This window comes from Bacillus rossius, chromosome 11 (assembly GCF_032445375.1).
Source record: "Bacillus rossius redtenbacheri isolate Brsri chromosome 11, Brsri_v3, whole genome shotgun sequence".
In the NCBI taxonomy this organism is placed as follows: Eukaryota; Metazoa; Arthropoda; class Insecta; order Phasmatodea; family Bacillidae; genus Bacillus; species Bacillus rossius.
The window spans coordinates 44975624-45047712 of NC_086338.1; the positions used below are offsets into that span (position 1 = coordinate 44975624).

A 72089-nucleotide genomic window follows, 5' to 3' on the forward strand; every position below is an offset into this window, starting at 1 on the left:
ACCAGCTTTTAATGTGGAACGAAAATCACCGACGTGTGTAGTGTGAAAATTATGAAATATATATGACTAAACTGCACAGCGCAGCTGAAGTTATTCAACATGTTTGGACTTATATTAACGATATAAATTTTCGGTGCAAAAATTCTCAAATCAGTTGTTAGCTTCACGATTGCTAAATTAGGCGTATGTTATTTTGCAGGTTACCAAGTCGTTGCTCATGAATTTGAGTAATGCTAGGAGGGGGATCGAACCCACAATCTTCGCCACGGCCACCGAACATTCATCCCAGTTATGTAATTTTAGACTTGAAATCTTTGGTTCTGTAATAGCTGACGAACAGTACCGAGATAACAACCGCCAGTTTTCTCAGCAAAAACCAATTTCTAGGATAGTAAACCAAGATGCCTGCATTATCAGGAAGTCGATCGTTTCGGAGCAATCAACGGTGATATTAATTAATATAATTCAGCAAAGAAATAATTGTAAGTTTATTACCCAGATTAATTTTACTTAAAATTTTTTTTACTCTTCCGAGAAAAATTAACGTACAAATTGGTTGTCATATAACTTCTGTATTAGCAGTTTCATAATTAAGATCGAAATTTGATGTGACTGTCTAAACGCTGATATCCGACAAAATATGTTTTTGGCATCACTTTAATAGGTGCGCCAAAATCCGTTTGCACTGAAGACTGAAGTACATAGCTGCAGAAATTATGTAATTCAATTAAGTACGTAAGTTGTGTTCTCAGTTCTCAGTAATCATCAAGGTATGTAATCATTCTATCCTTACAAACGCCGCCTAGCCCGGCAACTTAGTAATCGCCCTTGTACGTTTCTGCAATCATTCTATTCTTACAAACGCCGCCTATCCCGGCAACATAGTGTGGCCGGCAGGGCCACATTTTTACTTGTAATTTATTTTTGTTGCTGGTCTCTAGTTTTATATGGTTTTTATTTCACGTATTTTTACGCCTTTTTTAATTAATGTTAATTTATCTGTAAATTTTTTTAATTATATTTGTTTCTGTTAATTAGTTATACGCCGTTTGGTAGCTATCGATTATGAGTTTAAGAATATCGATTGTGTTTCACGTAAATACCACTTGGTGAGCGCCCGGCGGTTGGCTGATGACGTGAGACATTCGGCTTGCCGGGAAAAAAAAAAATCAGCTGGGCCGGCGGGAGTGGGTGCCGAGCGACCATCGAGGACAGAGCCATGTGACGGCGCGGACTGGTATGCCGGACGGCAACGGGCGACGAAGAGTATTGGGTTGGAGGCTCCACGATGGGTGACAGGGCAAATGGTTTGCCCTGTGGTACAGAAGAAATCAAGGTAAAGAGAGGCCGCGATTTTGATTTTTACCCTCGTGGTGCTGCAACTGGTTTTTGGCAAACCTAGTGAACTGTGTATTTTCCCATACTAAATTTTATTTGGACGGAACTTTTATTAGCCTGTTTGGTGAAGAGGCCCATTTGTTTCACACGTTGTTCCAGTGTGGGATTTTTTAATAAGGTCGCCCGTTTGCCTGTAGTTGCCATAAAAGTATAAGTTTGGAAGAAACGAACATTTTGCAATTTGTTTTTGAGACTTTGTCTTCGGAATTTGCATACTTAAAGTTGCATTTAGCTAATATATCAGCTTGTGCAGTATAATTAAATGTATGCGATCGGTATTGGACTACATGCGCAGCCTGATGTTGGTTGGTTGGTGCGGCCATTCTACGTTTTTATGAAATCATTGGCAAGTTAATAAAGAAGTAAGACTTTGTTTGAAGTATATGATAAAAACTTCGGTGGTAACATAGTTATGTTACGTGAAGAGTTTTTGCTACATTTCCCCTAAAAAAAAAAAAAAAAAATAAGATAATTTTTTTTTTGGTCATCGTTCACGCCTTTGTGAATTCGTACCTATGGCCCGGCGTGGCATTAGACTCTGGAGTTGGTGAGGAAGGTCAGGAAGCCAGCGCACGCCTAGGATATTAACTTTGTTTTTTTGGCAAGTCTTTAGCAACGAACATCTGAAGAAAGACTAAACCGTTGATTGAGAGTTTAAGAACTTTATTTAAATAATTTGTTTGTACTTCAGTATTATTTTTGTAGATTTTTTATATATTTGTATTGATTGTCTTGTTTGATTTTTGGTATTAGGGCAGTCAGTAAATTTTGATATTTTATAGTGGCCACGCCTCACGCCCTTATATATTTTTATACTTGTTGTTATCAGTATTTATATTTTTACGATTTTTTAAAGGTTATTGTTAGTATCGCAAATGGGGATAAGATGCTGCCATTATTAACGTCAGCTTTTGTAACTAAGCTTGTATGGTTATGTATAGTAAAAATTATTTTTGCAAATTTCTATTTTTTAATAACATACGTCCAAAGTCTTGCCTCTTGTTTGTTTAATGGTTACTCTGCTAATATATCCTTTCAATTTTTTGGCCTGACCCCTGGGCAGTGGTGTGGGGAATTTATATTGTTTAGCTTTTTATGCCTGGTTTTAATATTTATTTTTTCCCTTCGCGCCCAGAGTGAGTCGGGGACGCAACCCCTCTTCCAATTAAGGAGGAAGAAGGTTTACAACCTGCGCCACTCTGCTTGGCAGAGACTTTGGACTTTTGCGATTTTGCTGACTTTTTTGATTTTTTTAATAATGGCAGTTTCTTGGATTTATAAACTTCCCAAAGAACAGGTTTACGCTAATTTGCAAGCTGCGGGAGCAGGATCAGCACCAGGAATTTTAGTGGTCTTTTAGATTTCCAGTGATGGTTTTGATTTTTTTCCTGTGAGGTTATAGTTTTTATAGTTCTTTGCTTTAGTTTGCAACCTTTAGTTATTGATAATTTTGAGAGAGAAGGTTTTGTCTAATACGTTTCGGATTTGACTTTGGAGCTTGTTTGTTTGTTTTGGCATACTTAGATCCCGTTTGTTCGGTTTGTGAGTTTAGTTTGTCTTTTCCGTTACTTGTTGGAAAATCCTTCTCTTGTTTTTTTTTTTTTGAGCGTTGAAATTTTGACTGAGGCTTTGGAGGCAAGTTTTCCTTGTTGCAGGTTTGTTTGTTTGAGTTTGGGCTGGTTTGTTGGATTAGAAGTTTTTGAGAATACTTTGTCTCCAAGTCCAAGGTTTTTTTTTTGACGTTTTAGTTATTTAAGATTGCTGTTTAAATTTTTTTTTGTTCAAGGCGGAGGTTGTGGCCGGCAGGGCCACATTTTTACTTGTAATTTATTTTTGTTGCTGGTCTCTAGTTTTATATGGTTTTTATTTCACGTATTTTTACGCCTTTTTTAATTAATGTTAATTTATCTGTAAATTTTTTTAATTATATTTGTTTCTGTTAATTAGTTATACGCCGTTTGGTAGCTATCGATTATGAGTTTAAGAATATCGATTGTGTTTCACGTAAATACCACTTGGTGAGCGCCCGGCGGTTGGCTGATGACGTGAGACATTCGGCTTGCCGGGAAAAAAAAAAATCAGCTGGGCCGGCGGGAGTGGGTGCCGAGCGACCATCGAGGACAGAGCCATGTGACGGCGCGGACTGGTATGCCGGACGGCAACGGGCGACGAAGAGTATTGGGTTGGAGGCTCCACGATGGGTGACAGGGCAAATGGTTTGCCCTGTGGTACAGAAGAAATCAAGGTAAAGAGAGGCCGCGATTTTGATTTTTACCCTCGTGGTGCTGCACTGGTTTTTGGCAAACCTAGTGAACTGTGTATTTTCCCATACTAAATTTTATTTGGACGGAACTTTTATTAGCCTGTTTGGTGAAGAGGCCCATTTGTTTCACACGTTGTTCCAGTGTGGGATTTTTTAATAAGGTCGCCCGTTTGCCTGTAGTTGCCATAAAAGTATAAGTTTGGAAGAAACGAACATTTTGCAATTTGTTTTTGAGACTTTGTCTTCGGAATTTGCATACTTAAAGTTGCATTTAGCTAATATATCAGCTTGTGCAGTATAATTAAATGTATGCGATCGGTATTGGACTACATGCGCAGCCTGATGTTGGTTGGTTGGTGCGGCCATTCTACGTTTTTATGAAATCATTGGCAAGTTAATAAAGAAGTAAGACTTTGTTTGAAGTATATGATAAAAACTTCGGTGGTAACATAGTTATGTTACGTGAAGAGTTTTTGCTACATTTCCCCTAAAAAAAAAAAAAAAAAATAAGATAATTTTTTTTTTGGTCATCGTTCACGCCTTTGTGAATTCGTACCTATGGCCCGGCGTGGCATTAGACTCTGGAGTTGGTGAGGAAGGTCAGGAAGCCAGCGCACGCCTAGGATATTAACTTTGTTTTTTTGGCAAGTCTTTAGCAACGAACATCTGAAGAAAGACTAAACCGTTGATTGAGAGTTTAAGAACTTTATTTAAATAATTTGTTTGTACTTCAGTATTATTTTTGTAGATTTTTTATATATTTGTATTGATTGTCTTGTTTGATTTTTGGTATTAGGGCAGTCAGTAAATTTTGATATTTTATAGTGGCCACGCCTCACGCCCTTATATATTTTTATACTTGTTGTTATCAGTATTTATATTTTTACGATTTTTTAAAGGTTATTGTTAGTATCGCAAATGGGGATAAGATGCTGCCATTATTAACGTCAGCTTTTGTAACTAAGCTTGTATGGTTATGTATAGTAAAAATTATTTTTGCAAATTTCTATTTTTTAATAACATACGTCCAAAGTCTTGCCTCTTGTTTGTTTAATGGTTACTCTACTATTATATCCTTTGAATTTTTTTGGCCTGACCCCTGGGCAGTGGTGTGGGGAATTTATATTGTATAGCTTTTTATGCCTGGTTTTAATATTTATTTTTTTCCCTTCGCGCCCAGAGTGAGTCGGGGACGCAACCCCTCTTCCAATTGAGGAGGAAGAAGGGTTTCAATAGTAATTGACCTTGTACGTTTTATGTTCCGCACAGCTCCTCCCTCTCTAACTTCCACCCCTCCTACCCCTCCGAATCGTCTGCTGGTATAATTAATAATAAGGCTAGGAAAATTAAAAAAAAAAGAAAAAAAAATCCCTCAAGGACAACTTACACGAACGCACTTCACGCGCTTCGCGATGAGACTGAAAGGTATTCGCACTAACGAAATATTTGTTGCGTTTGAAATTTACGTCCGATATCGGTAATCGAGGGGGAAAAGACTCCTGAAACGTATTTTTGGAAACCCTCAAAATTACGAATACTACATATTCGTTCCCACTTCTATATCTAGATGAACATATTGATCAGATGCACGGGCACATCTATAGAAGCATGCACTTAACTTTTCTAAATATATCCCATTAATGAAATGTCACTGTCACCGATGAAAGTCTCATAGGACATTGGAACCTCTGAGAAACAACTGCATGTCTATTTAGGGCATTGGACATAAAAAACTATACATTACATGCACCCGACAATCATAAAGTGTCAATTAAATGTAAACAAAATTTACAACCAAGTTGAGTCACAATGTTTGCTGTTAGGTATAAGTACACCATTCCCCTTAATAAGTAATATTATTATATCAAGCCAATAGAACATTAATTCGCATAGGCTATGCAACCCGCATAGTTCTCACATACAACTGCAAAAGAACCATTAGAAAGATTAATCAATATTTTGAATAACCATAGGAAATATTAACCTTACCTAGTCCGAGTCGAATTCAAAGTCGAAGCTATGTGCAGTATCTGTTCCACTTGAATTTTCATCAGATGATTGACGGGTTACAATAATTTTGTCAATTTCGATGTCCATGATCACTTCTGAAATATTCAGCTTCAATACCTTTAACATGTTCGCAGAACTTTTTCCACTGTTCGACGGAGTACGAAGCAAACAATTTCTCACATAGTTTTTTTTTCGTCCAACGAGTTACCTATTTCCTCAGAGACCTTCCTCTTGATGTCCCCCCCACACTAGCTCGATCGAATTTATATCCGGGTGGTAGGTGGGCAATCAAATCACGTCATGACCATATTTGTTTATAGTTTCGTCTACCTTGAATATTTTTGGGGAAGGATGCTGTTTCACCAAACACAAAAATTCTGCTTTGTTCATGTCAGGAGAAAAATGGATGCTATTTTCCCTAAGCCAATCTTGAATGGCATGTTTAAGAGTAGATAATGAAGGTTTTCTATTAGTTTGAACATTGTGGTAACTAGCATTGTCTAAAACAATGACACTGTGCGTTGGCAAATTTGGTAGTAACTTTTGTTCTAGCAACAACGAAAAATTTGCATAGTTCATATCACCGTGATAGTCACCGGATTTTTGTTTTGATTTAAAAATCAATAACTCATTCTGGACAAAGCCTTGTTCGCCACCAGCATGCAAAATTATCAATCGTTGCCCTTTACCGATATATTCTGTGACCCCCAGTTCAGTGCTGGATTGCCAGCAAGAACTTACACTGTGAGTAGCGTGTAGATATGTTTCATCAATATATACTATATTCCGCCCTGCATTTTGGTACGAACGAATGTCTTGTAAATATTTTCCTCTCCATGCGGTAATTTCAGGTTTCTCTATCAAAAGTTTTCTTCTAGACTGACATGTTTTCCATCGAAAACCGAGACGTTTTAACAGTTTGCGCAAGTATTCTTTGCTGCAGTTCACAATACCGTCATCTCGTAAGGACTTTGTTAAATTCTTTAATGTTGGCGCTGTTTTTCTAACGGTATAAAATTCATGAATTTTCCTACGAATCGCACATCATCAACTTCAATTCTTTTCTTTCGGTCTTTGTTCTTACCTGTGGGTGTGGAAAATGATGATAAACTACTTTTACTTTTAATTTTACCTTCCGCAATGATACTTTTAATGGTTGATTGCGAAACACCTGTCGCCGCACTTGCCGATTCTGTGACGTTGTAATTTAATTTATATAAACGTTTCTGTTCTTTAAATGTGTTACAACATTGTAAACGATTTCTCTTGCTTGTCCACGTAATAGTGTACCAGCTGAAATGCGTGACTTAATTCCTGAAGTTGAAGCCATAACGCAAACCGTATCGTGTAAACCGACTTGCGAAGCACTATCTCGGGAGCGGCGTATCCAGGAAGCACAACGAAAAAGAACACTAATAATATTTGCTGTTTAGTTTTCCCGTTTCAAAAAAAAAAAAAAGTAAACAGAAAATAACGGATGGTGTGGTAGGAAGCTGAGAAGGCCAACACGAAATTTTGATTAGTGCTGTCTGCTGTTTGCGACCGGCGTTTATCACAGCTCGAACGCACAAATACATTAATGCATTGTTGGAAGTGTGATTAGAATTATTTTATTAGCATTTTATTTTGCCTTTCAGAATAACTTAATACTATTGAACTCACATAACTTTCACAAGTTAAATTAATATTCAAAACTAAGTTGCATACTCATTTACAGTTCATGGAAAGTTGGAAACAATAAACGAAACAATCGAAAAACACTTCTTTTGGCGCTCTGTTGACTCTTTGGAAATCAGTAAATTCGGCCATTGGATATCGCAATTGCAGAAAGGGCAGTTTTTCGTGTGATAATATGACACCACATTAGGGATAAGGAAGTGGACCGCCCACAAGTGCGGACTGCTGTAGGTGTAGACAGGCCTTAAATGTGAGTTTACGATTGAAAATTAAGAATTAAGACTTAAGACTTAGTCGTGTACTTACCACATGACTCTATGTAAACTAGTGGAATGGTTTATGATTGTCGTGTGTGAATTTTGACGGGTCGTGTACAAACCATATATGATGACTTAAGACTTAACATAAATGGTTATATTTTATATTTTTCGTTAAGACTTAAGGGAAGCGACCAATCACAACAAACCGGAACCTTTCAACCGGAAGATTATGTCTTATTATTGGACCGAGCGAGGCAGTATTTTGGGTTAGAATTCGTATATTTGTCATTTGTAATCATCATCCATTTCGAAAAATAGATATCCCATTTGTCAATAACCTATTTCAAACCTGCTTCTCCATTTCGAACAATGGCCGACCATGTGTTTTGTGCTGTGATTGGTTAGAATTAACGACTTCTATGTCAATCATAAACTGGAAAATGTAGTTTTGACTTAATCGTGTGCTCGATGTTAAGTTATAATTCTTAAGGAAATCAATCGTAAACCCAGCTTTAGACTCGTACTTTTATGATGGTACTTGTTGTACGCGTACGATAATTCTGGCGCGCGATGACATCCAGCGCATGCGCGGTGAGGGTAAAACGAGGCGAATGTGGGATTTCCCTTGCGGAAGGTCAGGCGACGACGCAGAGTATCTGTCGTGTACTTGGAGTTGTCGGCATAAGGTGTTTGTATAGGCACGTATCTGCATACATCAATCGACTGCGTTTGATTACTTACGGTAATATTGACAGCATTTTGAGTAAATCTGGGTTTTGAACAACAGTTTTGAATAAGCGTGCTTCTCTGCAGTGTAGTTTAATACGCTTTGTTCTATTGCATGACTGTAGGTTGAGACCAGTGTTGGGGAATATGAATATATGAATTATTTACAAAGAATTGCCTGCATTATGATTGTTTTAGCTGGCCCAAGTAAAATTTCAGGTGAAAAAAGTTAGTTTTTGTTTACTGTTGTAAGAATTGGACTTAAAAACAATTATCGTGACGGAATGATTTTCGCTCTACACTTGTGCCGCCAACACAACAATGCTCTTATATAATTGTCACTTACACGAAAAATTTTACAAGTTTATTAAAATATGTAGTTACAAGTGTTTCACGGTAAATATGTAGAGTCGCGGTATATGCGGAAAAAAAAATGCTAAAAATCCGAAAATACTATTATTCTATGGTCTTTCACTTCCTCTTTTCAAATCAACCGGCGGAGATAAGAAATTCCAAATACTTTAGGAGATATCGAATTTTTTAATTTTCATCACAATACCTGTGTTATGCGGCGATCAACATTGTTTCTGGTTTACGAGTATCTATTACTTATGGGTAAATATGTAGAGTAGCGGTATATGCGAAAAAAAAATGCTAAAAATCCGAAAATACTTTAATTCTATGCTCTTTCACTTCCTCTTTTCAAATCAACTGGCGGAGATAAGAAATTCCAAATACTTTAGGAGATATTGAATTTTTTAATTTTGCAATACAACACCTGTACAACCATTAGGCCGTCGACATTTTTGTTATTTTGCCGTGTGTTCGTGAATGCGTAATAAATAAAATGGTCGATTAGGTCAGGTCAGTTACATTATGAATACTTTCTAAGCGTACATTAAAAATGATATGATTTAATTTCAATGGTTCTTTAGTTTTAAAGTATTTATAATGTAACTGACCTGACCAAACAAACCCGGACAAATGATGAACATTAACAACTCGCGTATATTATTTTTGTTACTTATTACTTGCGCAACAATATCTAAATAAAAAATAAGACTTTAAAATTATAAACGTTAAAAACCCACCTAAGTTGGAGGCGGGTACATTTCCTTTGCCATTAGAAGGAAATGATGTAGTCGTTCACCTACGTCGCGATACCTCCGACGGAAAATTAATAAATAAATAAATAATCACGTATTGGTTCATTTGAATACTGGCCAATTACGGAACTGTCACGTGACAAAATTGTCCAATAAGAAACATAATAGGGTAAATATGTAGAGTCGCGGTATATGCGAGAAAAAAAATGCTAAAAATCCGAAAACCCTATTGACAATTATAGCTAATAGATTTGTAGCTGACACTTGCTGTCTACTACTTATAATTATATATTTACCTCAAAAGGTTAATGGGTCATAATTACCCACAAGTTACTAATAATTATCCTATAAAGATGTCTAGTTTTTCAGTTATTGTGTTAAACTAATGTTATAGAAGTTCTAAAATAACATAGTATGATGCAACTAAACAATGATTTTTGTTACCAGTACATTAATTAATTGAGGTCAAGTCACCAATTCTTGGTAATTTAACCAAATCTTATTACAAGTGTACCATCTATTACACTTGTCATACACAGCAAAAAATTTAACTTGTTAGTGACAATTTGAGACAATATGTGAAATGCATTTTGTTAATAACTTGCAATTAAAATTGCTTGATTTTAATAATAATTGGAAAAGGTCTAGTATCTTTGTGAAATTGGCCCAGGATTAATAGGTTGCTACTGTGTTTTGTTGATGTATCATAATTAGCCAGATATAGAAGTAGTCTCAAATCTTGCACTGTCTCATATTTCACAGTCTCACTGTTTTCTCGTACATATGTCTGATGCCTTGACCATGCAGCTTGCATTGCATTTTAATTTTGTATCAATGTGCAAATTATCTCGTTTGGCCTGCTTGCGCACTGGGCGTAATCACTCACTAGTGTGTAGTAGTTGGTACACTTGTAATAAGATTTGGTTAAATTACCACACTTGTAAGAATTGGTTTGGAAACAGTACATTGAATTATTTCATATGCGACACTTCACTCTCAGCTATTTATTTATGTATTAATTTGTTTATTTATTTAAAATCTTTGTAGGTGGCAAAGTTATAGCAATACCCTCTCTCTCTTATACATACAGTTATACCATATATGTAAATTAACTACAGTTGAATTAGCTATTCAAAATAAACAACTGTAATGAAGGCAGATTTGACGATAAATTAGGTTTTACACTGGAAAACTAACTTAAGCCCTAGGTAGATGTTCAAAAACAATTTTTAAACTTTACAAAATTCCACGAAAAAAAAAAGACATACTTAACATTTTACTCTAAATTAAAATACCTGCTGCAGTAATTAAATTATGGTTACAACATTTCATGTTTGGCATTCTAAGAAAGAAAAAAAGGGTACCTAAATATTTACATTAATCCCAGTAAATGAACCCCTCTCTGCATATTAAAAATTAAATGTTTTGAAACCAAACCTTGTATGAAACCACCTATTTAGGCCTTCAAATTATGTAGTTAGTGCAGTAGATTTTTTCAAGGTTTTAGTGCTGATTTTTTTATTAAGAGAAAGTATGTTACTTTGATGAAAAGTATGTTAATTTATCAAGTATACCTGTAAGTTCTACTGACGCAAACCTGTAGGTATTTTATAACTCGTAAGCTTCCCTGAAGTTCTCTACCTCATCATATGTAGTTGGTTTTGATAGTTAATAGGGTACTCATTAAAGAGCCAAACCTGATAACCCTATTATCTATTTTAAAATCACTAGTTAATTAAAAATAATTTGTCCAATTCAAATTGTTGTTCACAGTTCATAAATAAAGCAATAAAAATTTGCAGGATTTGTGGTTTAAATTTACAAAGTAGAAAATGCATGATAGGTAGTTCACCAAATATTACCGCAAGTTTGTTCTTATGTTGTTCACTCTTTTGTTTTCTAGTTTAATGATGTTTCTGAATTGGTAGTACCTATGTATGTGTCCTTTACCGATGCAACCTTAACCAAGGTTACTTTAGTTTAAAGGTTGCATTTAGTCCTGAAAGGATATCCACATTATTTTGATGCTAACATAACCTAAGAGTGTCAGCAAAGAAATACTTTCTCAGCAGTTATTTGCATTTATTTACTTTTTTTAACATCATTATTTTGAGGCAATTTTAATTTTTACATATTCAAGTTTATCATTTGACTATAATACATAAATAAAAGGGTATATACACTAGACACTAGTTATATGGCTAACCATTAGATTGACACATGTCTACCCAAATATAGTGTCCAGAAACCCTTAAAAGGCCACAAGGATTAGGCACACATGTAGACACTCTTGTTGGCAAGAGGGGAAAAAGGGGAGGGGGTAAATGGGGCAATTTCTATAAAATTGTTCTATCTTCCATAAAATTCATTCTGGTTTTTTGACTAGCGTGTTTGTGGAACCTAAATTTTAGGGGTGGGGAATATTTATTGTCGCGACGACAGCCATGTCACGTGTAGCAGTCAATCGTGACTATAACTGTTAGTTGCAGGGCCAAGCCACAAATCGCGACAGCGAAAATTTCACGTCACGTTGCGCTCTCCTAGGTGTGTCACGTGTCGCTAAGGGTTTGGCCACACTAGATGCGACGAGACAAGACACGACGAGACACGTTTGAGTAAAACAGTGCTTTTTTTGTGTGTGGGTGTCCACACTGAGTGAGACGCGATGTGACACCTAGCAACAAATATTAGCGCGACAGTCTCTCAAGTTTGCTGAGGAGATGTTCTCGTTTCTTGCCCATATAACATGGATGCAGAAAAGTTGATGAGTGCAGTTCATGCGAAAAAATGCTTTTGAGACATGATCTCAAGTCGTCAAAGTGATCGTAACAAGGAGATTACATAATACAAAGAGAGGGATAAACAAAAACCTACTCCCAGTTTTCACCCCCTAAAGGATGAATTTAGATAAATGGAAAAATATAAAATGCAACTCTATATACACTTTGTTTTTAGTTTCTTAGCTCTAATTCAAATATATTAGGAAGTATTAATTTTTCTTTTTAAAACCATGTTTACCCATTCAACATCCCTTAGGGGTGAATTTCACAAAATGATAAAGTGCAGTTTGTACATAGTTTTGATGTTTATTATTGATACCTAATATCTTTTCTTATGCTTGATTAGCTTCGAATACATAATTATCTTAAAATTATTTGTATAGTACCTATAGTTTTTAAGTTATCCAAAGATCTTACTAACCAAAAAGTTTAATCAAAATATATCAATAGGTTTTTGAATGATTCTCAAATTGGCAAAAATTTTAAAACTTCAATTTTTGAGTTTTAAATAATGTTAATAGCCATTTTCAATAGTTTTTCATCACTTTAATTTTATCACAAAGACTTTTATTATTAGTATAAATAGATAAAAGGTTCAAATGCTTTACAAATGTAAGTACAGTACCTAGTCATTTCTAAATGATTCTGTAGATTCATTTTCATTTTCTATGAATTGTAGATGTATAGGTGAAATTCACAAAGTCTTCATCCTTCCTTTTAATATCAGTAATCCACATACAATTTTCTTACTGTCAAGGAAAGCATTTTCGATTTGTATATGAGATTCTGTTGGTATTTACTTTCTCCTCAACATCTTCAGAACGTGTCTCCTATGATACTGCAAGAGTTTTGATATGGCAAGACTGTTGGCGACAGTCTCATGGCGTCTCATCTTATGGCATCTTGTCTCGTCGCCAAATTCATTGTGACCAAGCCCTAAGAGTAACAACGCATTTGCATAAGTTCTTCGTGCACATAATAGTGTTGTGATGTTACAACATGAAGTCATTAGAGAATGATTTCTCAGTTATTAGGAATTCAATTAGAACTAATAAATATATTCTTTTAAACATGGTATTTGTGTTTTACCATACTGGCTGCTATTGCATTATATCTGTGGCCCTCTAGGTGCAGAATCGAAGAGGGTGGTAGTTTTGAAAAGCGTTGAATCATTATAAATACTAGTAAATAATAGACCAATTTTTAAAATGGTGCTTGCTGTTTTTTGTATAGATATTAGAAGGTTGCTTTTGGACCATTAATGTAATTCCACCTGCAATGTTCTCTTATCTGATATTGAATCCTGATAAAGGTATGTATTCAGTGAAATTCTCTGTTTATTTTTGTTACAGCGATGTCTTGAAAAAAAGTTTTCAAAAGTATCCCGGATTGTTTATAATAAATTTTAATGCACATAATCCTCTAAAATTTTAACAACTTAAATGTTGTTATTTTGTAGGTAACCACATATTTCAGAATATATATAAAAAAATTAGAGTATCTTTGTTTTGTGAGCATTTGTCATCATTATCAGAATATGAAATTTTATATGTTCTGTAAACTTTACTTCACTTTACTCATATACATGGCAAAACTTAGGCATGTACCTACACCTCTTTGGAATACATGTCATTATTGTTTTCCTTATTTCTGTGCTTTTCTCTCATCTTTAAAAGTAACCTTTGAACAAGTTTGATAACTGGCTTGAGTTATCTGATTTGATAATTCCAGGAAATTTTATCAGAAAATTTTAAAATTCAATAAAGATAAACAGTGAGGAATTTTATCATCAGTTTTGTATGCTTGCAGTTAGCATTTATTTATTATTAAACTAACATATTGGATCCTAGTTCGGGAGTTTGACTATAGCCTACTTTTCTACATATCCAACACGCTTCAATTTGTTATGCCAATACTCTTGCATGGATAAAATAGACCTATTAGAAAATCATCATATTGTTCCATCTTAACATCTGAAATGCTGCAGAACAGTATACCACTATTTATTTCTTTGAGTTCCTAAAATATAATTATATATTTTTTAAATTAACTTATTCTAAAATTTCCACTGCAAGTAAGGTTACTTAGGATCATAGAGATTTTAAAAATTTTCTTTTTAAGTTGTTTTCATTCGAAAACATTACAGGAAGCAGTATTTTTGTAGTTATGTTCTTAAATTTTATTTCTAGAGATAATAAAAATAAAGTTCTTTATATGTGCTAAAGTTAAGTGTGCAAGTTGTAATTTGTACTTTATTTTTCAGGTATTCTGCTATTTTTTTAACTGTTTTGGCTGTTAAAGAAATTTTTTTAATCTTTTGAATGTAAAATAACACTTTATGGAAGTTCTCAATGGCGGCTAAAAATGAAGAATTTTTAGCTGACCGCTTATTTGCAATTACGATTCCTGTTGCAAATGCTAGGCAAGCGGTTGGTCGACAAAATAATGGAAATCGTTCAAACAACCAACAGTTTGATAGAGGAGGAAATGGATCTAATGGACTCCAGGGTGAGAGAGGTAGATATCACCAGAGAGAAAATAATTTTGATGGTAATCGAGCTAGACTGGATGAGGGACGATACAGCAGAGGACTACAGCCAGCTGCAAACAACAGAAGTCAAAATGGGCACCTGCAGAATAATTTTAACAGGAGGAACATGTCCAATGACAGAAGCATCATGAGCGGCAGCCAAGAGTCTTTGCCTGGCAGCGGCAGAGGTAGGAGAGGGTATTCTGCTGTGCGTTACAGACAAGAAACGGCTGGTGGTAACACGTCCTGGAAGCAGGAGAACAGACGTGAGGATAGAAACAATACTGATGGGAACAGGCAGCAAGGAGGTAGAGTAGGTGCGAGGGGAGACGCAGAAAACGGCCAGAGGTCTGAAAATGGCGTCACTGAAGGTGGTCGGAGACGTGGTGCGTTCAAACAAATGCTCGGCTTCAGGCGCTTGGAAGACCTGGCATCGAAAGAGCCAGAGGATATTCTCGTTACCCTAGCCAACAGCCAGTCTGGTTTCGGGGACCTTCTGGCGGGAGATCTCCGCCCGGACCTGATGATCCTAGTTGTTAAAGTTCTTGCAAAAGCATGCATGGCATCTTTCCTCGAAGTCAAGGTAACTGTATTGGGCAACGCATGCAATAGGTGCTTTGTAGACCAGCTGACTAAGCACGTTGGTACAATACCAACGGACGAAAGCAAGAAAAGGAAAGCTATTCTAAGCGAGTTTCTGGATGACTTATTTACGTTTTGTCACACTGCTCTCAGTCTGCTGCCTGTAAACGCATCTGATGTATTTCCTCAATTGTTTTTCACAATCGAGGGAGCTTTAAAGGGAGTTGAACGTTATCAAGGAATATCAATGCAGGACAAGATAAAGCAGTTTGATGAATTGCAGACTCTGTGTGTTAAGGCCAAGAAAGAGTCTGAGAAGAAAGTGAGCAAGGCAGGGGAGATAATGCAGTATCAGGAACCACCTAACAACTATAGAGAGATAAACCTTTACCCTAACATTCAAGACATTTTCCCTGAAAATGATCAAGCTCCTTTTATTCGTCCCAACATTGTGAAAGGAAGTTATATAAATGTTGAGCATTATCTGGATGTACAATTTCGTTTGCTTCGCGAAGATTTTGTTAAACCTCTACGTGAGGGAATTCAGGAGTACCTGTCCTCGAAAAAAGAGAAAGCTCACAAGTTTGGGAGCGTGAGATTTTATCCCAAGGTGATTTTCTGTGGGACGAAATCTGTGAATAATAGCGTGGGCATGCTCGTGTGTTTTGATCCTGAAAAACGTATGAAAAACATCAAGTGGGAATTTTGTCGTAGATTTATGTTTGGCTCTTTGTTGTGCTTTTCCAAAGATAACTTTCATTCAGTGATTTTTGGCAAGGTTTTGGAACGGGATTTGAAAGATTTGAAAGTAGGAAACATTGTAATTGACATATGCAGCGGAATTGAGCTACAGATGGACAGTAGCGAATACAAAATGGTGGAATCTGAAGTTTATTTTGAACCATACTATCATGTTATGAAAGCACTTCAGAACATGACTGAAAATTCATTTCCTATGAGCCAGTACATTGTTCAGGTGCAACCTCGTAGTGCACCTCCAGCCTACCTTCGAGCTAGACATCCAGTGTATGAAGTAGGTGGGTACAGATTTCCTGTTCTTGATGAGCAGTTGTGGCCATCATCATCCCAGTTGAAGCTGGACGATTCACAATATAGAGCCTTCAAGTCAGCTCTCACCAAAGAATTTGTTGTGATTCAAGGGCCACCGGGCACAGGAAAGACTTTCCTTGGCCTGAAAGTTGCCACAGTTTTGTTGAAGAACGTTGATGCCTGGAATCACCCACATACACCTATCCTTGTGGTCTGCTTTACCAACCACGCACTCGATCAGTTCTTGGAAGGCTTGCTGGATGTCACTGAAAACCTCGTTAGAGTTGGAGGGCAGAGCAAGAACGAAAGGTTGCAGAAATTCAGTCTGAAGGAGAGACGACAGTCTTCGAGGCGTACACGGCAACTTTCCTCCCTCATGAAGGATCAGCAACAGAAAATGTCGGAACTGATGCGCAAGATTAAAAGCATTCAGAAAGATCTAGAATTAGTCACTGGTAATGAGGGAGTAGTAAGTCTTGCTACACTCAAGGAAGTTGGTGGTGTTCATCAGAATGGTGACGTTTTCAGAGAAAACGGCTTGGTCAGCAATGAAATGTTATTGACGTGGTTGACTACAGACAAGGATGAATTTGGAAATGTAGATCGCAAAGGGGAGCAGGCAATGAACGCACAGTATCCCCCACAAGAGACACCACTCGAGGAGAATGGTGACGTAGTAGACGGTTACGACGACGATCTGGAGCTAGAGGATATCAATGTAGTTGACGATGAGATTGACTTGGGAATCAGTCCAGACAGCATAGTGCCACGTGTCACTCTGGCAGTCTCAATGTCTACTTTGGAAAGTGAGATTGACAGATTGACCAAGGAGGTAGGTTCCCTGGATGAGACGGTGAGAAATGACGCGGCCGTGTACAACAGGAGGTGGGGGCTGGAAGACCAGCTCGCGGAGAAAAAGCTGGTGATGAACTATTTGAAAATGCGACTGCTGCAGCCTCAGCCCGAGGCTCGCGTGGTAGAGCGACTCTCGGCCCGCAGGGACTTGATGGGTCTCGGTGTGAACGAGCGCTGGGTGGTCTACCGCCACTGGGTCGGCCAGCTGCAGGAGGTCCTGATCAGAGAGTCCGGCAGGCTGGGGGAGCAGTTCAGGAAAGAAAACAGGAACATGACCGAAATAAGGATGATGGACGACTTGGAAGTGATGAAAGATGTTCAGGTGGTCGGCATGACTACAACCGGGGCCGCCAGACTGCAACCACTCCTGCAGGCACTGAAGCCAAAGATTGGTGAGTATATAATTGTTTTTTATATACCTTATTTATATTGTCACATTTATGGAAGCAAGCACTATCAAAGTTTCATGTAGGAACATTTAATTTTAGAATTCGTTAACTATTGATTTGTTTCTTTACTAAATGACCAAAAAAAAAAAATCTTTAAACTTAGTGTATGAATTTATTTATTTAAATCTGTTTATACATAAATACATAGTAGGTGGTATTAAATATTCAAGCTGTAGTGTAATTTGTTTTAGTGTTTGTTGAGCAAGAGAGAAAACAGAAAGCTTTTGAAGGTGGATACAGTTTGCCATAACTATCAAGAAAAAATATATTTAGTTGGTAAATTTAATTTATCAATAGCTAAATGTGCAACATTGTTATATCAAAGCAGTTAAGTCTTTTAAACTAAGTCATTGTAGTTTCTTCTCTGATTAAAAAACCATATAAATAATTGTGTTAAAGGTTTTGTGTGTGAATAATGACATTGCAAAAATCAGTTTCCACAACCACAAATCAAATTGACTTAATGATTGTTTTTTCAGTTATTGTGGAGGAAGCAGCTGAGGTGATGGAGTCCCATATCGTTGTGTCGTTAACTGAGGACTGTCAGCATCTGATCCTCATTGGTGAGTCAAGCTTGTTACATTTCAGTTTAGCCCGGCCAATACCCTGAATAACAACAGTTCATAACACACTTGCAAATTCTATTACTGCTGATACTAATCAATGAAATAATTTACTGAATAATTGTATCTATTTATTTTGTGTGACTTTCCAGTTATTTACTTTAAAAAAAAAAGTTTTGATGCATGTTCTTGGAAATTCATTCTTTGTTACCAACACTTGAAAAAAATATTTACCCTCATACAGTCCAAAAAATGGCTGCCCAGATTTAATACATTTTTTAAAAAAATTTTTATTTGAATGTTAGAAATGGTTTATTTTGCAGCCTGACCCAGGCCAGCAAGGTTTAAATTTGTCCTTCCTGTGAATTACTTCATATTTTTATGAGTCACAGTGAGAGACAATTTGTCAGGGCAGCTTGTAAGGACAGACTAGATGGACCTTGTGCAAATCTTACCTGAAAATTGTCATGGGGGGGAGGGTTTGTTGTTGTTGTCATTGTTTGTGTACCAGTTCCAAGACATAGACACTAGCACACATCTGTGGAAAATTCCTCACATGCATTAGCCGAACATGCCAGAAATCCAACAAAAGTTTGTAAGCAATTTAATAGAATTATAACCCAGACTAAATTGAACTATGGTGATTTTCTAAATGAAGCATGCTACCAAACTTAACATTCACACCCTTGTTAATCTAACCGTGTGTAAACAAGTAAAATTAACATTTAGGAGCTTTTATAAGGAAACTATAAATTTAAAAAAAAATATTTAAATGATTACCTACAAATGAAATATACAAAGTTTTAAACTAGGTTATTAACAACCCACTTTTATAAACAACTAATTTACCACAGTTATTCTTCATCTAACAGATAGTAAAAAAAATACTTATTTATTTGCAAGTTTGGGGTCCTGCAACATCACAAACTTGGTCACCATTTTGGACTCCTAGTCTATGTGAATTCGGCTAAAATTATTTATGCTAAAGTGTATGCCAAAAGAGAATTTATCTTAATAACAAGTAAACAGTTGGAATGCAAAAATTCTGTTAGGTTTTGACACACTGTAAATAAATAGGCTTGTGGGATAAATTGTTTGTTATATTTTATAACTATCATATATGTCAAAAACAGTAACAAACAGGTGCGTAGGAACCGGGAGGGGAAAGGGGGGACGTGTCCCCCTGAACTTTTTGGGTGGAGGGGACTGTCCCCCCCAACTTTCTAGACAGTGATATTTTTATTTTATAATATTATTCTGCCCAACTTTATTTGTAATTTCTTCACTCATCAAATTTTATCTTAAGGAAGCATCGATGTATCCAATGGTTAGATACAAAAACTGCTTAAAAAACGCTATTTTGCACTTTTAAAATCAAAATTTTACTGTGGAGGACCCCCGGACACCCCCCCCCCCCCCTCGACTTAGTAAGAGGGGAATGGGTTTACATGACATCAAAATCATTATTTGTCCCCCCAACATTATGAACACAGCTACGCCAATGGCTAACAAACAGTACAATTTGTACCCAAAATATTTCAAACAAGTGACTTGTCCCAGGTAGAGGGGAGGAGCAGGAGCGGTCCCCAAGCAGGGGTCGCTGCCCAAGAGCAGGGAGAGATCAGGTAGAGGGGGGGGGGAAGAGAGCAGGAGCGGTCCCCGAGATGGGGTCGCTGCCCAAGAGCAATGGGGGAGAGAGTGGGAGCGGTTCCCGAGTAGGGGTCGCTGCCCAAGGGCAGGGAGGGGTAGGAATGAGGAGCGGTCCTCCAGAGAGGTCGCTGCCTAAATAATACTGCTCAAGTATTTTTGCCACTGGTATTTACCCAGAATTACTGGGAAGAGCTTTCCTCCCTGGCTTAGCTCAGCCAGAGTAAATATACAATGTATGTACATATTCATCAGGGAGGGCACATCTGTACCCTTCCTGTGCATACATATTCGAATTACAATGCTATTTACATTAACCTGTATAATTTAAAGGCTTCTTGATACCACTAAATATTTACATATTCGTCCTGAATTAGGCTGGGCAGGTAGACAAAGTTCCCTTAATTTACATTCCCCTTTGACTGCCATCTAGGGGCGGGTGGCGAACTAACTTTCCTCCCCATAGATTGTGTAGGATGGGTGGCGCACTTGGGGCTTGTGCTATCATACCAGCCGAGGCCAAACTGGTGGACATGACAATTCGCCCCCCTCCCTCTGTGGCCTTGGCTGGGATCGTTGCACATGCCAGGAGTCAGCACGCTGAGCTTCAGTCCCAGGCTGGCTCCTCTACACTGGCCACTACACTTCGCGGAGGTTAGTCGGTAGCGGGCTGGTCTGCCCAGCCGTTCCCATGGTCGTAGGGTCCTGGAGGTAGTTGTCCTGGTGGAGAGGGGCTAGTAGGTTCCTGGGGTTCGGGGTTTTTGGACAGATCTGTTTTCCGTCTCCATGGCTGCAGGTGAATCCTGTTCTGGGGAAACCATATTCCTCGGTCTGGAAAAGGCTCTTTCTTCCAGTGGCATCTTGCCTTTGAGAGGGCGTCGCTCAGCGGCTGTCTCCATGACTGCATGGTCGATTTCCTCTTTGGGGTTCCTCCTTTCTGGCACCACTGAAAACTACTGCCCGAGTTATTTTGGCTTAGCTTGGTAGTGGTAGGGCGAAGGGAAGGAGTTTCTTGAGGTCTCTGGTCCCCTTGCGTCAACACAACCATAGGTTGGTCTCTGTGTTGTTCAGTGCAGATTCCAGGATTAGGGTTAACACCACTTTGATTAGGGGCATTCAGGTCACCCATTCCTTTGGTGCCCCAGTCAAGAGTCCGGCGGGACGTTCGTCCGAAGTGTATAGTTTGATCTTCAAAGTCCAATATCGCCTGCTGCTGCGTGAGCCAATCTTGGCCCAGCACAAGTTCTTCTCGAAGGTCCTTTGCGACTAGACATGGGATCTCCATCTCCACATCGGCTATGCAGCATTGTACCACAGCATTGCCCAGTAAGGTCATGGTGGATCCCTGGGTGGCAAGCTGTGCCATTTGGGGTTGAGAATTAATAGGGGTCCCTATTATCTGCACGACACTCTCGCGCACATAATTAGTGGTGGCGGCTGAGTCGATAAGAGCCTGAATGGGCTGTGAGTCCAGTTGCACCTTGACTCTTGGCAGTTCTTGTTGTGGGTGGTGCTGTACGCACATAAGGCTCGGGGTCGGTCTACCTTCGAGCCGAGCTTGGGAGTTGAGGTCTTCTACCTTCAGTGTAGGGGTAGGGCTCGTTGGTACCACTCTTTCCCTCCAGGGGTCTACTGTGTTGAGGCTGTTCCTTTCAGACTGTTTGCAGCGGAGCACTGGGCAGTCTTGGTGAAAGTGTTGTTCAGGGCAGTGCCAACACTTCGGCAACCTTTTGTTGGGGGTAGCATATTCTTGTACCAGGGTTGGTGGTGAACAAGGTTTACTTGTTACAGTGCCCCTAGTTTCGAGACAGTCTCGCTGCACGGCAGTGGCTCGAACCATAAGTTCGGATAAATTCTCGGGAGGCGAATGCCGTAGAAATGGCAGTAGGTTGGGCCGCACCAGCTCCAACAAGGTAGGAAGAAATTCATTTGGGTCTTTCCCGGGGTGTAGCCTCTTATAAAGTTTCCTTTTCTGTAGTACGAAACTTTCGACATCCTCTCCTTCCTTTTGTTTGGTACCATATAATTGGGCAGTAAGCTTTGCCAGTCTTGATTGGTTTCCAAAATGGTTCAGGAAGCCCCCTGTGAACTCTTCCCAGGTGTCATACAGCCCTTCATGGTTATTCCACCATCTAGAGGCTTCCCCAAGTAGTAATGGACCTATCTGGTCCACCCATTCGGTGGGGTGGATTGCATGTGCCCGTAGGGCTTGCTCCCATTGGTAGACAGATTGCACAGGGTCCTCATGATCCTGCCCTCTAAAGGGCCGAGGTACACTTGCAGATCCTGTACTTGAAGGTAAAGTGGGATTCACTCTACACTGGGCGCAGGTAAACGACATCCCAGCAAGGTCCAGTGGTGTATCTTCCCAGCCTAGACAGGCGAGATGGTAGTCGCGATGGCAGGCCTGGCAGGTAACGATGACTAGGGCTGTCTCCGGGCAGTTCGGCGCGAAGCAGCGCCGGGGAGCTGGAACTGTTGGCTTCTTCTCTACCAGAAGTTGTCTGCAGGGCTGGCATATGTGGATATATGCCTGTTCACTGACTTGTTCCACGATACCAAGGCATTGTAGGTGAAACTGGGCATTGCAGCATACACAGGGAATGCTGGGTCCATCCGGAGCACTGCAGCGAGGTGCGGCACAGGATCCAGAAGACATCCTTCAGTTGGGTTGGGTGCCACCAGGTGTTTTCTGCACTCCTGGAAGTGGATGTGGCTCTGGTTGTGCTGATAGCTCTCGTAGAGGCAGGGCGTGGTCCTCAGGTTATCCAAGCTGACTGGCCCCACGTTGGGCGCCAAATTGACTTGTCCCAGGTAGAGGGGAGGAGCAGGAGCGGTCCCCAAGCAGGGGTCGCTGCCCAAGAGCAGGGAGAGATCAGGTAGAGGGGGGGGGGGGGGGAAGAGAGCAGGAGCGGTCCCCGAGATGGGGTCGCTGCCCAAGAGCAAGGGGGGAGAGAGTGGGAGCGGTTCCCGAGTAGGGGTCGCTGCCCAAGGGCAGGGAGGGGTAGGAATGAGGAGCGGTCCTCCAGAGAGGTCGCTGCCTAAATAATACTGCTCAAGTATTTTTGCCACTTGTATTTACCCAGAATTACTGGGAAGAGCTTTCCTCCCTGGCTTAGCTCAGCCAGAGTAAATATACAATGTATGTACATATTCATCAGGGAGGGCACATCTGTACCCTTCCTGTGCATACATATTCGAATTACAATGCTCTTTACATTAACCTGTATTATTTAAAGGCTTCTTGATACCACTAAATATTTACATATTCGTCCTGAATTAGGCTGGGCAGGTAGACAAAGTTCCCTTAATTTACATTCCCCTTTGACTGCCATCTAGGGGCGGGTGGCGAACTAACTTTCCTCCCCATAGATTGTGTAGGATGGGTGGCGCACTTGGGGCTTGTGCTATCATACCAGCCGAGGCCAAACTGGTGGACATGACACAAGATGTATGATTGACAAAATTCTGTAGTGAACCAATGGATAGTTCTTGACAAAAATAATAGTTAATTTTTATTTACATTCCAAGGTTTCATCAGAACAAAGATACATAAGCCTTGCTGTGTAGGCCTAAGCTTGAGAAATTGCAGGAAATTAGAATGGGCACAATATCAAGCAAAATTTGTATTGTGATAAAATCTGTTCTCTCAGAATATAATGCAAAACACTATTTAAGTTTATTTGATTTAGTTAATTTTTGTGGGCTCCAACTAGTTAGAATCAGTGGTAGGAATCAAAATTACCACTGGGCAAACAAATGTTATTCTTGTAATAATTTCAGTTTGTAGCTAAAACATAAATATTACACCATAGTATTGGTATTGTTCATGTAGTTAAAATACTTCTCTTTCATATACATTATAATTCAGTGTTCTCAACTCACTTGAATGTAAATAAGCGACTAACCATCTCTTAACAGTCACTAACATTAGTGGTTATAGGTCAGGGCAAGGACTTACTGCAATTACTTTGAGGGCTGATCGCGCATTGCCGGTGATTTCGAGATGTTAACTATGGGCGCCACCACGTGGAAGGGCACGTGGACCCGGCGGAGTCTCTCACTCAGGGCGTGACGTAGCCCAAGTGGGGACGAGTTACCAGCCCTTTCTATCCTAGCTACCCAGACCTGGCCCGCTCTAGGCGTCGGGCACGCCACACTCCTAGACTCACTCACCACGTGATTAAATAAGTACTCACTTTATATTTAATTCTCCAGATTTAATTTCACTAACACGTCTCTCTACACGCCCGTTACACGTTACACATTACACGGTTAAAAAGCCTGAGGCACGAATCGGTTTAGGTGAAGGCATGGTCCACACACGTGGCCATGCTGCAAAGTATACTTATTACACGGTGATGAAAAAACTCGACTGAGACAATTAATTAATTAAACAGCCCGCTGGCCGAGAGCTGCCCCGAGGATGACGAGCGAAAGAGATTCAGAAATACTTAACGAGACAGAATTACTTGGTCAGTGCAGAACAAAGGTTGAAGTCCCCGGGGTGCTGGCGCGTCTGCTCTCGGTCAGTGATGAAGATCGACTGGGCTGAGCTCATCGCTCGCAGGTGGCAACATGGCGCCCTTCGCGCCAACGCAATTACCGTTACTATATTCTACGACTCCGTGCCCCGGCGAAAGTTGAGTAAATTACAGATAAACATTAAAAATATATAAAAATTACTGACAATGGAAAGTTTGTTACTATTTACTTATTTAATGATAATTTATATAAAAGCATTCCTATCCTCGTCCAAGTCCGTGCCTGTTCGGGTCCGCCCGGGCAACGTCTATAGTTATTTAAGGTAACTTATTTAAATTAAAGAAACACAAGTAACTACACAGCACTGGGGCGAAGATGGATGAAAACAACAAAAAGGCTTACAATTAATATTAACATAGCAATTTTAGGGATCGCCGCACTGCTTCTAAGCGCCCTCTTGTGGTAGTTCGTGGCGCGCAATTCAAACACACGACTACGTACATGGCGGTACAAATGCCGGGGAAGGGGAGAGGAATGTTGAGGAAACGGAGACTGACTAGGCTCATGGGGCGTAGCCCCGGCTGACGTCAATTGCCCCCCCCTCGAATAGCCGGTCATGTCGACGTTTCCGCTGGGTCGCCTGTGGGCGTGGTCGCCCCCTTATCAACAACAGCTGTGCTTCCTCGCGATCCCTCGGGGTCGTAGCGTGTATCGCGGAGCCGGAACTGGGTCTTGTGACGCCCGGTCTCCCCTCTCTTCCCGCGGTGTTTCGTCTTCCTGCGGTTCGGTTACTGTCACCCTGAACGTGGAGTCTGCCAACGAGTAATGCAGCGGCCATAATGGCTCGTCCGGCGAACCCGGCCTACTCTCTACTTCCTCCGGCCACCTTATCAGTGGTTGGGATGTCGACTGGCCCTCCGTCACTCCGGGCGTGTCCCTGAGAAATCCCCTGAAAGGCGAGACGTCACTCCCCGAGTCTTCGAACAGCCGCCTCGGCCGGACATCTGTGACTGCGAGGGGCGTCGCCTGTCCCGCCCCCAGGTCCGGGAAGCCTCTGAACCCGCCCCCGTCTGTTGGGGTGGACGTGACCAGCTGTGCGGCCGCCCTCCCGTCTGTCTCGTCCGCCGCCTCCGTCTCTCTCTGCCGCGTCCCTGCTCCGTCACGTCTCGTTCCCGTCTCTTCCGCCCCGCCCGCCGCCTCCGTCTCTTCCTGCCGCGTCCCTGCTCCGTCACGTCTCGTTTCCGTCTCTTCCGCCCCGTCCGCCGCCTCCGTCTCTTCCTGCCCCGTCTCCGCCTCGTCCGCCGCCTCCGTCTCTTCCTGCCCCGTCTCCGCCTCGTCCGCCGCCTCCGTCTCTTTCTGTGCCAAGCGCACATCGTCCCGGTGATATTTCGCGGCCCGGCCTGAGGGTAACTTTATCACGACCGCCGTGGGCCCCGCCTTGACCACCGCCACCGGGCCAAACCACTTTGGCGCCAGGCCGGCGCAGAAGTTGCGTCGGCCGGAGGAGAGGGGGTGGAGCCTCGCGTAAACCAGCTGGCCTGGTTTCAGTTCAGGGGGCGGGCGGGTCGTCTCGGGTGTGCGTTGTGCTTGGTAAGCTGCCTGGTTACGTCGCGCCCTATCGTGCGTCTCGGCCAATCGCCTCAGGCGTCCTTCGGGGCTCTCTACGTCCGGGTCCGTTTGTTGTTGCCGCACGTGATATTCCCCGGGGAGGGTGAGGTTCCGCCCCTGGACCATGGTGGCTGGTGTTTCGCCGGTTGCCGCGTTCACCCGTCGCCGGATGCAGTACAGAACGTCCGGGATGTGCGTGTCCCATTGGGCGTGGTCATCCGCGAGCCTCAACCGCAGTTGAACCTTCACCTCTTGGTTGCGTCGTTCCGTGGCGTTCGCGCGGGGGTGGTACACGGGGGTGGTGTGTAGGATTACCCGCCATTTTCTCCCCAGCTGCGCCCACCGGCGCCCGACAAATTGGGTGGCATTGTCCGACAACAGGACCCGGGGGTACCCCCACCTAGGAAAAAACTCCGTTTCCAGGCTGCGTGCAATGGTGCCGGCGCGGATGTTCGCCAGGGGGTAGGCCTCCACCCAACGCGTGTAGCAGTCTGTCACCACCAACAAAAATCTTTTCCCTCGGGGCGTGCGGGGATATGGTCCCATTAGGTCTATGGCGACTGTATGGAATGGCTCGGTGGGCTGCCTGGGTACCTGCTGGGCTGTCCCGTCGGTGCGGCGCGCCTTGTGCCTCTGGCAATGTTTACATCTCCTCACGCAGTCCCGTACAAACTTGTTTACCCCTGGCCAGTAGAACTGTTCCCGCAGATCGCGTCGCGTCTGGTCTGCGCCGGGGTGTCCGGCTAGCCTGTTCACGTGATACATGTCAAACACCTCCCGGCGGGTGGCGGCTGGCGCGAACGTCCGCCATTGGCCAGCTGTCCCCTTAGGTCGCGCCTGCAGTGTCCCGTCCAATACACGGTAGCCTTCACATTCTCCGCTCCCGCAACGGCGCACGATCTCCTGTGTGTCTGTGTCCGTGAGTTGGGCCGCTCGCACGTAGGCGTCTAAGTCATCAAGCTCCGCGCCTGGCGGTAATGTCGGTGTGACGTTAAGGTTTAGGGCACACAATGCGGCTTGGGTTGTCGGGGTGCGCGGGGTCCTGGGTATGCGCCCGCTGGGTGGTGGAAAAAGCTCCTCCCACTCCGCATCATCACAGGCTGTGACGGTGACGTCCGGATCTCGCGACAGCTCGTCCGCTAGTTCGTTCTGTTTTCCCGGTACATGCTCGACTTCGAAATCTAAGGCCTGTAGAAGCATGGCCCAACGCGTCAGCTTCGAACGTCGCCCCTGCATCGTGGCCAGCCATTTGAGACATTGGCTGTCAGTTCTCAGTACGAATTTCTGCCCCTCCAGGTGTGGGCGGTAGCGTCTGAGGGCCCAAACTACGCCTAGACACTCACGCTCGTTCACGCTATACCGCTGCTCGACGTCGCCGAACTTGGCGCTTGCATATTCAATCACCCGAGGCTCGCCGTCGTCGCCGAGTTGTAACAGGATGGCCCCGATGCCCTTCTCGCTCGCGTCTGTTTGTACGATCAGGGGTCTGCCTGGGTCCAGCCGCGCGAGTAAGTGGCACTGTTGAAATCTGCGTTTTAGCTCGTCAAAAGCGTTCTGGGCTTCCACGGTCCACCTGAACGGACGTTTGGGTGACAGCTGTTCTGTCATCGGCGCCGCTACTACCGAGAACTCTGGGACGAAGGCTCGCAGCCAGTTAGCTAGCCCCAAGAACTTTTGCAGTTGCTTGCGCGTGCGTGGGGGCTCCTTGTTGATAATTACACTCAGCTGTTTTTCCGTGGGTCTGTTTCCGTCCGCGTTAACCACTAAGCCCAGGAAATCTAGTTCTGTGGTCCCCAGGTGGCATTTTTCGCGATTGCATGTCAGACCATGGCTCGCCAGGCGTTCCAAGACTAATGCTAAATGATGCGCATGTTCTTCCCACGTCTGAGACCAAACAATTATGTCGTCCAGATACGCGGCCGCAAACTTGCCCGAGTAGTTGTCTAAGACCCGTGTCATCATCCCTTGGAAGGTAGCGGGGGCGTCCTGTAGGCCGAATGGCATCGCGCAAAACTGAAATCTCCGCCCGTCTGGGGCTGTGAACGCCGTCTTGGGTCGGTCCGCCGGACGTATCGGCACCTGCCAATACCCAGATTTTAGGTCGAGGGAAGAAAATATCTTGGCGTTACCCAGGCCTGAAAGTGTGTCGGCCATGTTCAGCAGGGGGGGTGGGGCATTAATTGTCACTCTATTGATAGGTTTGAAATTGACACAGAAGCGTAGTTTCCCGTCTTTTTTTTCTGCCAACACGACCTGGAAATTATACGGACTTTCGCTAGGCTCAATTATCCCGTCATGCAACATGTCCTGAACCTGGTCTAGGATGGTCTGTTTACCAACGTGGCCGTAGCTACCGGGTGGGATAAACATTGGCTCGTGAGGATGGGTCGGGATGGCATGCTCAGCTATGGTGGTACGTTTCAGCGGGTCCGCGGACGCAAACACATTACACTGATGATCGAGGACCTGCTGGATGGTAGCACGAAACTCGGGGGGAACTCCGTGCTGGAACTCGTCGAGACTGACCTGGTTTACTGCTGGTGGAGTAGGCTTACCCAGCCCGTGGATGGTCCGCCGCCCCTGGGTGCCGACGTGGACGCAGCCGGCCCGGATGTCGATGGCTGCGTGCTGCTCGTAGAGCCAGGGTAGCCCCAGAATGACGTCATCACGTAACTGCTCCACCACCAGCGCCGTCGTGACGGACCGTTGGTCCCGCACGTCCACCTCCAGCGTCGCGACGCCCTGGGTGTAGCAGGCGTCCCCCGTGGTAGCCAGCTGGAGTTGGCCCGGGTGGTACTCGAAGTTGTCACGGCCAATCACGCGTGCCGCCACACAGTTGTGGCTGGCGGCGGTGTCAACAAGCGCGTGGACTGCGCGCCCGTTGACAACCACCGGAATGCGCAACAGGTCGGCCTCCGCCACTCCCACGTGACCCAGGAGAGGCCCCGCCGCCGTAGGTCTGTTGTTGTTAGGTGAGGCGGGGGAGGTGGGCTGTCTTAGCGCGCCGCCCCCTGCCGTCCGTTTCCCGACGGCTGCTGCGCCGCGAAGTCAGGCCGGAACTTGTTCCTCACCGGGCAGTTCTCGTGCCAATGGAACGTGCCTGGTGGACACGTGTGGCACTGAGGTGGTGGGCTGCCGCCGGTAGTCCGTCTCCGCCATGTCAGCTGCGCGTGGCCGCTCGGTCCGGGTTCGTCGCGCCTAGCTTGGTCTCGGGTGGGCGCCGTGTAGGGCACCAGCGCCTTGGTGTCGGCGGGCGTCGTGTCTTCCTGCTTGGTGCTCAGGGTGGCGTGGATCCTGGTCGGTCTGACAGCTCGTAGGTCCTGCTCTAAGACGCGCGCCTGTTGGACGAACTCCTCTGCCGGACGCCGCGTCATCGGGCGTAAATACGGGCGAAATTCCGGGCGCATCAGCTCAACTACCCGCTCCAGCACTCCGGTAGGTTCTTCTCCGGGAAACAGCCGCTTGTACAGACGTATTTTTTTCATGATAAACGCTTCCGCCGCCTCCGTCGCGCCTTGCTCGAGACAATACAGCTCCGTCCGCACTCTCATCTCTGTCTTCACGTCCGCGAATCTGGCCTCGAACAATCTCGCGAACTCGGTCCACGGCATGTCATACTCCTGGACGATCTGCCACCACGTCTTGGCGTCGCCTTTGAGCGCGGTGCTCACCCTGTTCGCCCACTCACACTCCGGCACTCCGTAGCGATTCAGGCGTTCCCGACACGCGTGTACAAATCTCCGCGGATCGTCGCTGGTTCTGCCCGCAAATTCCGGTAGCTCCACGTGTCCTATGAGAGGTACCCTGCTCCGTGGTGTGTCGGCGGCGTCTCTCACCGGGCTGCGGCCTGACGGGCCCGCTATTCTCACGTGGTGGCACCACTGGCACGTGTACCACCCGTCTTGAAAGGAGATTATTTCGGACTTCGCGAAACACGCCGTGTGCTTGAACGCGCGACAGTTCCGGCACCAGCCTCCCTCCCGCGTCTTGCCCTCACACTCCGCATCCGTGCACTTCCCGTGTCCCGCCTCAAACTGATCCGCCCGTTCTGCCTGCTCGTGGTTCGGCTGCGCTTCATACTGTCCTACGCACACGCACGTGTCCGTCCACGAAGAAATCGCCGTCCCGCTCACCTGGCGCGGTCGCGCGCACATAACACAATATAAGCTATTCTTTTGAAACAACTCACTTGCCTTAATCGCGCCCGGATTTTTGTCAAGTCCGTGGTTGTCCGACATGGTCATGTGGTGGTGAGGCCGGTCGATTGCCCCTCTTCCCTTCGCTACGCGACGCGACGCGGATGGCGGTACACACACACACTGACCTGGCCCGGCTGCTGTTGTCGCGAGGAATGCGGCCACCTGGCTGCTCGCAGCGAATTCCTGGAAGCGCGCGCCCGGCTGGTCACGTGGCCGGCGCGCCAGAGTCCCGCTATGCGCTCCGCGCGAACAATAGTTCCAGCGCGAACTTTAGTTCCGCGCGCTCCGCGTAACAACCGCCTATCTCACACGCTCGTACAGGTCTGGTTTTCGCGGAAGATGTAACTCGCCCCACGCTCTTGGGCGCCATTTGAGGGCTGATCGCGCATTGCCGGTGATTTCGAGATGTTAACTATGGGCGCCACCACGTGGAAGGGCACGTGGACCCGGCGGAGTCTCTCACTCAGGGCGTGACGTAGCCCAAGTGGGGACGAGTTACCAGCCCTTTCTATCCTAGCTACCCAGACCTGGCCCGCTCTAGGCGTCGGGCACGCCACACTCCTAGACTCACTCACCACGTGATTAAATAAGTACTCACTTTATATTTAATTCTCCAGATTTAATTTCACTAACACGTCTCTCTACACGCCCGTTACACGTTACACATTACACGGTTAAAAAGCCTGAGGCACGAATCGGTTTAGGTGAAGGCATGGTCCACACACGTGGCCATGCTGCAAAGTATACTTATTACACGGTGATGAAAAAACTCGACTGAGACAATTAATTAATTAAACAGCCCGCTGGCCGAGAGCTGCCCCGAGGATGACGAGCGAAAGAGATTCAGAAATACTTAACGAGACAGAATTACTTGGTCAGTGCAGAACAAAGGTTGAAGTCCCCGGGGTGCTGGCGCGTCTGCTCTCGGTCAGTGATGAAGATCGACTGGGCTGAGCTCATCGCTCGCAGGTGGCAACATGGCGCCCTTCGCGCCAACGCAATTACCGTTACTATATTCTACGACTCCGTGCCCCGGCGAAAGTTGAGTAAATTACAGATAAACATTAAAAATATATAAAAATTACTGACAATGGAAAGTTTGTTACTATTTACTTATTTAATGATAATTTATATAAAAGCATTCCTATCCTCGTCCAAGTCCGTGCCTGTTCGGGTCCGCCCGGGCAACGTCTATAGTTATTTAAGGTAACTTATTTAAATTAAAGAAACACAAGTAACTACACAGCACTGGGGCGAAGATGGATGAAAACAACAAAAAGGCTTACAATTAATATTAACATAGCAATTTTAGGGATCGCCGCACTGCTTCTAAGCGCCCTCTTGTGGTAGTTCGTGGCGCGCAATTCAAACACACGACTACGTACATGGCGGTACAAATGCCGGGGAAGGGGAGAGGAATGTTGAGGAAACGGAGACTGACTAGGCTCATGGGGCGTAGCCCCGGCTGACGTCAACTTAAATGCAGGAGTTTCCTTTTAATGATACCTTTTATTATTGCGCTATGCACCTATGCTAAACTAGAACACAATCAGCTCTCTCTAAGCACCTTATTTAAGGTGTATACTATTCTATTTAGCTATAACACACCAATATATATGGCAGTGCTTGTGAGTTGCGTTAAGTCTTATTCGTTGCACTTTTTAGTGAAAAAACATACATTATTTTTCAAATATCAGTCCGTTTACTACAAAGTCCATAATTGGTGCTGTTGCCCCGGTCACGTGACTTCAGAGTTGTTTATTAACAGTTTTCAAAAACATGAATAATTGTGTATTTAATGTTTATTAAATAATTACACTTAAAAATTTCATTGTGGGAGCAATTACTCCTAGCAGGATCTGTGCTATTGAGATCCCAACAGTTTTCGTGGATAGAGTATGATCAATATAGAGTAATAGTTTTTGTTGAGTCCAATACTGTTAATTCTCCAAATATATATTATTATTTTAAATGTTTATAATACAGTTTGTAAAAAGACGTAGGCCATCTTATTTGTGCTGTTGTTTCAGCACAATACAGTATAAAATAGAAAGCAGTATGTCACTTTAAAAAAATAATTCAAAATTTGACCTATAGGGGACCATCAGCAGCTTAGGCCAACCACAGCAGACTACCACCTTGCCCGGAAGTTCTACTTCGACATATCCTTGTTTGAACGCATGCTGAAGAACGGAATGCACTGCGAGACCCTGAAAGTGCAGCATCGTATGCGACCAGAGATAGCCCGGCTGATTGTCCCCACCATCTATCCAGAGCTTCGAAACGACGAGACTGTTCATCGATACGAGAAGATTCTGGGAGTGGACAAGAGCTTGTTTTTCATAACCCACAATCATCATGAAGATAAGGTAATACAGGGTTCATATGCCTCCTTAATATTGTCTTTTATTTGAACAAGGGCCCGTAGAAGTCCTTAGATTTCACTAAGAATCCTTAAAAACGCCTTAATAAAGATTGATAGCATGTAAGTAATGGATAATTGTAGGTAGGTATTTGAAATGTTTTTTTTTCTGACTTGGCAGAAAACATCACTTAGCGCATGCACAGTAATATTTTAAGTGAATTTCAGGCTATGTGACTTAATTTTATACATAAAAAACATTTTTAGTTCATTTTTCATACTTTGTATTTCACTTTTAAACTTAAAATGTGTGTTTTGCTGTCTTAATTTGAACTCTTAAAGTAAATGTAATTAGTATTTTAAACTCATAAAGTAAATGTAATTAGTGATCAAATTAAACCTTTGGGCTACAAATTTCAGATACACACTATGCTTGAGTTAGATATGTTTCAGAGATGATTCTGGACAATAGGGGCTAACTGAATAACCAACATAATACTTTGTGCATTAACTATTTAAAATTTGTATTTAACTTGAGGTATTTTTTGATATTACAAGTAGTTTTCCAACTCTTGATATTGGCGAAGGCGATGAAGTAAAGCGGTCCTTAAAAACTCCTTAATGTTTGATTGCACAAGAGGATACGAACCATGCAAACCATGTAATATATATGTAAGTCTCAGGCATCCTGAAGATAAGCTAATATATTCCCATTTCGAAAAAAGCTTAATTCACTGTGTAGTCAGTTCCAGTAGTGTCTCAATTAACCAAGTCAATGTGAACCATGGTGACTTCTGATAAATAAAATCTCAGCTAACACAGAGATATAATTAAAAGATCATCCTGGTTTTTCAGATGGCCTAGTGGTGTCATTTTTCGGGGTAACATTTTCCCAGCTTTTCTTCAGCGTCAGTTCTTTCACTTCACTTATCCAGTAACTTGCATAATGGAAGCTGATTTTCAGTAAGGATTTTAACAGCAGTTAAATCATCTTCTAGGTCCTCACGCAAATTTTTCAAGTCTTTGCCGGGAATGAAACTTTAGGTCAGCTCGGATAAAACATAACCCTGGTTAATCAGAGATCAGCTATTTGAGGCACTACGGTATTTTGTTACTGTATGTGTCTAGCAGTTTCATGGCAAAGTTGCAGATGTACAAAATAATTTTAATTATGGACAGAATGTTTCCTATCTGAATACAGACGTGCACTGAATAACCATTTCTTGCTTTGTGTGGAATCAGAGTTATTTAAATTAGTATTTTTTTTATGTACATAGCTGGTTTTCACAGCATGGACTGCCAAAATCAATATTTAATACCTAATGGAGGTAAATTTTATAGATTGTTTTCTATGATAGTGATGCTAAGTTTTCAAGATACAAAACAAGGTCTTTAATCAGGGGTTTTATGTATGTTTCAGTTCTTGTCTGTAATCTGGCACCAATCAAATTGCTTACGTTCTTTTTTTTTTTGGGTTTATTTCGGCTGTTGACCTTGATTGGCTGCCTGTTCGTTATGCTGCTCTGTCTGTATTTTTATTTAGCTTAAGAGTTCATTATTACTGTGAGGTTTCATGTTAGTATAGTCTATCTTTTTTTTAAAGCATTACATTCCATATTTGGTATTTACATTAAAACTATTTTGACATTTGGTAATGCAGCACCCGCTGTGGTATTGAAACTATTTTTTTTTTTTTCACGTATGAGAAACAAGTTGAATACTGAAATAAGCTGGTGGATTTTGCCCATAGAATTTACTCTTTTGCTACTCCATTTTCAGAGTCTTTGCCGGGATTATCTTTATGCGCATGCTTATTAGTGCCATATTTTTCTATCTATAAAATTGGTCAGTTTTATTATTTAAAATTCAAAACAATCATAAGAAAGCAAAAGTTAACATTACAAATTACGCTTAAAAATTTGCCTGTTGCAGATTCCAACTTTATGAAAAACAAAACCACTTTATTTTATATTACGTATGTAAACACATACTTTACATTAAATATGTTTTTAAGTTTATAAAAAAACAAGATGGTGCACCAAAATGTGTGTTATTTTTTGCACAAGGTTGAAGATTCATCAAGTCGTAAGAATACTCACGAAGGAGCATTTGTTATTGCTCTCTGTCGTTACCTTCTGATGCAAGGATATCAACCAGACCAAATAACAGTTCTGACAACGTATTCAGGACAGATGTTCTATTTGCGAAATGTAAGTATTAATAGTGGTTTTTGAATTTTTTTTATTATTTTTGTGCATTGTAAACAAAGAAACAACACAATGTTATGTTTTCTTACTGTACTGTACCCATTAAGATTTTTTTAATGTTAAAATTGGAGTAATATAATTTTAGGTATTCATAGGGCTTTAACTAAAAAAGTAAAACTACCTGAAGGTTTCTTATCTATGAGAAAAATACATCACTTAAGAGAAGTTATTTGAAAAATTTTATGTGACAAATCTAACAAGCATGCAAGAATTATAATTGGGCTGTAAATTATGAGAGACCTAAGACGGCCTACAAAATAGTCACAGCCCATAAATTATTTATTGTCGCTGGTTTTGAAATTCCTGAAAAGGTTCTTACTTGGCTTACTTTTTTTTAATTTTTTAGGAACATTATATTTTTATGGCCATATTTGGGTAGTGAGATGGCAAGACACGTGAGAAGGGTTGGGGGGTTGTTTGAAAAAAATTCTACAATTTTTTTTTAAGTTGGGTTTTGTTACTTGCAAATGAAAGTATTGAATGATTAGTGACAATAATAAAATTGCTATTTGAAACCTTGACTATAATTTATTGTAATTGAGTATGAAGAATGCAAAATAAACCAATATTTTTTTTTAGGAACGTAGAAAGTTTGAAATGCTGAGAGAAGTCAAAATGACTGTTGTGGACAACTTTCAAGGGGAAGAAAATGACATAATTCTTCTGTCGTTGGTTCGAAGCAATGAAGAGGGAAAAATTGGTTTTCTTAGTATTGAGAACAGGGTGTGCGTCGCCTTGTCGAGAGCAAGGAAGGGACTTTACATAATCGGTGAGTGTGATAAGTTCAGTATTAATTATTAAGAGTACAGCATGTTTTCACAACTACATTTTTTTTTCATGGTGAAGAGACTGTACATTCACTGTTAATGTTTTTCATTTTATGTAGCTGTGAAATTTTTTTTTGTGAAATATTTTTTTTATACTTTTTCCCTTAACTGTGGTGAAACCATAAAATGAATGATGTCAGTTTGCGATCCACGGAAATTCCTCCGATGACTTGGGCAGTTTTCGGGAAAACGAAACTTTAGGTTTCCAGGGGAAGTATGGTTACAAAAAAAGTGGGGCCTGCCACATAGTTTGACTCAACACAGATAACCTTACTTAGAACTAGCTTAGTACACTTCGATACGGACACCATATAAACTCTGGTAATGTTCAGACAGTATTTAAGTTCCTGTCACGTTTTCCGATTCATATTCACAGTTGTAAGTGGCAAATTCTGCAGCTATCCTCATTTAAGGGCCCCGCCTACCTGGGCGCGGTGTGCAGAGCTTCAAGGAAAACCACGAGATTTGTGAACTACTCAAGATATCAGAATGGAGTGAGTTTACAAAAAAGGATTTAAGAATTTGCTGAGGGCCAGTAAGTAGGTTTGTTTTCAAATAAAGATTTTAAAGTGTATTTTTATAAGAGTTAATTTGACTAAAAGGTGTGTTTTCATTGTAATTTTTAGACATAAAACAACCGGTACAGATTCATGAAAGCGCTTACAGGCCTTGCATTACACCTTTATCTTTTCTCTGCCATATAATGTTGTGGTTACCGCTCAGGTTTCATAGTTGTGTTTCAAGCCTTAAGGTCACACGAGGTCACAGGCAAACTTTTCTGTATCCTACACTGAGAAGATAATAAACATCCAGCACTTTGAAGTGAGCATCGCTGCAGCATCTGCGTCTTCAACTATGTTCACGAATTAGAAAATGTAGTAGGAAATTCAATACTGTCTGAACCTTACTGACAAGTTAAAATGGCGCCATTATTGAAGTGTACTAAGTAAGCCAAGACTAAAAATTTTGATTTTTCGGAACATTTTAAAATGTCCCACTTGTGTATCCATTCAATGCTTATTTTACAATTACAGTTTAGATTTTTGGCTATCATTCTCGATGACACAGTAATAAATCTACTAACAAATCTGAAAGTTTTGTGTTTTTATAAAGGAATTCTTTATAAAGAAGTGAAATAAAAACAAGGCTTATAAGTTTATGATACCAGATTTCCCATCATTCCTGGACCCAGTGTGTATATTTTAAGTGTGTTTGCTACATCATGACTTGTATTTTTATTTTTAAATCTTTCAACCATTCTTTAGACATTTTTGTGAAAGTTTGGCATAAAGATGAAATAAAGGAGCCTATGAAAATAAATCTTACTGTGCAAATTTCATTAAAAACTATGCATTCCTTTGGTAAGTTGTGTTCTTAAATATAAATTTTTTATTTTTTATTTTGGCTTTAAAACATATTTTGTTGCAACAAGTCAATAACATGGTTGGTAAAAAAAGGATGCTTCCTTTAAGCCACGACAAGTGAATATTTTTGCACTTATGTAGAATATTTTATTCAATAGACCATGACAAATAATTATTGTGCCGTACGGTTCCCTGCCTGCACGCTGCGCTCGTGTCCGCAGGGAACATGGACCACCTGACCGGGAGCAGCGAGCTGTGGCGGCAGATCCGGGCCAGCCTGGTGGCGCAGCAGTCGCTGGGCGGGGCACTGCCCCTGCGCTGCCAGGTGCACCAGGGCCAGTGCAGCCAGGTGAAGGCAGCGGGCGACTTCCTCAGGAGCGTCCCCGAGGGGGGCTGCATGCTGCCGTGCCGGGTGCTGATGCCGTGCGGCCACAAGTGCCAGAGCGTCTGCCACGTGCAGGACCGCGAGCACGCCGCCAAGCGCTGCCTCCAGGACTGCGCCAGGTAACCTCGCCGACGTCGTCGGGAACAATCTCACGGCAATGTTCGCCATTGCGGGAGAAGGTTTGGACTTCTCCCGTGAATTGAACCCAGATGGGAGTCTAGTGATGTGACCACTCGTACAAATTGTCAGTTACGGATCTGTGATGTTTAGATGAAAATTCAAGAGCTTAATACACCAGGAAGATTTTACAGTAATGGGTTTTATTAGGCGGGTTTTACCGTACTTGATCTGATTTGATAGAGATTTTTATCACATGGTGTCTGCATAGGATTAAAGGCAATGGGACTTCTAAGATCATAGTGGGCTCTGACTTGGGTACACGCCCTGCTAAAAATTTTGATTTATGCAGGGATGCTGTAATTTAGCCAGAGGACTCCCACTGTGCTTGAAGAATAATTAGTGTGCCCCTGATTGTGCAGAGACTGTACAGTGCCCTCTGCGGCAGGTCCCCGCCTGATTGCACCTTCTACCACAAGTGCCCGAAGCTGTGCTCCGAGGAATGCGGCGAGTGCTGCGTGATCGTTGTTCGGCAACTGCCGTGCGGCCACGCCAAGGACCTGATGTGCCACGTTGACCACCGCACCTACAAGTGCCAGGTCGCCGTGCCCTCGACGCTGCCGCACTGCGGCCACGCGGTGGACAAGCCGTGCCACCGGAACGTGGCCACCTTCCCGTGCCCGGTGCCGTGCGAGAACCGCCTGCCGTGCGGGCACAGCTGCGAGCTGTCCTGTCACGTCCTCAGGGATCCCGACCACCTGGAGGTAACTCACGGCCGTCGGTTCGAGCATGGGGATTGCAATCGAACCAAAGCTAAACAAAACTGAACCAAAATCACAAAAATTATTTGCTGAAATATGTTGACCAAATGAATTCGGAAAAGAGTTTTAATATAAAAGGATAAAGAAAAGCATTAGAAATTACCTGCAGAAGACGTACCAATGAAATGGATTCTGTATTATTTTAGTTATAACTCCACATTGTTTATATTATTATGAATGATTGTATACAAATCATCCTTTACTACATGTAAATGTTAGCCTCGGAAAAAAATACCTTTTGTATTTCTCAATAACCATACTTTTGTATTAAACAAATCACTTAGCACTTTGACCCCTATGTAATTTCTAGGGACTGAGAAAACACATTGTATTAATGGAGGTTGTAATTAATTGGGTTTTAGTGTACTTTAAAGTAAGGTATTTTGCAGTGAGGTTTCACTGCACGTTGTTGTTCGTGCAGTACAAGTGTCGGAAGCCGTGCGCCAAGACCTACACCGGCTGCACCAAGGACCACAAGTGCGAAAAGCGCTGCCACGAAGTGTGCGGCCTGTGCACGGTGCCCGTGCAGAAGAGGCTGGAGTGCGGCCACGTGCACAAAGTGCCGTGCAGCACGGACACCGCGACTTTCGAGTGCCGGCGCGACTGCGGCAAGGTCCTGCCGTGCGGCCACAAGTGCAAGAGGAAGTGCTTCGAGCAGTGCGGTGGCTGCCAGGAAAAGGTAATTGTTTTCAGGGTCCGTACTCCACCTTAATGTCCTTAATTTGTCTTAAATTGATAAAGGGCCCTTAAAAGTACCTACATTTCACTAAGAATCCTTAAAAAATCTTTAATAAAGATTGGTCTTAAATTGATTAATGGCCCTTAAAAGTACCTATATTTCTCTAAGAATCCTTAAAAACTCTTTAATAAAGACTGATAGCTTGCTAGTTATGAATAACTGCAGGTATTTTAATGTTCTTTTGTTTGTCAACTTGGAAGCAAACAACACTTTGTACATACCCAGTACAATTGGCGACTTTCAGGCCAGGTGATAAGATTTTATTTATAAAGAACATAATAAATTGGTTTTTCATAATTTGTATCTCAATTTTTAACTAAAAAAGGTATATTTTATTGTCTTACTTTGAACTTTTATATTAAATATATGTAGTGATCATAGTAAATGATGGTTATAAAATAGGGATGGGATGAATCCACATTTTGGTTGAATCCGAATCCTTGTTCGAATCCTCAGTGTTTGTCATCGAATCTCGAATCCCAGTCACACACTAAACTTCACATGTTATTAAAAAATATCACACATTTATTTTAAAAAATTAAACATAGGCCTGTATATTAAAAAAAATCACATGTGTATTTATAAAATTATTTATTTAAAAAAAAATTACTTATGTATTTATTAGGTTCAATTTTTTTTTAAAAAGGTGAGCAATCCAACCAATCATACACGCCGCTTGGGCTCTTCCCTCTATGTTCAACCAATCATTTGCTCGCTGTTCTAACTGAATACCGTGCCCCCACAATTGTAGTGGCCATCTTGTGAAACATTAACAGCATGCCCCACAGGCCACTTTACTTTCTGGCGTCAGCGCAATTATTTACTTTCAAGCGCAAAATCTGTAGATTGCTAATAAATGCAGTGATGGCTTAATAGTATTAGTTAATTACGGGCATTTCTCACAGTTAATCAAAGCATTATTTTACGTCTGGAAATGGTTAACAACAAAACAACCATTGGGGGAAACGTGATGAAGATGGAAGTGCCGCCTTTCATTAGTGTGTGCTAGCAGCAATGATCTGATTGGCAGTTGGGTTGGTTTTACCGACAGCAAAGAAGAAAAGTTAGGATCAGAAGCACCTGTTATTTTCGCACATTTAATTATCATGATAAGTTTATTTTATATATTTTTAGATATAAAGTTATAAGAATAACTTCTGTGTCATTACTTTTTCCGTGTAATGGATCAACTAATATTCCTTGAGCTGAAATGGCGTCTGTTTACTGTTCAACAAATTGAAAACAAACAACCTGTTGTAAACAAATATTGAAATTTTGAAATAATAAAAAAAGTGCATAGTGTATACACCTGATATAAAATAGAGACAAATAACTTCAAAAACCACACACGTAAGTTTGCATCTGTCTAATTCTCTGTTAAATTAATCCTTCCTATGTTTTCAATAAAATACGTTTGTATAACGGACACCATTTAAAAAAAGTTACGTTTTTTCAGCAATGTTATATTATTGAAGGTTGGAAATGATCGAGTAGTTATGCTAATTGACAAAATGCAGCGTAGTTTAGCTTATGTTTGTGCTATTTCTGTTACCTTAATAATATAGTTTAGGTATACAATTTCAATCACTAAAACCCTTAAAAACCCACCTCGAATCCTATGAATCCTCCCTTGAATCTTACGAATCCCCGAATCCATAGGATTCAGTATATTCGACGAATCCAAGATTCGAAAATCCCATCTCTATTATAAAATTAAGATACACTGCTTGGGTTGGATGTGGTCAAGAGATAATTCTAGACAATAGGGGCTTATCTTTAAGAATTGAACTAACCAACTAAATTATTTTTTGTGCAATAACTATTTAACATTGTTATTTTCTTGAGGTATCTTTGTGATATTACAAGTGATTTTCTACCTCTTGATAATGATGAAGAGGCTATGAACCATAGTTTTGTTTGTTTTCGCTTAGATTTGAAAAAGATGTAGGCATGGATAACTATAATACAGACATTAAAAGTAAACTCTACTAAAAACACAGAACACTATACACACAACAAAAACCTCTCACTTTTTTCAGGCGTAGAGAAATTGAATAATGAAATTTTAAGAATAGGTCATTTGTCTGAAAACAATTTAAACTAACTCGTAGCTATTGAGAAACTTAAAACTTTAACTCGTTTAAGCATAATGCTAGAATTGCAGCAAACTCTATATTGTTTATGTGGCAGTGTATTTACCAGGCCATCGTAAATTAAATTATATTCAACCGTGAGCTGGTTTTTTAAAGAACTATTGCATTAAGAGTTTGTCAATAAATAAGTCATATTGAGTGATTGTTGCACATTAAAATAGAATAATCTTGGAAACTCAATTGGCAATTAATATAATTACTTTCATATGTACTCATTTTGATTTTCCCTGGAAGATGAGCACTGATTCATGGATGGGTGATGATTTCAAACCATTATCATTATATGTCTTGAGTGGTTACTGGCAACTGAATGCTGTAGTGTTCAGGTTAGAATGAACACACCATACAGCATCGGGTTGAGCTATCACCAGGAAATTTGCTGTTCATTTTATTTGAAGCTTCAGTTGTAATGCAAAGCTTCACATTTGATGTGTAAACCTAGGCATATCTTGCAAACCTGTAAAACATGGAAGCCTAATATTCGCTCATGAAAATATTTTTTTTGTATTGTATATATTTTGCACAAATAAAGTTGTTACTAAAAAAAAAAATCAAGTATGGCCCTGAGGTTAGCTTTTATGATTGCTCATAATTAATGTCATGCATGGTTGTAATTATTTTTGAATGGTGTTTTATATATATAGGGTCCAATTAGTTCATCAGTCAGTTAAAACATTACAAATGTTAAAATATATATATTTTTTTACGTCAAACTAGTATTTGATAAATTTTAATACAGCCTTTTTGAGAACAATATTTGCAATTCGATTTGACCTTGGAAATTTTTTAAACGTTCGATTTGGTGTTCGCTTTGTACTAAAAATCTAGAATCTAGTATTGGCACATGTGTACCCGCGCTATTACGAAATGAAGTGACCCCCGGGTGCGTGGCGTGGGCAGGTGAAGAAGCAGACGGCGGGGTGCGGCCACCTGCAGACGTGCAAGTGCTGCGAGGAGCCGGACCCGAGCAGGTGCAGGGGCCCGTGCGTGCGGAGGCTGCCGTGCGGCCACGCTTGCACCGGGGTGTGCCGCGACCCGTGCAAGGAGCCGGTGCCCAGCCCGGTCCGCCCCGCGTGCGGCCACCCCATCCAGCTGCCGTGCCACCTCGTCTCCAGGGGTGAGGGACGAACTGCTTCGGACCATTTGCCCGAGTATTGAGAGCACTTGTTCAGCAGCGAGCCAAGACATGTCATTAAGTTGTGGAGTAAGGATGCTGTTTTAGAGAATGGAGTAATTATGTTACAGTATTACAATTCACATCGGCTTCACGGTGGCACACACATTTACACTGAAAGCAGCCTAAGATGCACATACACAATTAGATAAGATAAATATAAATTGACATCTGTAACACCATCCCTTCAATTTATATTTCGAGGAAACTTCAATTGACTGAGATACGCATTGCATAAAACAGAATTAATTCACTTGTAATTAAAAATATTGCAGACATACCTCATGTTTGGTTTTGTTTAAAGGTTTTGATGTACATGAGACAGACAAATATAAGTTTACATTCTTAATGCATATTATTTATCTTGTAATTTATTTTAATCAAGGGATTTTTCTTTTACATTTTTAACTATAGATTTATTGCGTTTGTAGTTGCGTCATAAATTTTTATCACCGGTACAACAAACTCTTTAGTGATTGCCAAGGTTCCTTGACACACTTTGGTCAACCCTGAGCTGCCAGTAATAGATAAGTTAAAGTAGTTTTGAACCTGTTATTTTCATCATAGTTAATTGTGTGAAATGCTTTTGCCCTTGGTATCGGCCTATGAACAGACTTAACAGTAGTATTTGCGGGATAGTTGAGGGAAATGAATGCATGGAAATAATCATGGCTCTACATAAACTAAATTACATATTTGTGTTGCTAACATGAATGCACCCCTGGTTAATTATCCTCCTTCAATAAGTAAAATTACCTGGAGATAAATTAAAATTATTTATACAGACAAAGAAGTGAAATCACGTTATTGCAGAGACATTGATGATTGGCTAAATTATTCCTTAAAATTTTTGTCTTTTAGCTAAAGTAATTTGTTGTGGAATGTTATGCAATAGAAAAAACAAAGACAATTATTTTCTGTTAGTAAATGCATTGATCACGTATGAAACTAGTTTTTTAAAAATATTTATAACAGTATTTTTTTAAATATTTAGATTTTCAATTTCAGTAAATATTTTAATCCTCTTACTTTTCATGATTTATAACATACATTGAAAGATATTTGATTCAGCATTTTTGAAACCACTGCCATGCCATGATAAAAAAAATTTTAGATTATCAAACATCAGCATAGTTTTAACAGATATACAAAATGTGGAAATGCAACCCACTAGAAAACTGGAAATACTCTACTGAAATGAAAACTGATAACAAGGATAACTCTTGAGCAGTTAGAAACACAGTCAGCGCAATAATGCTTACTGGTGACAAAGGTCAATAGTCATAATCCACCCAAAAATATATCTGGGTGCAAACAGCTTAATTGGAGTTGGAGTGAGAACAGTCTTGTAATGTACATGTTGTGCAGTGTGGTGTGGACGTTGCAGGCCTGTGCCCGAGTAAGTACAGTCTTGTAATGTACATGGTGAGTAGTGTAGCGTGGACGTTGCAGGCCTGTGCTAAAGTGAGTATAGACTTGTAATGTCGTGGTGTGCAGTGTAGCGTGAATGTTGCAGGCCTATACCCGTGCGAGTATAGTCGTGTAATTTACATGGTGTGTTAGTGTAGTGTGGACGTTGCAGGCCTGTGCCCTAGAGTACAGTCTTGCAATGTACATGGTGTGCAGTGTAGTGTGGACGTTGCAGGCCTGTGCCCGAGTAAGTACAGTCTTGTAATGTACATGGTGAGTAGTGTAGCGTGGACGTTGCAGGCCTGTGCTAAAGTGAGTATAGACTTGTAATGTCGTGGTGTGCAGTGTAGCGTGAATGTTGCAGGCCTATACCCGTGCGAGTATAGTCGTGTAATTTACATGGTGTGTTAGTGTAGTGTGGACGTTGCAGGCCTGTGCCCTAGAGTACAGTCTTGCAATGTACATGGTGTGCAGTGTAGTGTGGACGTTGCAGGCCTGTGCCCGAGTAAGTACAGTCTTGTAATGTACATGGTGAGTAGTGTAGCGTGGACGTTGCAGGCCTGTGCTAAAGTGAGTATAGACTTGTAATGTCGTGGTGTGCAGTGTAGCGTGAATGTTGCAGGCCTATACCCGTGCGAGTATAGTCGTGTAATTTACATGGTGTGTTAGTGTAGTGTGGACGTTGCAGGCCTGTGCCCGAGAGTACAGTCTTGCAATGTACATGGTGTGCAGTGTAGTGTGGACGTTGCAGGCCTGTGCCCGAGAGTACAGTCTTGCAATGTACATGGTGAGTAGTGTAGTGTGGATGTTGCAGGCCTGTGCTAAAGTGAGTATAGACTTGTAATGTCGTGGTGTGCAGTGTAGCGTGAATGTTGCAGGCCTATACCCGTGCGAGTATAGTCGTGTAATTTACATGGTGTGTTAGTGTAGTGTGGACGTTGCAGGCCTGTGCCCGAGAGTACAGTCTTGCAATGTACATGGTGTGCAGTGTAGTGTGGATGTTGCAGGCCTGTGCCAGAGTAAGTACAGTCTTGTAATGTACATGGTGAGTAGTGTTGCGTGGACGTTGCAGGCCTGTGCTAAAGTGAGTATAGACTTGTAATGTCGTGGTGTGCAGTGTAGCGTGGATGTTGCAAGCCTATACCCGTGCGAGTATAGTCATGTAATGTACATGATGTGCAGTGTAGTGTGGACGTTGCAGGCCTGTGCCCGAGTAAGTACAGTCTTGTAATGTACATGGTGAGTAGTGTAGCGTGGACGTTGCAGGCCTGTGCTAAAGTGAGTATAGACTTGTAATGTCGTGGTGTGCAGTGTAGCGTGGATGTTGCAAGCCTATACCCGTGCGAGTATAGTCGTGTAATGTACATGATGTGCAGTGTAGTGTGGACGTTGCAGGCCTGTGCCCGAGAGTACAGTCTTGCAATGTACATGGTGTGCAGTGTAGCGTGGATGTTGCAGGCCTGTGCCCGAGTGCGGAAGAGCTGCTCCAGTACTGCCAACAGCCATGCGGGATGACCCTCCAGTGCAAGCACAAGTGCAAAGGAAGCTGCGGACAGTGTCTCCAGGGGCGCATCCACATGCCTTGTGGCGAGAAGTGCGGCCGTGTGCTGATTTGTGGCCACAGGTACTGTCTGTCTGCAATCTTGGTGTCTCTTCTCTTTTGTTGAGTATTTTTGGTTCGTCCGGTTTCGTTATCCACTGGATGAAATGTAGGCCGGTGCGAATATCTGTTTATTTTATTTCATTTACAAGACACGTTGAATTTAAATACTAAAAAAGAGAATTGGAATCCCGCTAAAAAAAAATTTTTGACATCAAATAACAAATACTTGGAAAATAAAAGGGTAAATATTTAGTGTAGTTGCTTCTGAAAAATTAGACAAATAATACTAAAGTGAATGGTTGGTTAGGTTAAGTCAGCTATAATAATTGTACATAAAAAGTTAGTTAAAATATTAACATTTTGAACAATTTTTTTTTAAATGATGCAGTTATTAACTTAACCTAACCAACAATCAAACTTTCATTTCAATTCCTATTAATTTTTTTTAATGATTCATGCAATGGGGAATTTTTATTTAATACAGTTTATTGGACATGCAATGGCATATTTGCAACAAACTGCATTAAATAAATTCCTATTCAGTTTATTTTCTAATAAATGTGACTACATTCCATTCATGAACAGCAAAATTCAGTGAAATCCAATCCAATTCAAAGAAAGTATATATTTTTTTAAATGCAGTTTTCCCAAATATTGATTAAATGAGCTCATATTTACTTATTTAACCTTAGTTTATCATGGGTTTTTGTCATTAATGTAAAACAGGTTAACTTTATTTTAGTTCAGCAGTATATGTGTTGTTTTCATCTGATGCTCAGACCCATAATTTAAGAATGTTTTTAAATTATGTTTTTATTCGCGTCTGATTCATCATAGATACTTTAAGCATGTAAGCTGCTACTGTGTTGCATGATGTAAGATCAATAAATTGTGACTATCAATTTATATGCAGTTGAAACTATGGTATTCACTACTTTTAACGATCATTGTAAAGGAGTGTCCACGTTTTGTGTTAGTAGTCCGTGGATGATGTTTATTTTTTTTACTCCCCATTACTGGTACTTGTGACTAAAAAAATATCGCAATTAGTCTTGTAATTTGTATTAGCATTGTTAGCATTGAAGCAGAATAAAATATGAATAAATATTCATATTCATATCCGAATATTCGCACATGCCTAATGAAAGGTGTCTTTTACATACTGAATGTTTTTGAATTCGAATATCCTCCTTTTTCGTGACTTTTTCTCTGGAAAAAAAAATGGATCGTACAAGTGATGGTTTTTTTCGTATGGTGAATTACAATCAATGACATTATACCTTTCTGGAAAACTCACCATTATTTCTGGGAAGAGTATTATAAATACAGAATGTTGTTTAGTAAGGTTTTAATTGTTGTACTAAAATTAATAGTGGCAAATCAACTTTTATTTATTTTTGTAATAATGCCTATCAACAGTTGTGAAAGAAAAAGTACTAAAATAACATGTAAACCATGGGGTAATCAAAAAAGCTGTTTATTACTATACCTTTATTTTCAGAACATCACCTGGCACTTAATCATTTTCCTCTTATTTAAGGTTTAAGCCGCACAGTATGTAAATGCAGTGTGAATCAATTATATTTGATCCAAAATCTGCTAACACTAAGGCTGGGTTTATAAACTACGTGAGGTACGCAACACACAACCAACTAAAAATATGTCACCATTCCTGCGACTTAAAATTGTAAAACAGTAGAAAATAAATTTCAAAACCAAGGTTCTTTTGTTAATTCATATTTATCATATTTTCAATAATTATATTGAAAAGTTATATTTTTTTCACTGATGTATATAATAATAAGAAATATATATTATGGGCTTCTATGCACATAACATCTGCATTTCTAAATGTTATTAGAAAACACAAGACAGAATGCAAGAAAGTTGAAAGTTGAACAATACTTGCAATATGTTTTTGTGCCTTCTGTAGTTCATAAACCAGTGATCTGAAATGTGGTTGCTGGACATTTTGCATCTAGAGTAGTTTATAAACCCGGCCTAATCCTTTGTTAGACCTCTGGTTTTTCATTACTATGAAGTTGTATGTTAAGCATAGTGATGTAAAAAAAAATTTAACATTATAGTTAGGTTTTCTATGTACAACCTCATATATTAATTTTTTTTTTTTTGTTATGCTCTAGTATAGAGTGCTGTTATTGTATGTGTATTTTACATTCCAGCTGCGAGATCCCATGTGCTGAGAGTTGTCCTCCATGCAAGCAGAAGTGCACCTACCGTTGCAAGCACTCCAGTTGTTCTAGGAAATGCGGCGAGCCGTGCATCCCATGCACTGTAAGATTTGTGTGATTTTGACATTTGAGAAATGAACTATGCATGCATTCAACCATAGCAAACTTAATAGTCTACTACAGCTCAGTTCTTAGGTCTTGACGTTCACCAACACATTTAAGACTAGCAAATTAATGCAGTGTTTAATGTGCAGAAGTTAAGTTTTTTTTTTTTTTCAATTATTTATTTCTAATTTTATTCTTGGTTAATTTACTATGCTGCATGGTTAAAATGCTTCATTTTTTTTCTCTTTCTCCTGTCCGAGTAACATATTACAAAACACAACTCGGAATAGTCTGCAAAGACAGTAAAACCCAGTTGTTATGCCCCTCATGGTTCCTGGAAACAAGGGCAGATCCAGAATAAAGGTCAAAGGAGGGCCAAATTAAATTTACCAATACAATTATAGCACATTTGAAATTGGAATATTTAGTACATTTCATTTGTGGTTCTGAAAAATGTCCTATTATCTATAGCCCTGCAGGAAAATAATACTTAAATAAGTTCGGTAGACAATAATAAGGATTTAGGAGAAAATTAAAAAATTATTCAGTGCCAGGGAGTAGTCGAAATAGGGGTCGGTGGGGGGGAGAGGGTCGTAATAAACATTTTGGACTGTCATCCCCCCCCCCCCCCCCAACCCACTATCCGTCAAATTATGCCACTTTTCACACCAAGTCCGTAACAAGTTTTTAAACTTGAATATCAATTTATTTTAATTGTAGATGTGTTCTGAAAAAGGAAAGATACCCAAGAAAAAGAATGTTGGACCACCTAGTGTCTCTAAACAAAGCATAAACACATGGTGCAACTGTATCTTTTGAGTGCTAAGTCTATTTTGACACTGATTTCATCAGGCAAATGAAAGGAGTTTTCATTAAAATGTTAATCAATTAGACATGGGTCACAGCTACATAACACACGAGTGGGGTCAAGAAAGTTAAGTGCTGTGACGTTGCTCGCAGCTGGGCGAGACGTGGAATGTTTGGAAGTATGGAGCAGGGGAATACAGGGGAGGACAGAAGTCAATGTGTTTCCTGCTTGGGGTAAAAGAGGCATAGGTTTTTTTCTATTACCCTGCAAAGCAAAATTATTTTTGTAAACCCATTGGAAAAGATAATTGCTTGAGTGGGAGGCCTGTACAAAAATTTAAATTTTAGAATACGGATAATAAACTATTCATATTTGATTTGACCTCAAATACTAACACTTCAAAATAATGAAAATTTGTTTCCTTACGAATATTTTACATCACATACCTCTTGAGTTTGTCATATACCAGTGTTCTCTGTTGAGGTTGTCATTTCTGCAATATAGATACCTCTTTTTGATGTTTTATTGGGACTTTTATGGAACTTCATAATCAAAAACATGAACAATAAGTAACGTTTTAAACATGCAACAAGTATTCAAAGATTTTTGTACTACTGTCTCACTAAACAGTAATGGAATAATTGCTTGAACTATTCAAAACATGACAAAAAAAACTTATTTTTATTCATTTCGCTACATGCACCAGAATGTGGGAAGAAAATTTATAAATAAAAATCAACAACCATGGACCACAACACCACAAAACACTGAAACTCCATTGTGATAACATTTTCCACATAATTATTGAAGCTGATGTAACCTAACCACTTTTCACTTAAGTATTATTTGTCTAATTTTCTATAAGTTATTACAGTATTTAAAAATAAAATTGTAATGGGATTCTAATTATCATTCTTACTATTCCAATTTGATATTCGTATTTGGGAATAATTTGGTATTCATATGCAATTCATTCTAAAAAAAAAACTGATACACAGGCCTATTGAGCCGTTAAAATAAGCATTGTGGCAGCAGTTATGGCAAAGGGCGAAGGGGTGGTTGTGCATGAAGTCAGTCATTCGCTGTATGTATCAAGGATAAGAGAGTCCTCACATCTTACTTTTATAGCTGGAAATTTTCTACCTGATCTCTAAAAGTTCCTTAGCCACGTTTTGAACGAAACTAACCATCGGCTAGCCAGTATTGTACCCTGTTTTTGGGACACGTATAAAGCTTTTTATGAATTTGCTGACTGTTCTAATGTTTGAATATATTTTTACTCTCTACTCAATAAAATTAAGTAAGCCGATAATGTGGTTTTATTTGGCTGGACCAGCCCTGTTAAATCATTGATGGGGTGCCGGCCGGCGCACATACGTGCCGGTGCCACGGATCTGTTATTTTTGGTAGGAGGGAGGAAAGAATCAGCAAGGAGGAGGGGGTATCCATTTGTCACATGCAGTACAGCACTCGCCAAAAGAAATTCAGCTTGACACACTTCAAACAAATTTTCCGCTCATTTCTTCAAATTTTCCGATTTTTTGGTAGTCAAAAATAGGTCGTAATAGAGAGGTGGTCGTAATAAACGGGGTAATAGCAATGGGGTTAACTGTATACAGTACGAGAAAATTTATTTAATATAAAGAAATATCCTGCATGTGTGGTGAAACAGTGCCAACTGACAGACTAAAGAACTGTGCTTGTATGATGCATGAGAATGGTCCCAGAAGTTTTAAAAATAAGTTTCATGAGTAACCAAGAATTTATATCCGTAACATTTCAAACCTTGGGATCTAAATCAAGAAATGATCAAGTTAAGTAGTTTGCTTTTACAGGCACAGGTATTTTTCATTGGCTGTTCAAAAGAGTTCAGATCAGCACGATGCAAATCTAGATTTTCTTTAACAACATTTTTGGAGAAAGTATTTTAAGCACTTCATACTAACAGAGAAGTTTTAACCTAACTATTGTGTTATTAGTTTTAAATTTTCTTCTTAACTATCATTTTCTGTTAACACAAGTGGAAAATTTTACCATCTGGGAGGAGTATATTTCTGTGCTATAATTATTTCTTTTCGCAGACTGTGATTATATTTTGTGTTATTAAGTGTTCTTTATTTTATGTTAATGTTGATTTCCTATATCAGAATTATGCGAGGAAAAGTGTCTCTTGTAGTCTTGTCTCGCGCTTAGATTGCAATATAGAGTAAATGGCGAACACTGCTGCCAGAGTGATGCTATCTAGTAAGTTAACATTGCTTTATTTTTAATACCATTGTTAATAAAATAAGTTTTAATTTTTTTAAATTTTACTTTTTGTTCCTAAAAGAAATTATAAGTTGAAAACCAATTACTATTTTCACAGGGGAAACTATTTGTAGCTGTCGGCAACAAGGCATTCCTTAAAAGTATATGCAATGTTAAAAAAACGAAAAGTTTTTAATATTAAATGATGTAACAAAATTTTTAACAAAGTTAGTTCAAATCTTTCAGTTCCATCTCCTTAGGAATTTAAAAAAAAAAAAATTAAAATTATCATACAGTAAAACCTCATTTTTTTCATATTTCAAGGGACCAGGAAAAAAAATATGTAAAAACCGGGAAAACGCAAAATGAGGGAAATGTTCAAATTTTTTTTATCATCTCACTATATGGGAAACAATAAGAAACTATATACCACACTAAATAATATGTCAGAGACGGTTAAGTTTTTATATATTAACTAGAACTTTACTATCTCACATAATTAAAATTATAAATATATCCAATATCGCCATTCTTCATTATTGCCGAAAGTTAAACATGAAATTTGCTGTTCTTGTGTAAGAGATGAGAATGTTGAAGCATCTTGATATAGCCACTTGGTGCTGAAATTTTGTAACACAATTGATTTTTGAACTTTGTATTTAATTACGTGTTAAAGTTTTATTAATTTCAGATGTTTTGAGAAATAATACTATAAAATATAGCTACCACCATCAATATAATTGTTTACGTTGAGGAATAGAAGTTAAATTGCCATTGCATTGTTTGTATATTCATTGCAGCCATTTGACTTTTCAGAATGTTTCTAATGTGTTAAAATGAACATCGCCGAATATGCACGAAGACGCCATATTCATAGGAAACTCGTGCGTTGCTTAAAACGTATTTTAATAATGGAACAGTAATCCGCTATTTTGTGTATTTAAAAATGCGACTTTTCACCTTTATTTTCATTCATAATACATTTAAGATTAAAGGGGAACGCTAAGAAAAGTACTTATTAATTTTCATGTTCATGTCACCATACGTTCGGTTCATGGCCGTACGGTGTACGCGCTGCAGACCGAGGATGATGCGTGCTTGTAGAAGATTCGTGCTGTGGCAGGAACTCTGCGAGCTCGGCTGTGCGCACGGGCGCTGCACGAAGCTGTGCCACGAGCCGTGCAACGTGAAGCCGTGCACCAGGCCGTGCAAGAGCCTGCTGGGGTGCGGCCACCCCTGCATCGGCTACTGCGGGGACCCGTGCCCCCCGCTGTGCCGGGTCTGCGACCAGGACGAGGTCACGGAGGTGTTCTTCGGCGACGAGGATGAAGAAGATGCCAGGTTCAGCTCCTCTCGTCATTTTACTGAGTGTTTTGTTGTATGTTTGCGTGATCGCGGGACTGGCTCTCATGTCGAATGTCGTCAACGTCGAGACAGGAGATAGTGAAGCATTAACTGAATGAAAGGGTGGGAAAGCGGCAGTACCCTGAGAAAACCCACAAACTCACAGGAATGTATGGAAAATGTATTTATTTTCTTTCCCCTCCCCTTTCGCTCAAACATCATGGCCACCAGTGCAGATGAATGTACTCATATGATGGTGCTGCCAAGTATTATGGATTTTTAGTGATTGTTACTGATTGATTATACATCCTGTTAAGGAATTACGAAGCTATATTTATTTATTAGGGAATCAGAGAAACTTAACGATGCACCTGAGATATTGTGTAGCAATATTTAAAAATACACATCTTTCATGTACCTATGTAATAAGAAGGAAAACAAACTTTCTTGTAAAATACTGAACATGAATATAAATCCAGAACCTTATTTTTGCTTTTAAAATATTAAACTTTTAGAAACCTGTGTATTTTTTTTTAAAAATAATTTAATGGATGAATTAACTTGGTACTGTATGGGAGTGAACGTTAATTATTTTCCGCGTGAACATTGTGTTTGTCTTAGGTGTGTTTTATTGTGTGAATGAGTGCGGTTTACTGAATTGTTGGGCCTGGCATTTGACAGCATTGGATTGTAGAAATGGGAATCTTTTTTTTTTTAGTGAGTTTTTTTTTGCCGCTGGCACAGGTTCGTGTACCTGGAGGACTGCAAGCACACGCTTCTGGGCGAAGCGCTGGACACCTGGCTGCAGGGTCGCGAGGCTGAGATCTCGATGAAGGGCTGCCCCAAGTGCAAGACGCCCATCACGAGGACGCAGCGCTACGCCGACATGGTCAAGGCGGTCTACCAGGACGTGGTCGCGGTCAAGGCGAAGGTGTTCGGGGACCTGGAGGTCATCGAGGCGAGCCGGGAGCAGCTGAAGGAGCGGCTGCGTGCTCTGGAGCCGTCGCGGTTCGCAGACAACGCCGTCATTTCAGGTTCGTGCACGTCTGCGTCGTGGCCCGTCCACAATAGCAATGTCCTAAACTGTGTCCGAAGGACACTCGTCGCTGATCGGTCCACGTGACCCTCTGACGTCATGCGTCGAGTGGGCGGAGGTCCGAACCTACCTGGTCCGAAGACATTCGTCAGTTTGAACTTTTTTGTCCCAACCTGTGTACTTCGGACACAGAAAAAGAACAGAACACTCACGATGTTTGAATTTCGGGTTCCCGTTTGAAAACGTGGTGTTTGTTTTTGTTATTGAAGGAAATGGAAGGTGTTGTTAGTCACTTATAACTTACATAACTTTCATAAGTTCAGTCTCAAACTACAAAGCATCAAAACAATAAACAAAAACATTTGGTTTGGCACATTTACTGCGCTCTGGTGACAACTTTATAAATCAATACATTCGGACATCGGACATCGCAATTGTGGACAGGGAAGTTTTCGGTGAGACAATGTGACGTCACTCACATTCGGATAAGGACACGGACCACGCACAGGTTCGGACTATTGTAGATGGGCTCTTAACGGTACAGTGGAGGGTTTAGTCCGGCATGCGTAGGACCACGGCCGTAATGGAGTACTGTTAAACGCCAGTATAGTTTTAATGAGAAAAACAAAGAAAAATTAATACACAGTACAATGGTATTTACAGTAGAATCTCGTTTTTAAATATTTCAAGGGACCAGGAATAAACTACTTTATAAGAGGGAAGTGCTCACCAATTTTTTAATTGTTTAACTTTGATGGAAACAATACGAAAATATACACTATACTATTTAAAATGTCAAGAGATGGTTACTTCTTTAAATATTAACTACAACTTTATCATCTCACATGGTGAAAACAATAAATCAATCAAATCTTGAAGTTGAACATTAAATCAATAGTTTGTGTGTAAGAGATGTGAATGTGAAACATCTCAAAAGTCCACTTTTATTGGTGAGATTTTCGTACACTATTCATATTTTGGCCTAGGTATAATCACGTGTTAACATTTAATTAATTTCAGATTTGTATCAGAAATAATTCTCTTAAAAGTATACAACTACTTTCAAAACAATTGTTTACATTAGGGGACAGAAAAAGTTTAAAAATTTTTTGTTGTAATGTTTGGAAATTCAGTGCTGCCAACTGCCTTTCCAAAATATTTCTAATGTGATAAAACGAACATCGCATAATGTGCACTAAGATGCCATACATACAGGAATTTAGTACCTTTCTTTAAAATTATTTTAAGGGCTCAGTAATCCATTGTGATTTTATCTAAAAACCACGTTTACAACCTTATTTTCATTAATAATACATTTAATTATAAAAATGATTTTTTTTTGGGGGGGGGGGGGGGGGGGTGGATCAAAATTAACTTGATTGTCATGTTCACATAACCAAAGTTTGTGTTCCTAGCAGTATGGCTTACCATGGCTCGTAGCATAAAAAAAAAACGTTTGTTGTTTACAATGGCAAACGAAGCTACAATCAGTTCTATAGAAAAAAATATATAGATGAGTGTTACTGTTTAAAACAGTCTCTGATGTCACATAGCTTCCTTGATTTAGTTCTCCTTTTGAAATTGTTATGGAAATGTAACCTGCAAAAGAACACTGTACTGACATTAAAACAGACATTAACTGTAAACCTTGAGCGAATTGAAAATGCTGGCATCATAGTAATTTTTTCCTGATGGTAAAGGTAGACAACCATAATCCATCTAAAATTTTCAAAGTCTGAGTAACTCTTGGTGCTTGATAATAGAATGTGCTGAATCATAGAATGTTGTATTAAAGACTTTAATTTTTTATTATGCTCCTTCCTCCATACGAAAATGTTCATATTTATTATGTTGTGTGGCTGTGTATGTTTTTTTCACTAACCTCTCTAAGCCTAAATAATAATAATGGTTCAAATAGGTTCCCAAGAGTATAAGGAGTTATACGGAGAGCTGTGCAGTCGGGTTGAGCAAGTTAAACAGAATAGACGGAATGTCCTGAGCCATTTAGACAGCCAGATGTTGAATGTGGTCGTGGATGTAATCAGCGAGTTGATCTCTGGCATAATAAAACTAACAGCGATGGATGCTGCATGGCAGAGTAAGCTTAGATTACAATTGGACTTGCTGCTCAAGTCTTTGGGGAAGCGACAGAATTCTATAACCACTCAGGAAGTCGAAGATATCAATTTGGAGCTGAAGCGCTTCAGTAGACTGTTGCAGATGTGCTCGCTCGCCAACACAGTGCGTTTTAAAATGGCAGCCCACCATCCGCAGGTCAAGAAAGCTTATGAGAATGTCGGAGGCGTGATAATGGCCATTGCCAAGTTCTCGGACGAAGCGGATAGGAACGCCCGGGATCAGCTGGCAGCTTTGAACAAAGAGGTGGGGTTGGCAGTCATCGTGACGAACGAGGAGCGACGGTCGATCGTGGGCGCCTTGGGCATGAGGCAGGGCCACTGGTACAAATGTCCCAACGGTCACCTGTATGTGATTGGAGAATGTGGAAGAGCCATGCAGGTTGGGCGGTGCAACGAGTGTGGCGCGAGCATTGGGGGTACAAACCACTCTCTACTGAGCTCAAATAGGACTGCGTCAGAAATGGATTAAGGCCATGAAACAGTTATAATAGGCAGTTGTTAACAACATGACAGTAGATTTGTCCTTGTTCAACATAAACTATTATCATAGCTTTTATTTTGTTCAGTATTTTATCCTTAAAATTATGATGGTCATTATCTTCAATGTGCACATTCCCTCGTCCTCTGTGACGGTGTGAATTTTGCTGTGTTATGCTTTGTGTTTATAATTATTGAGTATAGCTTTAGCTTAGATTATTGTAATACATTTATTTGTTTGTGATTTGTTAAAATGTTTTAGCCAATACATACAAAATAAAATCTGACATTTTTAATTTTTGTTGTTGAAGCAATTTAACTATAAATGTCATTGCAGTTCAAGTACTAAATACAGCAAATTCTCTCTAGTACGTCCCTCTTGTTAATGTACAATCCAGTATAACGTATAAAGCCGCCGGTCCCTTGAAATGCCATGCAAATTTATAGGCATAATAAATATATAACGTACGTTTTTGAAAGCCCTGGACTGTAATTTCTCGTTAATACGTATTGTTTTGCCGATATTTATTCACAAAATATTAAACACTTTCTCATTTCATTCACAATTCTATAGCTTTGTTTGACAGGTCTTGTGGAATTTGTTTACAGCAGTTTTCTTTATTTCGTTGAGTAAAATGGCAGTTGCAGTGCTGGTAACCGTGCGGATAGAAATTTCATTCCTATAAAAAAAATGTCCGTTTTTTGTGTGATTAGTGTAGCAACATTAACATTTATGCGGAATAATCAAGAGTTATAAAAAAAAACGCTTAACTTTCAATTAAGAAAAAAACTATTTGATTATAATATTTATCCTACAAAATGCGTATTTTCGCGTTTGAATTTGTAGCAATGGATATTGGCCGATGGCGGCCATATCTGGCTAGGTACATAAAACGTGGATTATACGATGACCAACGAATACTAATGCATTTTTTGTTACCGTTTGTTTTCTGTTACGATGACCTAACCTATAATTTGTTTGTAAACATCATTTCAGATTGACATCTTTCGCAATCGTACACAAATGTAATACGTTTACAAAATTTATTTAACAGATCTAGTGGCACACAGTTTCCGACGCTAGTGAACATTTTGTGACGTTTCGTGAAGCTTGTTTAATGGCGATGTGACGACGTGGATAACTAGTTTATATTTTTATATTTAGTGTATTACGGCAGCATATGTAGGTAGGCCTACCCGTAGAAGTTATGATGAGTAACCAAAAGCGTGTGGGTATCAGCATTGCAAAACGTTATGAAAGACATTTCTCAAAGGAAAGTTTAAACAAACATTCTTGACTATATGAAAAAAACTGTGGGTACTGTATGTTGTACAGTTGAACATTATTTTATAATTGGGTTTGAATATGTCCAGATATTAGGGAAAATATACACACAAAATGCAAATTCTGCCAATTATTTCTCATGGACTGGTTCTGTTCCATTGCATGTCAGTGCATTTGGCATGTCTAATTCAACTGTAACAAAAGGTCATTCAGGTTTTCAATGTTTTTTTAATTGTGCTGTTTAGTCTTGAAATTTAACTTTTTTTTTTTTTTTTATGTCATTAGTTCACTACTAGAAATAATAATAATAATAATAATGTAGTAATTATGCCTACAATAAAAAAGACATCAGGTTGTTGAAATTGGCGCGAAGTGACAAATTGTAACATTTCTTCTGGATGAACCCAATATAAAGTACACCTCCATTAAGTAGTGTGTAATTTTCTGGTCCCCTCAAGTACTTAATAAAGGGAATTTACTATGTTTTTTTTTTCTTTTTTTTCCCCCCCATTTAATTGTAGGTTTGAAAAATTATCAACAAGTTTATGAGGAATTATCCAATCACCTGGAGCCCGTCCAGAAAAATCGCCGCAATGTCTTGAGTGTTGTAGACACCACCACCTTACGTATCCAAATAGACATTCTGGCGGAACTGGTCACAGTGGTTAAGAAAGCCGGAGGATTGGCCGGGTCTCCGCAGTTGTCCGAGATCACGCCACAGCTGGACGTGCTTCTCCGCGCCATCGGGCGGAACAAGCGCAAGGTCACGGCCCAGGAGGTGGAGGACTTGAACGCGGAGCTGCTTCGCTTCCAGCGGCTGACGCAGCTGCTGGCCGTCGAGCGCGTGGCGGCGTCCAAGGGTAAGGGGAGCAGCGCGGTGGTCGCGGGCAAGCTCCAACGACTGCGCGGGCTGCTGCGGCCGGAGGGGAGGTACCCTCGCGCCCGCGACGACCAGGTGAAGGCCTTGCTGGAAGACCTGGACCGGGTCCTGAAAGGCGGCCTGAACATATCGGAGGCGGAGCGGAAGGAGATCTTGGCGGCCGTGGGCGTGACCCAGGGCCACTGGTTCAAGTGCCCCAACGGCCACGTGTACGTGATCACGGAGTGCGGCGGGGCAATGGTGGAAGGGAGGTGTAACGAGTGCGGGGAGAAGATAGGTGGAAGCAGGCACACGCTGCTTGCCTCGAACGCCCTGGCCGGCGAGATGGACGGAGCGAGGTTCGCCGCGTGGTCCAACCAGCAGAACTTGATGAACTACGATCTTAATTTTATTAACTGATCACAAATAATGTTTTAATCCTATACTTACTTTAAATTTGTGTAACTAGTATCAACTTACAGTATCATTTATTAAATTTAATTCAGTGTATTTTGTTAAAAATTACGTCTTAAGTTTAGGGCTATGTGATGGAGCTAAAGTTTTTTTTTTTTTTTAGTATAGTTGTTTAGATGTGAGCTAAAGCAGATAAACCTCTACATTGTACACAACATTATTTTTATTTATAAATGTAAATTTTCCTTGTGGCATCATTAAAGTATGGAATGTCAATTGAAAGTATTAATGTTGGGCATGCAATAACATAGCAACACCAAAGTTATTCGTCGTTTATTTTAATATGTTTGATTATCAAGTCAAAAAACACACTATAAAATTCAAAAGTTTTCTACAGAACTTCATAATGTAGTGATAATTAAAAAAGAAAAAAAAGTATCTAAAACTTTATATTTTGTAAAGTAAAATTTGGACTGACAATTTTGGAAATACATTTTCTTGCATCACCTGTAGATATTCAGCATTTTCTTCTGTAGATCCTGTTACACTGTCAAATTTTTGTCTTCAACTTTATTTGATGATTGACCAGAAGGGGTAGTATTGTACAGAAATTTGCTTCCAGTTTTCTCCATCACATATCGTTGGACAGATAACATAAATTATGTTTTAAATCATGTCACACTATCAAAGTTTATTCTTCATCTGAGCTCCCTTAAACTTTTTTTAAAATCAGCTACAAACCTTTTGGGTATCTAGGAAATGTAATGTGGGAAGGGACAAAAACAAGGAGGAATTAAAAAGAAGACAACAAGGTGCATTCTACATGTGTGCGAGAGATTTGGTATGGACGAAGGAGGTTTATTTATTCATGGTTGTTGGGTCATTGGTATGCTTGATTGTCAAGATTCATGCGTGTGCATTATTAATTCACATATATCACAGCATTGCCATATAAGGCTTTAATTTGACTTATAATGAGTAAGCAATTTTCAACATCACGTACTGCTGATATTTCTCAATACCTTTTGACCAAATGATGGGTTTTTTTTTTTGGTAGATTTTGAAGAAATACTACCTATTGTAGCCATTACCATGGCGTGACTTCTGGAAAATTTTTATACACCTTGTTTTATCGCATAATCGTTGCACATTTTATACTAAAATTAAGTTTGAAATGTAGGGATGCGACGTTTATGCGAGAAAAAAATTTTTTGTTAGGTAAAGTTATTCATAAAAAATAAACCCATTGATGGAAAGTATGTTTATTTAAAAAGTGAAGTATAAAAGAGCACGCCAAACTATTTAAATTAATAAGTCATGCAACAAAAACCTTTCTTCAACTTTAAATAGAACAACAAAATCTGTGACCCAAATGCGAGCCTGAACAAATGCATAACTATCGTCTTAGTACACACTTAACATGAAAGAGTGCGGGCTATCAGATGTAGTTAACTCGGCACTCAACAGATAGCGAGCGTTGCATGCAATCGGCGAGATATCGATGTTTGACTACGTGTGCATGCTCTATACGGGAAGCAACATAACCAAACATAAATGATGCCAACTAGCCCTGGCTACATTTTTATAAGCGGTATACTGCGGCGACGCAGACGATTGGATAAAGGTTATAACGTTTTAAAATGTCTAAAAGAAAATTTACACATAAGACAACTTTGTATTTCTGTTAATTAATTAAGTAAGTGGTAATGTCCAAATAAATATTAGATTTATACTTTAAAAATACATCGGAATCTAATAGTGGGACCAAAAACATCATGCGACAATTACGCGAGAGGTATTTTATCCAAATTTTGACGCCCTAAAATATTGGTGCGACGATTATGCAATAAAATATGGTACATAGTTTCATTTCAGGGTCCATAGACCCCAAAACCATCTTGAACTGTAAGGATATATATATAATCACAATTTTTTTGGACAAAATATGTAACTGCCACAATTTTTTTACAAATATCTTCTAAACTGGTACATAAAATCTAATTGTTGAAAATCTTGGTTGAGTTTGTTAATGGGCAATTTCCAATCAAAGGGGTATAAATGGGAAGGTTTTTTGTAAAACAAAAAAAATCGCAGTGACTCCCGTAATATGGAAAATATCACATCGGTTTGAACGTATTATAACTCATAGGAGTAATTCCAAAAACTTTTGTCTGAAAACATTTTTGATATGGCCATCCAGAACCGCAAGGGTTGTAAAAAACAAGGGTTGGAGGACAAAAAAAATCATAACTGTTAATACAAACACCATCATATTCATTCAAGTATTTGTAAATCTTATAATCTTTATCTAAAACTTTTGTCTGAAACAATTTTTGATAAGATGAGCCATTGCTGCAAGGGTTTGAAAAAAACAGGGTTGAATTTTAAAAAATTCATAATTTCCATACCGTGTACACTATCAAATTTCTTCTAATTTATGGCAAAACCTTTAATTGTTATCTACAACTTTAGTCTGAAATAAATTTTTTCCACGACCTACAAGACAGCAAGGGTTGAAATAAACTTGTGTTGAATGACAAAAAATTCATAACTCCCGTATTAAGCACACTATCAAATCTGTTAGAATTGTTTGTAAATCTTATAATTTATTTTTGTCTAAAACTTTAAACTGTAACAATTTTTGATAAAACAAACCATTATTGTAAGGGGTTGAAAAAATGCGGGGTTGGAATGAGAAAATAAATAAAACTTCTCTGCATGGTACACTATCGAATCCTTTGTTTCGTATTTTTGTTTAACTGTCTAAATATTGACAAACTATTATTAAAATAAATTTATGTTTACCCAACCATTATTTGCAAGTGGTGGAAATAACAAGGTTTGAAAGTTAAAAAAAAAAGTTGCATTTTTTTAAATTTACTATTGCTATCCTACCGCCTTCTGCTGTTAGGTGAATGCCTGTTTGGTTGCTTAGGGCGCCAACGGGCTGGGGTTTACGCGCCTGCAGGCCCGTTCGCAGGTAGAGCACGATCGTCTGTCCCAGGGTGTGACGTCGCCTTGTGGCATCCGCAGGCGGCAGGGGTGAGATTATGTGTCCTAGGACTAGCGATCAGGGTGGCTTCCAATCAGTACACACGGGTTCCTTTTAACATTTTATTAACATGCTACGCTCGTACATGGCGCTGCGTGAGCACGACCTGTGTTAATTCAGGTTTGGCTCGGCACGGCACGTCTATTGCGGCTTGCTACTTTATAGGCCTGCTGGCCCCGGGCATAATAAATACTCTTGACACAAAGTTACCCTAGTCCCGTAGCCATCCCCCAATGGACGTACAGGTTTACACAAATACCCTAACAGATAGAAATTATACCGCGAACACGCGGGGGTTAACAATTACGTAGTACAGACACTATATGGGCACGAAGCCTTACACTAGCAGCGGACAAAGAGGCGGGTCCCAAAAGTCCTTGGGCCGAATTAATAAAAATTATTACAAATATTACGTCGAAAACAAACGCCCCCTAGAGGGTACACATTTTAAGTTAAGCGGTGGCGAGCTCAAACTGAACGTAGGGTGTCGCGGAGTCTAGAGAAAGTGATTTATAGAATTTACGCTATTGAAGTTAATGGCCAATGGAAAAAGGTTTATGGACTCCGCGGCGCGCGACGCAGCTTACCCTGTTTAGGCTTGGTAACGAACTGCTGTCCAAGATGGCGTCCGCATGCCTCCAAGGTCCTCCTTCCTGCTGAGAGGGTAACCTAAGATTCACTGAAATGGGACGACATTCTGTATGGGTGGAGTTTTTTTTTTTTTTTTTTTTTTTTTTTTTTTTTTTTTTTTTTTTAAGTTCACCATGAATAAATAAACAACAGACAACAGTTGGGTAAGCAAAATATTTGTATTCTATCGATTGTTGTAGAATATTCATAAATTATGGGAAGATTTAGTTGTTATTATTACTTGAAGCAACTTCCAGGTAAGGAAATATGGTATTTCTGGTCAAGTTTGTGCCGTTTATAGTTCCCGCATTAATTAAATTAAATTAATTTTTTTTTGCTGCAATTAAAATTTTTTTTAAAAATATCATTTCTAGTTTCTTTTTAAAGAGATAAAATTTAAAGTAAGTTTCGGCACATATAGCTGAATTATTCAGGTGAGTGGACCTGTGTTAAGTCCCCGAACACATCATTAGCATTTTACTAATACAACGTATTTTATATAAAAGTTTAACTTAAGTAATTCAGTATAAGTTAAATTTTTATATAAAATACGTTGTTGTATTAGTAAAATGCTAATAATGATGTGTTTGGGGACTTAACACAGGTCCACTCACCTGAATAATTCAGCTATCTATGCCGAAACATTTCAAGACTGCCCTCTTCTCCACTGAAAATGGCTCTCCAAAATAATCAATTTTAATGCCATTAATACCATCACTATATTGGAAAAAAAACCTTTGCTTTTCATTCTTGACATTTGTAATAAATTAATACAAATAATTAATTGTATTTGTCATGCACTATAATGACAAAATAAAAAATTGGTACATGCAGTGCATTGCAGCTAATCTGACGTCTTTTCATTTATTAATAAGCACCACCTGTTATGATTTTGTGGCCTCTTGGAATACATTTGAATTATTATTTGATTTTATTTGATACACCTGCAATTGGGCTTCCACCTGGTGGCAAGGGATACTCCCCCTTACGCTCAATTCATTTCCATAAGAGATACACCTATACATTTAAAGTCAGGAGACTTGGGGGGGAAAAAAATTTACTGCCAATTTTTAAGGGTCTGAGATTTATGTTCCTCCTTAATGCAAGTTAAACATTATAATATTGCCCTGCATCGTCAGATGTACAATATTAATGCCAATGTTATGCACTACTCTTGATTAAAGTAAATAAAGTTTGGGACTACTCTATAATGTGATACCGGACAATTTGTAATGTACCTACCAGGGGCGTAGGGAAGGGGGGGGGGGATCATAGGGATCCATCCCCGTACCTACCAGGCGCGTAGGGAAGGGGGGGGGGGGATCATAGGGATCCATCCCCCCCCCCCCATCCCCCCGAAATGTGTGGAAGGGTTTTTTTTACCTGAGCTGAGTTTGTAATTTGTGTTATTTTAATATTCAAAATCAATAATGTTTACAGCAGAACAATATTCAATGTTATATTATGAAAACTGCTAAAATAGCACCATTTTGCACGTAAAAATCCAAATTTTTCCGGGGGCGGACCCCCCCCACCCCCCTGGATCACAAGGGGGGGTGGGTGAATAGCCAAATGTTTAATCCCCCCCCCAAAATAAAATCCTGGCTACACCCCTGGACCTACTTAACCTAACCAATCACCCCTGCTACAGTAGTTTTTTTTTTTTTTAATGTTGCTGATCTAACTTAGGAAATAAACCTGAACTACAAATGTATGGTATTGCATCAAGGACGCCCATATGAAAGTTTGTTGGGGGGGGGGGGGGGCAGACAATATGAAAATTCGTAAGGGGAGGGGGCAGACCTTCAAAAATATCCAAAAAGTGCCAAAAATTACTCAAAATTTGGCAAAATTCCTCAAACATCTAATTTTGTTCCTTTTTCTGTAAGATTTTTTGGGGGAGGGACACGGCCCTCCCCTGCTCATAGATATGGGCGCCCTTGCAGTGGCTTAGCGGGGGGGGGGGGAGGCCCATAGCCCCCCCCCCCCCCCAAAGAAGAAACTAAGTCGGTGAATACACTACTTAAAAGCACTGGCCACTGCAACGTGTAAAACTCGTGAAGTAGATGTCTGGAGGGTCGGTCAAACTACGATTCACCCAAACAAAGGGAACAAAGGGCCGACGTTTCCCTCCCCGCTCCCCTTACAATTACAGAGGGCTCAAGGTCTGGTATTCAGGCTGAAAACCCCCATTACTCATGGCCATAAAACGCCTTCCTCGGCCGACCAGGGTGACACCCGTTTGGTCCTTACAACAATGCAGTTTGAAGCAGTCAAGTTTCTAGCATTCTGTTTTTGACGGTAAACTAAATTCCAAGATACTGCATTTCAATTTGATTGTTTCAATTGGCAAGCAGTTTGCATAAGAGCTTCGAAGGCCATTTAAATAATTATTAAATTGTTCACACAAACCAATTTCTTACAAAAATATAGTATTTTCTGCCAGTTATATATTCTGAATTGTGGCATGAAAAAGGCTTAAATAGCACTTATTGGGACCTTGAAATCATATTTTTTTCCGGGGGTTGGCCCCTGGACCACCCGCTTATTGGAAGGGATGGGTGAATAACTTAAAGTGCCCCCCCCCCCCCCCCCCAGAAACAAAAGTCCTAGCTACGCTACTGCCCCTTGTATCGCATTCTAGAGATGAGCCCCATAAAAATCTAAAGAATTTTTTTTTTTCCTGCTCATACTACATAATCAAAGTACATCATAACATAAACTATAATCAAATCTCACATTTCCAACAGAAATATTTATTACCTGCTTTGACATGCACGGTACTGTCTCTTATAGAAAAGGAATGTCCTTCATTCTACAACCAATCCTAAAAATTATTATAATATGTTTTGGTATCCGTTATCTGGATATGGTCTGTTCGCTTTCATTTAAAACGCAATTTTGTATTTTATCTCTTATCGCCGACATTGTTATACTAAAAACCCGCGCTTTTCGCGCACGTCTGTTCGTATGTGTCCGTGCATCTTCGGAACTTTTTTTTTAATATTTTTCACGGCTATCGGGGTGAAAGGTAGCCTGAATGTAGCTCGGCGCGCGGCAGGAAGCAGCTTCTTTGGCGAAGGCACCGCAGGGGAACTCGATGTGCCATAGTAGCGAAGTGTAGACGAACTGCGGGCTGGAACTTGCGGAGCTGTGAACTGCTGCGCGCGCAACGGAACTGAAATGCATCGGAACTCTGAAGGAAGACATCAGGGACCTTCAGCTGGGGCTACTGTAGGTCTGGCAGTAGTAGCCTCGAGCGGCGCGACCTTCAACCGTCTCGGGGATTTTGGGTGGCGAGGTTGGTTCCCTCCCCCCACCCTGGCTTGAAAGGTACACTGCTGTTAACCTGAAGAAGGAAGATGAAGATGGCGCAACGTCAGGCTGCCTTTCGCTCCGTGCGCCCGCAGTTCGAGCCGGTTTACTGGCTCGTTTGCCCACTTCTGTTTTAACTGTGGCTGCCTGGGCAGCTGGGCTGGGCTGACGAGTGAAGTCGCCCGCCCGCCCAATAAGCACACGATGCACGCGTCCTTTTCTTGCATGGTTAAAAACCCGCATGGTAGAGTGTATAGACTTCGGCCTGAGACACACTTAGGTCCTCCCCTAACCTGGACCCTCCCCTACACACTTAGAATTAACTTAGGCTAGGAAAAAAAATGTGTCCCATGTCAGTGAATCTTAGGTTACCCCCGCTGAAACGTGCTGATGCAAAAAATAATGCAAACCATGCTTTCGCCTGGTCGCGCAAGACACAATTTAATAATCCTTAAATTTAAGAGTGTTTCCGTGATAGAAATTGTTTCTTTGAAGCCCCTCCAGATAGAACATGATAACTGATATAGCGGCATATCAGTGACGTCACTGAGACTGTTTATCGCATCCGGAGCGCCGCGTGCACCTGCACGACACCTGCGTTCACTACGCTGCACCCGATGACACCCGCATTTCGTTGCACACGCACCCCAGAGAGGCACCGAGGCGGCATAACGACCTATGTGAACGAAGGGAGCCATTGGGCGACGTCACTATCATATCCATTATAATTAATTGTATGAATACTAAACTTCATCTAAAACTGTGGCTGAAACAATATTTTTATGAAATGAATTGTTAAATTAAAAACTTTCTTAGTTATCAAATTCATTTAAAATTATTTTAAACCAACTTAATATTATCTTAAACCTGGGCGCAAAGCTGTATTTCATACAACCACGTTATTAGAGCAAGGGATGAAAAATAATGTTGGTAGGTTAAAACAAATAATTACTCTATTTGACATATGTTGTCGCGGCCTCGTCTCTGGTGAAGCTGTGGAGACGGGGTGGACGTCGCTCGGTCGTTCAGTTGTTGTGTTGTTTGCCCGGCGCCAGCTCTTGGGTAGAGCAGCCTCACACTCTGAGGCGGGAGTGGACCGTTCGGCCCAGTGCAGCTGACCGAGGACGTGCTGACAAGGAGTGGCTAGCAGGAAGATTGGGTGTAGAAGAGAGGATGCCCGCGGTCTCACGAAGAGTCGCTAGCGGAAAGGATGGAAGTTGGAGAGAGGGATGCCCGCGGTCTCACTAAGAGTCGCTAGCAGAGGATTGCCCGCGGTCTCACGAAGAGTCGCTAGCAGAGGATTGCCCGCGGTCTCACGAAGAGTCGCTAGCGGATGGGTGGGCAGAGAGATGTAGAATGAGAGAGAGAGAGAGAAGGAAGCCCGCGGTCTCACAAGGAGTCGCTAGCGGATAGGTGCGAGAGAATGAGAGAGAGATAAGGAAATAGAGAAGGAAAGCCCGCGGTCTCACGAAGAGTCATTAGCTGAGGAAAGGAAGATTAGGAATTCAAGCCAATGATATCACTTTTGACTCAGGTAATATTTATTCTCCCAGATTGGTTAGGAGAGAGGTAAGCTCAAAAAGGTAATTAATCTCCCAGATTTGCTGGGAGAGGAGAGCTGTCTAGGCTTGTTAGCCCGCACAATTTATACAAGTTTCTTCTAGAACCATCTGTGTTAAAGTTTTACATATTTCTATCTCTTTTGCCTGATGATGATCTTTTGCATTTTACAATATTATTTCCACATCTACAAAACATACTTCCAGCATACACTTAATAATCTACCTAAATATTTACAATAATAACATCTATAAAATAACTATGATACATTGTCTCTTTATATTTACACTGCCATCTGGTGGCGAGTGGTGGCACTACCAGGGCCATGGCTGCAGTGTTGCGCCGCGGACAGGACTGTGACCCGGGTTTTTTTATTTAATAAAGAGGAGGTACGACGTCAATGTTATTCATTTCTAAGTTATTCAATGGTGAATATGTTGAGTTAAAAATAGTTGTAATATTTTTTCTGCATGTAAAATTAGCAAATATTTAATCAATAATTTTGTGATATGGAAAAAAAAAAATTATGTTTTGTATTCTCATGTATGTACATTTGATGTCTGTGTGTATAAACAAATTGTATTTAGATTACTGTAAATATAATGGAATTTAAAATAAGTAATTTTGGGTTTTATTTTTTTCTAGTTTCATTGTGTATTTACGAAGGAATATGATCTAGTAAGTGTTATTATATATGTATGTTCTTGTACTACAGAATTTAATGTGCAATAACAACAACAACAAAATAAACAGCCTTCATCCCTGTACATCCACACTATCCAGGCAATTCAGTTTGAGGTGAAGTGTGCTCCTCAACATTTCAGGTTAGGTTCTTGTCTTGGAGGAGTACGTCTGTTGATTATACGTTAATGGCTCCGCATACCCGGGCACACATACGGTGTGCAGAGCTTCAAGAAAAACAACGCAAATTCAAAACTACTCAAGATATCCGAGTGGGGTCTGTTTACGAAAAGCATTTAAGAGTTTGCTGAGGACCGAAAAGTAGGTACTTTTGATTTCGGATTAAGTTTTAAAACTGTATTTTTAGAATAGTTAAAATGGTTAAAACGGATGTTTTCAGAGTAATTTTTAGGCATAAAACAATCAGTACAGATTCTTGAAAGCACTTAACGGACTTGCATTAAACACTGTGCCTGGAAGGGGCTAACACTCGTGCTCTACAACGCACATTTCTTATCACGTGTTAATTTAAGGGGATGGCTTGATGAGCTTACTCCGTGAATTATTATCGGTTGTTTGCATCAGGTGCAGTTCCATGACAAAATTTATACACTGGGAGTACTTGCGTATCTACTCCGCGTTTGACCCAGGTTGAGTTTGCGAAGGGTTTCCACCAGCAGGAGCCAATACTATGGCAGGTCGAGGCCGGGCTTAATGGCCTCTGGTCGGTACAACGGCACATGAAACAAGACAAAACAGAAGAAATCCTCCCCTACTCAGGGTAGATAGAGACACAGCACCTCCCTGATTGACATGAAGTTCCAGAAGTGGTTAGTGAAGCTGAACAAGACTTCTCACCAATAGTGGCACCAGCATTGTGTCCCTTGAAATTTGTTTGACAATGTCATGATTTCAGTGCCGTACGAATTGGAGGTAAGCCACATGGGGGACGAGTCATCGCCTGCTGTGAGTGAACGAGAGAGTCTGCCTTATAACTTACGACCACAGTGGGAGGGAATGCCCCTATTTTGGTGGCCTTACATTCTTGAACCTAGCTTTTTCTTAGTTTTTTTGGGTGGAAAAGGGGGGGGGGGAGTTAGTGGGGCATTTGTTTGAAGCCCAGATCTCAATCCTCTCTGCAGCATACCACATTTTCAGAGCATGCATTATTTTCGGAGCTTGGCCAAGGTTAACACTTCTGCTACTAACAGTCACTTTGTACTGGGTTGTTAGTTACATATTACAAGACCTTAAGCAAGGAAGATAGTTATAACTTGGTGTTCAGAGTTTAAAATGTTTTAACCAAGGTATTTTGAAACATACTGGATGAAATATAATATGAATTTAGTTGCATTTTGCGACATTACTTCCACTTTGTGTACTCAGAAAGTCAGAAACAACATCCATACTTTATTGTCTCCAGTCAAGCTAGAGTTACTATCAAGTTCTGATGCTGTTATTAGGAGCTCAAAAAATTTTCAACAGATTTTACACCAACAGTTTTTGCTGCCCGATGTAAACTTTCTTTCCCAGAACTCCCTCTGTAACTGGGTGGTTTTTTGAGCATGGGACATAATCCTCCTCCTTTCAACCCTGGCATTGTCTGGTATGCAGATGGGAATAATCTAAGAGATTGGAATACACTGAAATGTTTTAATAGTTTTTAGGTTACTAAAGCATGCCGAGAATAAGTGCGAGGTCAAGCTGCAAAAAAACTAGCAATTTTAGGATGTTTTATTTTACAAACCCCCAAATCCCACTACTTCAATGTGAGCCCCTTTACAGTTCTGGGAACCCTCAGACTTGCATTGACGCCACTCCCGCTGACTGTCTAAGTTTTTTGAGTAATTGTTAGTTTGAAAAGTGATCTCAGGGGCAATAATGGGGATTCGGCCTCGTGACTGCAGTCAGGAGCGCGTCGCGGTTTGGAATCTACCCGGGCGGTTCAGGCCACCCAGGACGCCTTATAAATAAATGGTAAACTGGTTGACACGACACTGCACTTTATTAAGAACCGTTACATATACTGGTCCAAGTACTGGCCGCGTTTGTTGTCTGACCGTCGCGGCACGCGAGTCTCTATGCGTTGACGCCGACCGCCAATGCTCCTCTATGTCGCATATACCGCTATGCCTCATCAACGTCTCGCAAAGGCATTTGCACTGAACGTGCTCGTGCGCCCAACAAAGCGTAGTTCGTGCAACGAGGCGAACGCCAGGCAACGATTACTACGTCCGCGGAAGGATCCGGCCGGGTGTGGCATATCCCTCCGCCGAACTACAACAAATGCAATTATGTATATTTTTCCACAGGTTTTTATTAGACATTATTTTCATCATTTTGACATCTACCCAAGTGTCTCCCCTGCTCATAAAGTCCGTTATGCTGTGCCAACCCCAAATCCTCCCCTGCCTCGTGCAGTGAATGTGTGTTGTGTGAAACATATTTTATATTCAAGAATGTGTCATTTTTATTATTTGTATATATTGCCGTCGTCCGGGGTCTCGGGCTCGAGTCCCGGTGTGGCTCCTAGTGGGAAAAGGCGGTTCTTGATCTGTGTTGTCCGGGTGGGCGCCAGACTAGCTCGTTCCTAGTCGTGAATTTGGGGTCGTGGATGTATGTGCCCCTGCGTGGCCCACTAGGGCCGGCGGCGGTGTTGCGTGAGATGATTTTAAATAAGAGACGTGGAGTTGAGGTGGCGGTGTCGTACCTTTTATTCAGAGGGTCGTACACAATACAACACTCTACAGAGGTCCCCGGGGGGGTTTTTACTTGTTATTCCGTGGCGCCGTATTGTTTGTGTTCCGCGTTACGTGGCCTCGGATGCTGTTATGTCTCAGACGTCTCACTGGGTACGCAGGTAACGTAATTTCGTAACACAAAGGCGGGACACAAAATACACTGAATTAAGGGGCGCGTGCAGGTTACGTGGCACTCGTTACTCGGGTAACGTAAGTTAGCAATACACAATACGGGATACAAAAATACACTGAATTAAGGGGGTGCGCACAAGTTCCGTGGCACTCGTTACTCGGGTAACGTAAGTTAGCAATACACAATACGGGATACAAAAATACACTGAATTAAGGGGGTGCGCACAAGTTCCGTGGCACTCGTTACTCGGGTAATGTAAGTTAGCAATACACAATACGGGATACAAAAATACACTGAATTAAGGGGGTGCGCACAAGTTCCGTGGCACTCGTTACTTTCGATGTAGACAAAGGATGTTGCCTCTCCATGGGACGTAGGTCCGCCCCGGTCCGTGAGCTGCGCTGAACTGCCGAACTGGCATGGCGTCCGAGGGAGGCTCGGCTTCTCTCGCGCCAGGCGTGACCTCATTACGCTAGACTCCAAACGGGTGTGTCTGGAAGAGATTTTATTGTCGCTAAAATCCTAATTTAATGTTTCAGGAGGAATGGGTACGGTTCTTCTCTTGTCTACTCAGGTTTCCGCGGTTTTGCCTTTAATTGCTGTTCGGCTCGCCTGACTCGGGTGGGCCATGTCCAGGGGTGTGTTCCGTTAGCGGGAGCGTATACTGGCGGGTGCAGGTCGGGCTCTGGGGTGGTCGTCGGCCAGACGACGTCAATATTATAATTTTTTCGTGAACTTTTGTTATTATAATTATATGTCTTTCTAAAGTATAATGTTAATTGCTGTAACCGGGCGACGAAGCCGAGGCCAACACCCGGAATCACTCTGAGCGCTGCACATGTCGCGAAGTGGGGGGATGACGGGCGGAGAGGCAGAGACGCGGCAGGAGGGGGCAGTAGTCATCTGGCGGCCGAGGAAGGCGGTCGCATGGCGAGACGAGTGCGGCAGCGAGACATGAGCCAGAACTGGTGAGACTGGATCCGGGCGATCGGGACTTTCACGTTCACGGGCTTTATGCTATCGGTCGTCATTGTAACTAATTTAATTGTAAATAAGTATTTTCTGGGTTTTGTTGAGGAGAGACATTGCGCGCATCGGCGGACACGTGCGTGACGCAACGGGACGGACTTCTCGTCGCTGGCGACGGCGTTCCAACTTAATTGGTTTCTCACTATCATAGGGAAGGGGCATAGACCGTTCATCATTCACATAAAGAACCAGGGGGTGCAGTCCGCACTTGGCGCCTGCCCAACTCCAAACACGTGCAGCCGAGCCTCACTCCGCGGAGGGACGGGTGTTGTGCCGCGGATTGCCCATGTACCTAGATTACGCGAAGGGCTCAATAAATACTTGTGGTCAAACTGTCGAAACATCATTGTAGCTCGGATAGTATTAATTTCCCCTGCCACTAGGCCTGAACCCTCCCTGAGAATACTACGCAACCCGCATCACGACGGTGATATCCGGGGCTACAACAATTTAATATTTCAGTCCTATTAAAATTATGTTTCACTGTGCGCCTTGTCCCGAACCTGGCCGGTTCAGTTTCCCGCGAAATTCACACATTTCCGCGGGAGTGTTGGCGGGCGAGGGGGGTCGCGCGCGGTGTGAGCGGGAGTGTCCTTCAGGAGCTCGGATAGGCCAGCAGCCTTCGCGCAACGC

The 72089-nt window shown here is 40.9% G+C and overlaps 1 protein-coding gene across 2 annotated transcripts; it reads left to right on the forward strand.

Annotated features, from left to right (window-relative positions):
- Nucleotides 1-7965: 7965 nt before the first annotated feature.
- LOC134536898 (NFX1-type zinc finger-containing protein 1-like) lies at nt 7966-58827 on the forward strand. 2 transcript variants are annotated; one of them, XM_063376964.1, is made up of 15 exons: nt 7966-8350; nt 14484-17629; nt 18166-18249; nt 32286-32557; nt 34617-34760; nt 35397-35586; nt 37230-37512; nt 37959-38274; nt 38753-39010; nt 42124-42340; nt 45266-45431; nt 47594-47705; nt 51886-52103; nt 52851-53140; nt 57564-58827. In XM_063376964.1, exons 2-15 carry the CDS (start codon nt 14572-14574, stop codon nt 58319-58321), a joined length of 6366 nt encoding a protein of 2121 aa, XP_063233034.1. In that variant the 5' UTR covers nt 7966-8350; nt 14484-14571; the 3' UTR covers nt 58322-58827. The 2 variants fall into 2 exon arrangements, with proteins under 2 accessions (XP_063233034.1, XP_063233033.1); XM_063376963.1 differs by lacking the exon at nt 57564-58827 and adding an exon at nt 55061-57527 and having other exon boundaries at nt 8251-8350.
- The last annotated feature ends 13262 nt before the right edge of the window (nt 58828-72089 follow it).

Bases quoted from the DNA above. Each gene is read 5' to 3' on its own strand.
- LOC134536898 (XM_063376964.1), top strand. From the start codon at position 14,572: ATGGCGGCTAAAAATGAAGAATTTTTAGCTGACCGCTTATTTGCAATT. The intron at 38,275-38,752 runs GTAACTCACGGC...TTGTTCGTGCAG, and splicing joins GGGATCCCGACCACCTGGAG to TACAAGTGTCGGAAGCCGTG. The intron at 45,432-47,593 runs GTACTGTCTGTC...TTTACATTCCAG, and splicing joins GTGCTGATTTGTGGCCACAG to CTGCGAGATCCCATGTGCTG.